Raw genomic sequence first — 71,147 nt, forward strand, 5'->3', positions numbered from 1 at the left:
CTTGTTCTCTACACTCTAGAACTACACATCCCATACATCACCAGAGAGGAGTCATTCACTAATGAATGTAAACGAGCCAAAGAGGTGAATGTAGACAGGGGCCAATAACAATAATGTTGTTTCACATAAAAATGTAATTACAAATGAAATGTACAGTTTTAAATGTAAATATCCAGTAGCCTATAGGCCTCAGCCAGACAACATTGTTAATTACAGCCAGGTGTTAAGTACATTACAGTACATGATGTGCTCTTAAGAACAATAAAATATTGTCAAAATATCTTAACAAAAACACATGACGTAGCTGATAATTACAATAACAACTTCCAAAAACAAATGTTGTGCTGCCCTAATGCACCACATCCTCTGCAAAGTACAAATGAACAACGAAAAGGGGGCATGACTAGTCATGCTAGCCCAATGACGACGTGTAGTAAAATCAGGGGCGCAACTTGGGTTTTAGAAGTGGGAGGGGCATAACTTAAAAAAAAAAAAAACATGTTAAAAATGGTTTTATTCAGTTGGATAAACAGTCCAAACAGCCTACCAGACCTCGGAGGCGTCTGCATGGTCCTAAAGCACACCGTTGCCTCGTTTTGTATCACATACCAATGATTAAAACTGGGTGGGGGGGCGACATGTCCCCCCCTGTCCCCAGTGAAAGTTGTGCCCCTGAGTAAAATGTACAGTACAGTGATCAAAAATCAACAGATAAGTTCATTTATGCATGCATATCACAATATAATGTTGGGAGACCATTATAAAACACTATCAGTGACCATATAAAGTTCTTAGAAGTGTTTTAACATATAGGATTGACTTTGATTTTCATGGAACTATTCAGACTCTGGGTCATTATACAACAAAGGAATTCAACACGTGTTACATGAGCATGGGGGGAACCTGTGAGAAAGGAGTCAAAAGAGAGAGAAAAAACATTACTTTTATAAATGCGGAACCTGCTTTTTCCCTAAATTAATTGTGACTTGCCTTACTTGTTTAAGATAATGTTGCTTGGGGTTTTCTGGAATGGACGTGGATACTATTGTAGGTGTTAGAGACATGTTAGGGCTGAATCTCACAGAACCAACGACCTCTCACAGATCCAACAAACTCTCACAGAACCAACGACCTCTCACAGAACCAACGACCTCTCACAGATCCAACGGCCTATCACAGATCCAACAAACTCTCACAGAACCAACAACCTCTCACAGAACCAACGACCTCTCACAGAACCAACGACCTCTCACAGAACCAACGACCTCTCACAGAACCAACGACCTCTCACAGATCCAACGCCGTTCATAGTGACATGGTAGATCATTCCAGGCCAATACCGGGTCAATGTGAATGCCGATAATCTCAGCACAGTTCTCTTCAGCTCCTCCATTCGGTTCGCCGGTTGTAGTCCAATAACTTGCGGTCAGTGCTGTCCCGTCCACCCATCTCCAGGTTCCCTCGACTTCTCTGTCAGTCAGACCGATCCAGGTTCTGTGGCCCAGTGTTTTGATGAAAACTTGTTCCGCTCTGCTGTTTATGATCATGAGGTCTGCTCCTCTGTCCAGACAGTCCTGTCTACTCTCAGTCCAGTTTTTAGTGTCAAGGGAGATGAAGTAACAACTGCAGCTGGGCCTGTATTATCCAGTCTTGGGGACATATGTTGCGGCCGTCTTTCTCACATGTCAACTGGTCTCTCCCTTCGCTCAGGTTGTCGACTAAACGCAGGGAGACGTTAAGAAGGACTTGTAGGACAAACAGCGACCCAAAACCCACAGCAATTAATCTGTAGACTCTTCTGCTTGAGTGCTGAGCTAATCCTGAGCTGTCTCCGTTGTCCTGCTGGTTGGCTGTCACATTTTCATACGCATTTGTAGGATATTGATCCACAGATGAACCCTCAATGACGTTCTCCATAATGTTCCAACTTGGTTCGTTTCCAATCAAGTCTGTGAGTCTGTGAGGACCCAAACTCAACATCACACCCTTTCTTCACTGCTTGTTTCGTAACACGAAACAGGAAGTTGATGGTTTGGACATTACATCACAACAGTTTTTTGTTGTTGATATCCACACTATGACCAAGTTCCTCTTGACAATGTGAAGTACGTTCATATATGTCTCAAGACAAAGGGCGTCAAAAGACAATGTTGCCGGCATAAGGGGTTCATTTTCTGCAAGGCCCTGTCAGTGGTCAATGTATTAGATGTCAGCTAGCTGGTCACAGGTTTGATTTTCCACCGCGCCTCTTTCTTATTACCTACAGCTCCACCCAACACTTGTTTTATATAACTGGCCTACCAGTATTCTCTGGTTTCATAACTCTACATTTACCGCCATCTAGAGGCTAAAGCTTGAAATCGCATTACATTTTGACAGGGACACGCCTTATTTAGGTCATACAATAAACAGGCACCGAAGCACAGCAGAATGGTTGTCGCTACCTACCACAGCCACATAGTCAATTGACAATATCCTAAAAATGTATGAAAAAGATACGTGATTATTGTGTCTTAATTTAAGGTTAGCAGTGTGGTTAGGGTTAAGGGTTAGGGTTAGGGTTAGCAGTGTGGTTAAGGGTTAGGGTTAAGGGTTAGGGTTAGCAGTGTGGTTAAGGGTTAGGGTTAAGGGTTAGGGTTAGCAGTGTGGTTAAGGGTTAGGGTTAAGGTTAGGGTTGGCAGTGTGGTTAAGGGTTAGGGTTAAGGGTTAGGGTTAAGGTTAGGGTTAGCAGTGTGGTTTAGGGTTAGGGTTAAGGGTTAAGTTTAGGGTAAGCAGTGTGGTTAAGGGTTAGGGTTAAGGGTTAGGGTTAAGGCTATGGTTAGCAGTGTGGTTAAGGGTTAGGGTTAAGGGTTAAGTTTAGGGTAAGCAGTGTGGTTAAGGGTTAGGGTTAAGGGTTAGGGTTAAGGCTATGGTTAGCAGTGTGGTTAAGGGTTAAGGTTAGGGTTAGCAGTGTGGTTAAGGTTAGGGTTAAGGGTTAGGGTTAAGGTTAGGGTTAGCAGTGTGGTTAAGGGTTAGGGTTAAGCATTGCTATGCAGACGACACACAATTAATCTTCTCCTTTCCCCCTTCTGATGACCAGGTGGCGAATCGCATCTCTGCATGTCTGGCAGACATATCAGTGTGGATGACGGATCACCACCTCAAGCTGAACCTCGGCAAGACGGAGCTGCTCTTCCTCCCGGGGAAGGACTGCCCGTTCCATGATCTCGCCATCACGGTTGACAACTCCATTGTGTCCTCCTCCCAGAGCGCTAAGAACCTTGGCGTGATCCTGGACAACACCCTGTCGTTCTCAACTAACATCAAGGCGGTGGCCCGTTCCTGTAGGTTCATGCTCTACAACATCCGCAGAGTACGACCCTGCCTCACACAGGAAGCGGCGCAGGTCCTAATCCAGGCACTTGTCATCTCCCGTCTGGATTACTGCAACTCGCTGTTGGCTGGGCTCCCTGCCTGTGCCATTAAACCCCTACAACTCATCCAGAACGCCGCAGCCCGTCTGGTGTTCAACCTTCCCAAGTTCTCTCACGTCACCCCGCTCCTCCGCTCTCTCCACTGGCTTCCAGTTGAAGCTCGCATCCGCTACAAGACCATGGTGCTTGTCTACAGAGCTGTGAGGGGAACGGCACCGCAGTACCTCCAGGCTCTGATCAGGCCCTACACCCAAACAAGGGCACTGCGTTCATCCACCTCTGGCCTGCTCGCCTCCCTACCACTGAGGAAGTACAGTTCCCGCTCAGCGCAGTCAAAACTGTTCGCTGCTCTGGCCACCCAATGGTGGAACAAACTCCCTCACGACGCCAGGACAGCGGAGTCAATCACCACCTTCTGGAGACACCTGAAACCCCACCTCTTTAAGGAATACCTAGGATAGGATAAAGTAATCCTTCTCACCCCCCCCCCCTTAAATGATTTAGATGCACTATTGTAAAGTGGCTGTTCCACTGGATGTCATAAGGTGAATTCACCAATTTGTAAGTCGCTCTGGATAAGAGCGTCTGCCAAATGACTTAAATGTAAATGTAAATGTTAAGGTTAGCAGTGTGGTTAAGGGTTAGAGTTAGCAGTGTGGTTAAGGTTAGGGTTAAGGGTTAGGGTTAAGGTTAGGGTTAAGGTTAGTGTTAAGGTTAGGGTTAAGGGTTAGGGTTGAGGGTTAGGGTTAAGGTTAGGGTTAGCAGTGTGGTTAAGGGTTAGGGTTAGCAGTGTGGTTAAGGGTTAGGGTAAAGGTTAGGGTTAGCAGTGTGGTTAGGATTAGGGTTAGCAGTGTGGTTAAGGTTAGGGTTAAGGGTTAGGGTTAGCAGTGTGGTTAAGGTTAGGGTTCGCAGTGTGGTTAAGGATTAGGGTTAGCAGTGTGGTTAGGATTAGGGTTCGGTTTAAAATCTGATTTTAAGAAAATAAGTTGTAGTATTAGGCATGATTTAGCCATTTGTGGCTGTGGTAAATTGTGAATACCACAAAGAATACGCCTGTGTAATGTTGTTGACCGAACCCCTACCTTATACCTAAGCTGTGTTCGAAAACCCACACTAACATACTGTATACTACATACTTAATGAGTATTTACTAAATACTATAAACTATTAGTTAATTTTAGTATACTGTAAATGAACGGTATCTTTTCAGTTGAGCGTCTACCGGAAGTTGATGCTGTTCCTATGCAACTTCTTGATAGCTTTTTAGCAAAACAAATGACTAGCTAGCTTGACATTTTTACGATTTCGGGGGTGTTGGTAAATTCAATCTGGAGTGCCAGTGTGTGTTCTCGGCATTCGTAAATCCAAAGCGTTGTCGAACACTCTCGGGGCGTTCAGAGCGCACACTGGATGCTCTGGCCGAAGAGTAGGGTTGATCCGAGGTTTCTGACCTCACATCCAAGTACCCAAGCTAACTGGCTAGCTTGCTACTTCCAGACACAAATGAGAGAACACCTCACTCTGAACATTTGACTCTCCCCAGCAGAGTTGGTTAGGCTGTTTTCATGTTATCCAGAGTGTTGATGACTCACTGTAACTGTGCTGCTGCTGACAACAATTGAATTACGTTTTTTTTTTTTTTTTGTAGATGTTTACTGACACCGGCCATATTCAACAGGTGTAAATTCATCAGTTATTCTGCACTCTGGCACACTCAGATTGTCACGGCTTCTATGAGTAGTGGGTGGAGGAGTCAGGCGCAGAGCGCACGGTAGTTCAAAGGATGTGAATCTTTATTTTCCAAAAAAATCAGAGAGACGGTCACACCACACACATAAGGGCGCGTAAAGACCCAGTCCAAACAAACAGGACGAAACTGATCTGAAAAATGAATACCACCAAAAATCACATGCCACAAACAGAAAAACAAGCCCGCGGGCCTACTGGGTTTAAATAGCCCACAACCAAAACCTAAACAAGAAACAGGTGCAACTAATCAGACACAACTAAATGAAACAGAAAAGGGGATAGGTGAACGCTAGTAGGCCGGCGACCACCGAGCGCTGCCCGAACAGGCGGGATTCGTGACACAGACAGTGCTCTGAAATCGGAGTAGATAGCAGAACATACTCTGGAACAGGAGGGCTCCAGAACATACTCTGGAACAGGAGGGCTCCAGAACATACTCTGGAACAGGAGGGCTCCAGAACATACTCTGGAACAGGAGGGCTCCAGAACATACTCTGGAACAGGAGGGCTCCAGAACATACTCTGGAACAGGAGGGCTCCAGAACATACCATATCAGGAGGGCTCCAGAACATACTCTGGAACAGGAGGGCTCCAGAACATACTCCGGAACAGGAGGGCTCCAGAACATACCATATCAGGAGGGCTCCAGAACATACTCTGGAACAGGAGGGCTCCAGAACATACTCTGGAACAGGAGGGCTCCAGAACATACTCTGGAACAGGAGGGCTCCAGAACATACTCTGGAACAGGAGGGCTCCAGAACATACTCTGGAACAGGAGGGCTCCAGAACATACTCTGGAACAGGAGGGCTCCAGAACATACTCTGGAACAGGAGGGCTCCAGAACATACTCTGGAACAGGAGGGCTCCAGAACATACCATATCAGGAGGGCTCCAGAACATACTCTGGAACAGGAGGGCTCCAGAACATACTCTGGAACAGGAGGGCTCCAGAACATACTCTGGAACAGGAGGGCTCCAGAACATACTCTGGAACAGGAGGGCTCCAGAACATACCATATCAGGAGGGCTCCAGAACATACCATATCAGGAGGGCTCCAGAACATACTCTGGAACAGGAGGGCTCCAGAACATACTCTGGAACAGGAGGGCTCCAGAACATACTCTGGAACAGGAGGGCTCCAGAACATACTCTGGAACAGGAGGGCTCCAGAACATACTCTGGAACAGGAGGGCTCCAGAACATACTCTGGAACAGGAGGGCTCCAGAACATACTCTGGAACAGGAGGGCTCCAGAACATACCATATCAGGAGGGCTCCAGAACATACTCTGGAACAGGAGGGCTCCAGAACATACTCTGGAACAGGAGGGCTCCAGAACATACTCTGGAACAGGAGGGCTCCAGAACATACTCTGGAACAGGAGGGCTCCAGAACATACTCTGGAACAGGAGGGCTCCAGAACATACTCTGGAACAGGAGGGCTCCAGAACATACTCTGGAACAGGAGGGCTCCAGAACATACCATATCAGGAGGGCTCCAGAACATACTCTGGAACAGGAGGGCTCCAGAACATACTCCGGAACAGGAGGGCTCCAGAACATACTCCGGAACAGGAGGGCTCCAGAACATACCATATCAGGAGGGCTCCAGAACATACTCTGGAACAGGAGGGCTCCAGAACATACCATATCAGGAGGGCTCCAGAACATACTCTGGAACAGGAGTGCTCCAGAACATACTCTGGAACAGGAGGGCTCCAGAACATACTCTGGAACAGGAGGGCTCCAGAACATACCATATCAGGAGGGCTCCAGAACATACTCTGGAACAGGAGGGCTCCAGAACATACTCTGGAACAGGAGGGCTCCAGAACATACTCTGGAACAGGAGGGCTCCAGAACATACCATATCAGGAGGGCTCCAGAACATACTCTGGAACAGGAGGGCTCCAGAACATACTCTGGAACAGGAGGGCTCCAGAACATACTCTGGAACAGGAGGGCTCCAGAACATACTCTGGAACAGGAGGGCTCCAGAACATACTCTGGAACAGGAGGGCTCCAGAACATACTCTGGAACAGGAGGGCTCCAGAACATACTCTGGAACAGGAGGGCTCCAGAACATACTCTGGAACAGGAGGGCTCCAGAACATACCATATCAGGAGGGCTCCAGAACATACTCCGGAACAGGAGGGCTCCAGAACATACTCTGGAACAGGAGGGCTCCAGAACATACCATATCAGGAGGGCTCCAGAACATACTCTGGAACAGGAGGGCTCCAGAACATACCATATCAGGAGGGCTCCAGAACATACTCTGGAACAGGAGTGCTCCAGAACATACTCTGGAACAGGAGGGCTCCAGAACATACTCTGGAACAGGAGGGCTCCAGAACATACTCTGGAACAGGAGGGCTCCAGAACATACTCTGGAACAGGAGGGCTCCAGAACATACCATATCAGGAGGGCTCCAGAACATACTCTGGAACAGGAGGGCTCCAGAACATACCATATCAGGAGGGCTCCAGAACATACTCTGGAGAGGAGGGCTCCAGAACATACTCTGGAACAGGAGTGCTCCAGAACATACTCTGGAACAGGAGGGCTCCAGAACATACTCTGGAACAGGAGGGCTCCAGAACATACTCTGGAACAGGAGGGCTCCAGAACATACTCTGGAACAGGAGGGCTCCAGAACATACTCTGGAACAGGAGGGCTCCAGAACATACTCTGGAACAGGAGGGCTCCAGAACATACTCTGGAACAGGAGGGCTCCAGAACATACTCTGGAACAGGAGGGCTCCAGAACATACTCTGGAACAGGAGGGCTCCAGAACATACTCTGGAACAGGAGGGCTCCAGAACATACTCTGGAACAGGAGGGCTCCAGAACATACCATATCAGGAGGGCTCCAGAACATACTCTGGAACAGGAGGGCTCCAGAACATACTCTGGAACAGGAGGGCTCCAGAACATACTCTGGAACAGGAGGGCTCCAGAACATACTCTGGAACAGGAGGGCTCCAGAACATACTCTGGAACAGGAGGGCTCCAGAACATACTCTGGAACAGGAGGGCTCCAGAACATACTCTGGAACAGGAGGGCTCCAGAACATACTCTGGAACAGGAGGGCTCCAGAACATACCATATCAGGAGGGCTCCAGAACATACTCTGGAACAGGAGGGCTCCAGAACATACTCTGGAACAGGAGGGCTCCAGAACATACTCTGGAACAGGAGGGCTCCAGAACATACCATATCAGGAGGGCTCCAGAACATACCATATCAGGAGGGCTCCAGAACATACCATATCAGGAGGGCTCCAGAACATACCATATCAGGAGGGCTCCGGAACATACTCTGGAACAGGAGGGCTCCAGAACATACTCTGGAACAGGAGGGCTCCAGAACATACTCTGGAACAGGAGGGCTCCAGAACATACTCTGGAACAGGAGGGCTCCAGAACATACTCTGGAACAGGAGGGCTCCAGAACATACTCTGGAACAGGAGGGCTCCAGAACATACTCTGGAACAGGAGGGCTCCAGAACATACTCTGGAACAGGAGGGCTCCAGAACATACCATATCAGGAGGGCTCCAGAACATACTCTGGAACAGGAGGGGAGGGCTCCAGAACATACTCTGGAACAGGAGGGCTCCGGAACATACTCTGGAACAGGAGGGCTCCAGAACATACTCTGGAACAGGAGGGCTCCAGAACATACTCTGGAACAGGAGGGCTCCAGAACATACCATATCAGGAGGGCTCCGGAACATACCATATCAGGAGGGCTCCGGAACATACTCTGGAACAGGAGGGCTCCGGAACATACTCTGGAACAGGAGGGCTCCGGAACATACTCTGGAACAGGAGGGCTCCAGAACATACTCTGGAACAGGAGGGCTCCAGAACATACTCTGGAACAGGAGGGCTCCAGAACATACTCTGGAACAGGAGGGCTCCAGAACATACTCCGGAACAGGAGGGCTCCAGAACATACCATATCAGGAGGGCTCCAGAACATACTCTGGAACAGGAGGGCTCCAGAACATACTCTGGAACAGGAGGGCTCCAGAACATACTCTGGAACAGGAGGGCTCCAGAACATACCATAACATCAGGAGGGCTCCAGAACATACCATATCAGGAGGGCTCCAGAACATACTCCGGAACAGGAGGGCTCCAGAACATACTCTGGAACAGGAGGGCTCCAGAACATACTCTGGAACAGGAGGGCTCCAGAACATACTCTGGAACAGGAGGGCTCCAGAACATACCATATCAGGAGGGCTCCAGAACATACTCTGGAACAGGAGGGCTCCAGAACATACCATATCAGGAAGGCTCCAGAACATACTCCGGAACAGGAGGGCTCCAGAACATACCATATCAGGAGGGCTCCAGAACATACTCTGGAACAGGAGGGCTCCAGAACATACCATATCAGGAGGGCTCCAGAACATACTCTGGAACAGGAGGGCTCCAGAACATACTCTGGAACAGGAGGGCTCCAGAACATACCATATCAGGAGGGCTCCAGAACATACTCCGGAACAGGAGGGCTCCAGAACATACTCCGGAACAGGAGGGCTCCAGAACATACTCTGGAACAGGAGGGCTCCAGAACATACTCTGGAACAAGAGGGCTCCATAACATACTCCGGAACAGGAGGGCTCCAGAACATACTCTGGAACAGGAGGGCTCCAGAACATACCATATCAGGAGGGCTCCAGAACATACTCTGGAACAGGAGGGCTCCAGAACATACTCTGGAACAGGAGGGCTCCAGAACATACTCTGGAACAGGAGGGCTCCAGAACATACCATATCAGGAGGGCTATCTAGGGGCCGACCAAACGCCATCTCCGCAGGGGTGCGGATCTCTCTCCCCAGCATGAGGAAGGCAGGTGTGCTGGAGGTGGTCTTGGACAGTGGCGTGGTATGCCATGAGGACCATGGGCAGGTGCTTGTCCCAGTCACGCTGTTGTTTGCCTGAGAGACGATGGCCAGCTGCTGTCTAAGCGTTTTGTTGAAGCGCTCCACAAGGCCATCACTTTGAGGATGGAGAGGAGTCGTGCGGGTCATACCCAGCCTCTCACACATGGTGGCGAACACACAGGACACAAAGGTTATGCCTTGGTCACTGTGGATGGACTCCGCAGCTCCAAACCTGCTGAACATCCCCGCTGTCCCCACAGGACCCAGAGTTCACCCAACACATGTCATGAGGTGGCACCACAGGTCCCAGAGTTCACCTTCTGGGGTCCGACAACCCAACCAGGTAAAACTCCAGGCCCTCTATAGGGTATGACCGTAATTAATCAATTATAAAAAAGGTTTTGTATGGGCTATGATGGGACCAGAGTTTTTCCAATTAGGTCACATGGTTTAGAAAAAAAACTTGGCCCCCCAAAGGGAGGATAAAAAACCTGAAGCAACCTTGTACTTGTTGGTATGAATCATACTTTAAAACGAGACAGGGTTTCCTTTACTCAGACATAACAGCTGTGGTTGTACAATAGAACCCACGGGGCTCAGCTTGGTTTATGCAGGTGTGCATCATGTAGGCCTACGCAACTGTATTTAAAATAGTTAGTCACACAGTTGAGCAACGCAGGTAACACACTGTTCCCCCCCGGGATGCCGAAGACGTAGATGTTGATTATGACAACCCACCGCACCTCTCTGATTCAGAGGGGTTGGGTTAAATGTGGAAGACCCATTTCAGTTGAATACATTCAGTTGTACAACCGACTAGCTACCCCCCGCCCCTTTTCCTTTATGAAATCACTATTGTATTGATTGACTAATTACAGTTTTGGATTGATGAGGTCTAGGTAGGCTGAATATAAACCAAATTGGATCACGTTTACATGTTTCTCCTTACACAAATAAATGGACTTTAAATACACAATGTTACTGCCAGAGTGGACAGGGGGCATCCTGTAATCTGTATTGAGCTGCAGTTATCAGTCAGGCTATAGTTGATCAGATTCATCCTATATTTGGGTCTGCAGGGTAGCCTAGTGGTTAGAGCGTTGGACTAGTAACCGAAAGGTTGCAAGTTCATATCCTTGAGCTGACAAGGTACAAATCTGTCTTTCTACCCCTGAACAGGCAGTGAACCCACTGTTCTTAGGCCATCATTGAAAATAAGATTTTGTTCTTAACTGACTTACCTAGTAAAATAAAAAATACAGTTGATTGAGACCAGGCTGATTTAGCAAACATATCACAGACACAAGCAACATCTTTTTTTTTTAAAAGAAATGTTGCAGCAGCCTAAACAATAGTAATCTCAGATCTGACATGTTGTGAGCGCAGTCTGGTCTCATAGACTAGACGTAACATAATAAATGTAAATCTGGTAAACTCAAATTAGTATGATATATGAAAGGAGGGAGCATGGGTGGGTGTATAATGTGAAAATCTAGCAACCCAGAGGATGCGTGCTTGAATCTCATGATAGACAATCTTTGCATTTTAGCTAATGAGCAAATTCGCAACTGCTTACTTATGTTTAAGCTACTTTTTACCTACTTTGCAACTACTTAGCATGTTCACTAACCCTTCCCCTATAACCCAAACCTTAACCCTTTAACCTAACTGCCATACATAACCCTAACACTAACCCCTAGCCTAGCTAACGTTAGCCAGCTAACTGTACGTTTTGCAAATTCGTAGCATATCTTACAAATTGCAATTCGAACATGTTGTACAGATTTCAATTTGTAACACATCATTCGAATTGTAATAAAAAATGTATACTGTACATACCATACGAAACGTAACATTGAGTGTTTCAAATTTATGTACAGAATATTATGAAAATGCTCTGAGACCAGGTTGGCTAAATAAATACCAGAGGAAAGTGTCCCTTTGCTAAACCTGCATTGTGCAAAACCCTCGCAACTGAGGATTTCTGTAAATCTGATTGGTCAAAACACACACAGAACTTGCAGCGCTCTGATATGTGAAGGACAGGAGTTGACGAATCATGGGGGCAAGTCAGTCTAAAAAAACTATAGCTTTTTATCCTCCTTTTAACGTTTTCACGTCAAAGTTTTTATTAGACTTGATCAAAATGGATTGAAAACTGCTGGGACAAATGTCAGCTCGACACACATTTACCCGGCGGCAGAGTAATCTTGTTCGTTGTAGGGCCTACCTGTAATATTGTTGGTTGTAGGGTCTACCAGTAATGTTATTGGTTGTAGAGCCTACCAGTAATCTTATTGGTTGTAGGGCCTACCAGTAATATTGTTGGTTGTAGGGCCTACCAGTAATGTTATTGGTTGTAGAGCCTACCAGTAATCTTGTTCGTTGTAGGGTCTACCTGTAATCTTGTTGGTTGTAGGGTCTACCAGTAATGTTATTGGTTGTAGAGCCTACCAGTAATCTTGTTCGTTGTAGGGTCTACCTGTAATCTTGTTGGTTGTAGGGCCTACCAGTAATCTTGTTGGTTGTAGGGCCTACCTGTAATATTGTTGGTTGTAGGGTCTACCAGTAATCTTATTGGTTGTAGGGCCTACCAGTAATATTGTTGGTTGTAGGGCCTACCAGTAATATTGTTGGTTGTAGGGCCTACCAGTAATATTGTTGGTTTTAGGGCCTACCAGTAATCTTGTTGGTTGTAGGGCCTACCTGTAATCTTGTTGGTTGTAGGGCCTAACTGTAATCTTGTTGGTTGTAGGGCCTACCAGTAATATTGTTGGTTGTAGGGTCTACCAGTAATCTTGTTGGTTTTAGGGCCTACCAGTAATCTTGTTGGTTGTAGGGCCTACCTGCAATCTTGTTGGTTGTAGGGCCTACCAGTAATATTGTTGGTTGTAGGGTCTACCAGTAATATTGTTGGCTGTAGGGCCTACCTGTAATCTTGTTGGTTGTAGGGCCTACCTGTAATCTTGTTGGTTGTAGGGCCTACCAGTAATATTGTTGGTTGTAGGGCCAACCAGTAATATTGTTGGTTGTAGGGCCAACCTGTAATCTTGTTCGTTGTAGAGCCTACCAGTAATATTGTTGGTTGTAGGGCCAACCTGTAATCTTGTTCGTTGTAGGGCCAACCAGGCGACCTGCCGCCCTACATCAGATAGACAGGGCTCCTCATTTAATTGTAATTATTTGCCTACCTCCTCATGCCTTTTGCACACAATGTATATAGACTCCCCTTTTTTTTCTACTGCGTTATTGACTCGTTAATTGTTTACTCCATGTGTAACTCTGTGTTGTCTGTTCACACTGCTATGCTTTATCTTGGCCAGGTCGCAGTTGCAAATGAGAACTTGTTCTCAACTAGCCTACCTGGTTAAATAAAGGTGAAATAAAAAAAATAAAAAATAAAAATATTTTTTTTTTTTTAAATTAGGCGACCTGTCACCCTACATCAGATAGACAGGGCTCTTCATTTAGGCTTCCTGCCACCCTACATCAGATAGACAGGGCTCTTAATTTAGGCTACCTGTCACCCTACATCAGATAGACAGGGCTCTTCATTTAGGCTTCCTGCCACCCTACATCAGATAGACAGGGCTCTTCATTTAGGCTTCCTGCCACCCTACATCAGATAGACAGGGCTCTTCATTTAGGCTTCCTGCCACCCTACATCAGATAGACAGGGCTCTTAATTTAGGCTACCTGCCACCCTACATAAGATAGACAGGGCTCCTCATGTCGGCTTCCTGCCACCCTACATCAGATAGACAGGGCTCCTCATTTAGGCTACCTGTCACCCTACATCAGATAGACAGGGCTCTTCCTTTAGGCTTCCTGCCACCCTACATCAGATAGACAGGGCTCCTCATTTAGGCTCCCTGCCACCCTACATCAGAGAGACAGGGCTCTTCATTTAGGCTACCTGCCACCCTACATAAGATAGACAGGGCTCCTCATGTCGGCTCCCTGCCACCCTACCTCAGAGAGACAGGGCTCTTCATTTAGGCTACCTGACTTGTAACTAAATTACATTATTGTAAAAAAACGCTCAAAATATCCTATTCACCTAATCGATGTATAACTGTACTTCTACCGCCATCTCGTGGCTGAATGATATTAGAGCATGTCTTTGAAAGGACTGCACCTTGCCACGTCATACAATAATACGGAAGCAGAGCGGTGGACAAAGAATACCGAACACACGCGGATAACATTGACACAATCCCACCAGAAAAGTATGTAAAAAGCAGCATTTTATTTACCAAGCTATAAATGACACGTCAGCATTTTTTGTTTTGTTGCCTCGTGTATTCAATATTTGATTTTGTTCGTGAACAAGCTTGTGTGCAGTCGTTACACAGTTTCTTGTTTCATTATGAGACGGTCAGCTCAACCTCAAATAGAAGGTGAAACGTTTGGCTAGTAACCTAACTGTCAGGTGATACCCCCAAGCCATCAAGTCAAATTGACCGACCACTTTATAAATAAAGTGATGTTATTCTTTATTTAAACTTTATTTAACTAGGCAAGTCAGTTAAAGCACAATTTCTGCCTACCAAAATGCCTCCTGCAGTGACGGGGGCTGGAATAATAAAAAAATATATACATATATATTTTGGACAAAACTCATCACAAGAAAGACCTAAAAACAACAAACATATGACAACATAGCATGGAAGCGACTCAACATGGCAGCACAACATGATAGCTACACATAACATGGTACATTGGGTGATAAAGACAGGCCAATGTTTGAGATGGCTCGTATACATCCAAAACAACAACATACACATTGATTGTAATGCTTTCTGGTAATATAGTCTTCTTCTTTCAGATCAATTCCAGTGTGACAATGGATGGGTACTCGGTGCAGAAAGTAATAGGTGAAGGGTCCTTTGGTCGGGCACTACTTGTCCAATCCAGAATCAACCATGAGAACTATGTCATGAAAGAGATCCTACTCCCAAAGGTAGGTTACTATTACCATTTAAAAAAAAAAAAGGATTACCGTAACCGCCAAAGTATAGACCAACATTTGTTTTATTTAACCGGGTAAGTTGACTGAGAACATGTTCCCATTTACAGCAACAACCTGGGGAATAGTTTCAGGGGAGAGGAGGGGGATGAAGGAGCCAATCGTAAACTGGGGATTATTAGGTGACCGTGATGGTTTGAGGGCCAGATTGGGAATTTAGCCAGGACACCAGGGTTAACACCCCTACTCTTACGATAAGTGCCATGGGATCTTTAATGACCTCAGAGAGTCAGGACACCCGTTTAACGTTCCCCTACACAGGGCAGTGGGATATTTATCTAGACCAGAGGAAATAGTGCCTCCTACTGGCCCTCCAACACCACTTCCAGCAGCATCTGGTCTTCCATCCTGGTAGTATGCAGGGTAGTATGCTGGGTAGTATGCGGGGTGGTATGCAGGGTGGTATGCTGGGTGGTATGCGGGGTGGTATGCAGGGTGGTATGCTGGGTGGTATGCAGGGTAGTATGCGGGGTGGTATGCGGGGTGGTATGCAGGGTGGTATGCTGGGTAGTATGCGGGGTAGTATGCAGGGTGGTAAACTGGGTGGTATGCAGGGTGGTATGCTGGGTAGTATGCTGGGTGGTATGCAGTGTGGTATGCTGGGTAGTATGCAGGGGGTATGCAGGGTGGTATGCTGCTGGCCTAACCTAGTGTCTAACAGGACGAAGGTCCACCACGAGCAGCCAGAACAGCTTCAATGCACCTTGTCACAGGTTCTCCAAGTGTCTGGATCTCCATTGGAGGGAAGCAACGCCCAATTCTTCAGAGACAATGTGGAGGCTATATACAGGGTATTACGGTACAGAGTCAATGTGGAGGCTATATACAGGGTATTACGGTACAGAGGCAATGTGGAGGCTATATACAGGGTATTACGGTACAGAGGCAATGTGGAGGCTATATACAGGGTATTAGGGTACAGAGGCAATGTGGAGGCTATATACAGGGTATTACGGTACAGAGGCAATGTGGAGGCTATATACAGGGTATTACGGTACAGAGGCAATGTGGAGGCTATATACAGGGTATTACGGTACAGAGGCAATGTGGAGGCTATATACAGGGTATTAGGGTACAGAGGCAATGTGGAGGCTATATACAGGGTATTACAGTACAGAGTCAGTGTGGAGGCTATATACAGGGTATTACGGTACAGAGTCAATGTGGAGTCTATATACAGGGTATTACGGTACAGAGGCAATGTGGAGGCTATATACAGGGTATTGGGGTACAGAGGCAATGTGGAGGCTATATACAGGGTATTACGGTACAGAGGCAATGTGGAGGCTATATACAGGGGGTACCGGTACAGAGTCAATGTGGAGGCTATATACAGGGTATTACAGTACATCGTCAATGTGGAGGCTATATACAGGGTATTACGGTACAGAGGCAATGTGGAGGCTATATACAGGGTATTACAGTACATCGTCAATGTGGAGGCTATATACAGGGTATTACGGTACAGAGGCAATGTGGAGGCTATATACAGGGTATTACGGTACAGAGTCAGTGTGGAGGCTATATACAGGGTATTACGGTACAGAGTCAGTGTGGAGGCTATATACAGGGTATTACGGTACAGAGTCAGTGTGGAGGCTATATACAGGGTATTACGGTACAGAGTCAATGTGGAGGCTATATACAGGGTATTACGTACAGAGTCAATGTGCTGGAGCACATTAACGAGCCTCTTGGTCCTAGACTTGGTGCTCTGGTACCGCTTGCTGTGCGTTAGCAGAGAGAACAGTCTACAGTTGAAGTCAGAAGTTTACATACACTTATGTTGGAGTCATTTAAACTCATTTTTCAACCACTCCACAAATTTCTTGTTAACTAACTATAGTTTTGGCAAGTCGGTTAGGACATCTATTTTGTGCATGACACAAGTAATTTTTCCAACAATTGTTTACAGAGAGATTATTTCAGTTATAATTCACTGTATCACAATTCCAGTGGGTCAGAGGTTTACATACACTAAGTTGACTGTGCCTTTAAACAGCTTGGAAAATTCCAGAAAATTATGTTATGGCTTTAGAAGCTTCTGATAGGCTAATTGACATCATTGAGTCAATAAGGAGTGTACCTGTGGATGTATTTCAAGGCCTACCTTCAAACTCGGTGCCTCTTTGCTTGACATCATGGGAAAATCAAAAGAAATCAGCCAAGACCTCAGAAGAAAAATTGTGGACATCACGAGCCTGGTCCATCCTTGGGAGCAATTTCCAAACGCTGAAGCTACTACGTTCATCTGTACAAACAATAGTACACAAGTATAAACACCATGTGACCACGCAGCCGTCATACCTCTCAGGAAGGAGATGCGTTCTGTCTCCTAGAGATTAATGTACTTTAGTGCGATAAGTGCAAATCAATCCCAGAACAACAGCAAAGGACCTTGTGAAGATGCTGGAGGAAACAGGTACAAAAGTATCTATATCCACAGTAAAACAAGTCCTATATCGACATAACCTGAAAGGCCGCTCAGCAAGGAAGAAGCCACTGCTCCAAAACCGCCATAAAAAAGCCAGACTACAGTTTGCAACTGCACATGGGGAAAAAGGTCGTACTTTTTGGAGAAATGTCCTCTGGTCTGATGAAACAAAAATAGAACTGTTTGGAGGGAAAAGGGGGAGGCTTGCAAGCCGAAGAACACCATCCCAACCGTGAAGCACGGTGGTATTTCACTACACTCACATTAACATCTGCTAACCATGTGACCATTAACATCTGCTAAACATGTGACCATTAACATCTGCTAACCATGTGACCATTAACGTCTGCTAACCATGTGACCATTAACGTCTGCTAACCATGTGACCATTAACGTCTGCTAACCATGTGACCATTAACGTCTGCTAACCATGTGACCATTAACGCCTGCTAACCATGTGACCATTAACGCCTGCTAACCATGTGACCATTAACGTCTGCTAACCATGTGACCATTAACGCCTGCTAACCATGTGACCATTAACGCCTGCTAACCATGTGACCATTAACGCCTGCTAACCATGTGACCATTAACGCCTGCTAACCATGTGACCATTAACGCCTGCTAACCATGTGACCATTAACGCCTGCTAACCATGTGACCATTAACGCCTGCTAACCATGTGACCATTAACGCCTGCTAACCATGTGACCATTAACGCCTGCTAACCATGTGACCATTAACGCCTGCTAACCATGTGACCATTAACGCCTGCTAACCATGTGACCATTAACGTCTGCTAACCATGTGACCATTAACGTCTGCTAACCATGTGACCATTAACGTCTGCTAACCATGTGACCATTAACGTCTGCTAACCATGTGACCATTAACGCCTGCTAACCATGTGACCATTAACGTCTGCTAACCATGTGACCATTAACGCCTGCTAACCATGTGACCATTAACGTCTGCTAACCATGTGACCATTAACGTCTGCTAACCATGTGACCATTAACGTCTGCTAACCATGTGACCATTAACGTCTGCTAACCATGTGACCATTAACGCTGCTAACCATGTGACCATTAACGCTGCTAACCATGTGACCATTAACGTCTGCTAACCATGTGACCATTAACGTCTGCTAACCATGTGACCATTAACGCCTGCTAACCATGTGACCATTAACGCCTGCTAACCATGTGACCATTAACGTCTGCTAACCATGTGACCATTAACGCCTGCTAACCATGTGACCATTAACGTCTGCTAACCATGTGACCATTAACGCCTGCTAACCATGTGACCATTAACGCCTGCTAACCATGTGACCATTAACGCCTGCTAACCATGTGACCATTAACGTCTGCTAACCATGTGACCATTAACGCCTGCTAACCATGTGACCATTAACGCCTGCTAACCATGTGACCATTAACGCCTGCTAACCATGTGACCATTAACGCCTGCTAACCATGTGACCATTAACGCCTGCTAACCATGTGACCATTAACGTCTGCTAAATGTGACCATTAACGTCTGCTAACCATGTGACCATTAACGTCTGCTAACCATGTGACCATTAACGTCTGCTAACCATGTGACCATTAACGTCTGCTAACCATGTGACCATTAACGTCTGCTAACCATGTGACCATTAACGTCTGCTAACCATGTGACCATTAACGTCTGCTAACCATGTGACCATTAACGTCTGCTAACCATGTGACCATTAACGTCTGCTAACCATGTGACCATTAACGTCTGCTAACCATGTGACCATTAACGTCTGCTAACCATGTGACCATTAACGTCTGCTAACCATGTGACCATTAACGTCTGCTAACCATGTGACCATTAACGTCTGCTAACCATGTGACCATTAACGTCTGCTAACCATGTGACCATTAACGTCTGCTAACCATGTGACCATTAACGTCTGCTAACCATGTGACCATTAACATCTGCTAACCATGTAACCATTAACATCTGCTAAACATGTGACCATTAACATCTGCTAAATACGTGTATGTGACAAATACATTTGATTTGGTGGCAGCATCATGTTGTGGGCGTTCTTTGCTGCAGGAGGCACTAGTGCGCTTCACAAAATAGATGGCATCATGAGGTATGACATATTATGTGGATATATTGAAGCAAGACATCAGTTAAAGCTTGGTCACAAATTGGTCTTCCAAATGGACAATGACCCCAAGCATACTTCCAACGTTGTGGCAAAATGGCTGAAGGACAACAAAGTCAAGGTATTGGAGAGGCCATCACAAAGCCCTGACCTCAATCCTATAGAATATTTGTGGGCAGAACTGAAAAAGCATATGTGAACAAGGAGGCCTACAAACCTGACTCAGTTACACCAGCTCTGTCAGGAGAAGTGGGACAAAATTCACCCGTCTTATTGTGGGAAGCTTGTGCAAGGCTACCCAAAGCGTTTGACCCAAGGTAAACAATTTAAAGGCAATTCTACCAAATACTAATTGAGCGTATGACCCACTGGGAATGTGATGAAAGAAATAAAATAAATCATTCCCTCTACTATTATTCTGACATTTCACATTCTTAAAATAAACCGGTGATCCTAACAGACCTAAGACAGGGAATTTTTTAGTAGGATTAAATGTCAGGAATTGTGAAAAATGTAGTTTAAATGTATTTGGCTATGTAAACTTCCGACTTCAACTATATGACTATGGTGGCTTGAGTCTTTGACAATTTTTAGGGCCTTCCTCTGACGCCGCCTGGTATAGAAGTCCTGGCGTTCGGAAGCCGAACCACACCTAATGGTAGGGAAGCAGACCAGACTCTATACCCTAAACATGATGTTCATTTCTTAACTCAGGAACCACACCTATGGTAGGGAAGCAGACCAGACTCTATACCCTAAACATGATGTTCATTTCTTAACTCAGGAACCACACCTATGGTAGGGAAGCAGACCAGACTCTATACCCTAAACATGATGTTCATTTCTTAACTCAGGAACCACACCTATGGTAGGGAAGCAGACCAGACTCTACCCTAAACATGATGTTCATTTCTTAACTCAGGAACCACACCTATGGTAGGGAAGCAGAACAGACTCTACACCCTAAACATGATGTTCATTTCTTAACTCAGGAACCACACCTATGGTAGGGAAGCAGACCAGACTCTATACCCTAAACATGATGTTCATTTCTTAACTCAGGAACCACACCTATGGTAGGGAAGCAGACCAGACTCTTTGGTCCTTTAAAAAAAACCTGTATGTAAAATATTGTGTGCTGAAGCTTGGATAATAAAGTAAATGTGACTTTAGATGGCAACATAATCATGTTTGTTTCTATCAATTTCCCGAAGTGTGAAATCCGCTTGGTGTGTTGTTTCCTTGCCAGTATACTAACGAGTATCGCGATACTGGGTATCGTCCCGAACCTACTGTGTGGAAGCACCTGTTTTCAATATACATGTATATCTAGCTCTATATTACTTTGCATGTTTTCCTTTTGGCGTTAACCTACATGCATTTAGTAATAATGCATGTAGCTACATCTGGTCTGGCTGAGCCTTCTTCTTCTTCATGGCTTCTTAACACTGGACCAGCTCAGCACATATCAAAGCTGCAGGCTAAAGTTAAATCTAGACTTGGTTTTCTCTGTCGTAATCACTCCTCTTTCACCCCCAGCTGCTAAACTAACCCTGATTCAGATTACCGAGACGTTATTTGTAGATCGGCGGGTAAGGGTGCTCTCGAGCGGCTAGAACAAGCTGCAATAAACACTCATACTGGACCGTTTTACCTCAATCTCTTAATTCGAAGACTCAATCATGGACAATCTTACTGACAGTTGCGGCTGCTTTGTGTGATGTATTGTTGTCTCTACCTTCTTGCCCTTTGTGCTGTTGTCTGTGCCCAGTACTGTTTGTACCATGCTACCATGTTGTACCATGCTACCATGTTGTACCACGCTACCATGCTACCATGTTGTATTGTCATGTGTTGCTGCCTTGCTATGTTGTTGTCTTTAGGTCTCTCTTTATATAGTGTTGTGTTGTCTCTCTTGTTGTGATGTGTGTTATGTCCTATATTTCTATATTTATCCTTTTGTCCAGATCTCTGGCAGTCTCTATGGGGGTGCCACAGGGTTCAATTCTCGGGCCGACTCTTTTCTCTGTATACATCAACGATGTCGCTCTTGCTGCTGGTGATTCTCTGATCCACCTCTACGTAGACGACACAATTCTGTATACTTCTGGCCCTTCTTTGGACACTGTGTTAACTAACCTCCAGACGAGCTTCAATGCCGTACAGCTCTCCTTCCGTGGCCTCCAACTGCTCTTAAATACAAGTAAATCTAAATGCATGCTCTTCAACCGATCGCTGCCTGCACCTCCCCGCCCATCCAGCATCACTACTCTAGACGGTTCTGACTTAGAATATGTAAACATCTACATATACCTAGGTGTCTGGTTAGACTGTAATCTCTCCTTCCAGACCCATATCAAACATCTCCAATCCAAAGTTAAATCTAGAATTGGCTTCCTATTTCGCAAACAAAGCCTCCTTCACTCATGCTGCCAAACATACCCTCGTAAAAACTGACCATCCTACCGACCCTCGACTTTGGCGATGTCATTTACAAAATAGCCTCCAATACCCTACTTAATAAATTGGATGCAGTCTATCACAGTGCAATCCATTTTGTCACCAAAGCCCCATTTACCTCCCACCACTGCGACCTGTACGCTCTCGTTGGCTGGCCCTCGCTTCATACTCGTTGCCAAACCCACTGGCTCCAGGTCATCTACAAGCCCCTATTAGGTCAAGTCCCCCCTTATCTCAGCTCGCTGGTCACCATAGCAGCACCCACCTGTAGCATGCTCTCCAGCAGCTCTCTGGTCACGCCTAAAACCAAATGTTTTCTTTTTTTCTTTCTTTTCTCTGCTGCCAATGACTGGAACGAACTACACAAATCTCTGAAACTGGAAACACGTTTTAAGCACCAGCTGTCAGAGCAGCTCACAGATTACTGCACCTGTACATAGCCCACCTGTAATTTAGCCAAAACAACAACCTCTTCCCCTACTGTATTTAATTATTTTGCTCCTTTGCACCCCATTATTTCTATCTCTACTTTGAGCATTCTTCCACTGCAAATCTACCATTCCAGTGTTTTACTTGCTATATTCTATTTACTTTGCCACCATGGCCTTTTTTTGCCTTTACCTCCCTTATCTCCCCTCATTTGCTCACATCGTATATAGACTTGTTGATACTGTATTATTGACTGTATGTTTGTTTTAATCCATGTGTAACTCTGTGTCGTTGTTTGTGTCGAACTGCTTTGCTTTACCTTGGTCAGGTCGCAGTTGTAAATGAGAACTTGTTCTCAACTTGCCTGCCTGGTTAAATAAAGGTGAAATAAATAAATCAAATATTTATATTGTATTTTATTTATTTATATTTATTTTAATCCCAGGCCCCTGACCCCGCAGGAGGCCTTTTGCCTTTGTAAATTTTTTGTAAATAAGAATTTGTTCTTAACTCACTTGCCTAGTTAAATAAAATTTCAATAAAGGTAAAATAAATAATAATAACTACATATATTACATATAATAAATACAAGTAATAACTGTCTTTTTCAGACACAATCCAAGATGGCGAACACCAGAAGAGAAGCTGTGCTCCTGTCCAGGATGAAACATCCCAGCATAGTGGCCTTCAGGGACTCTTTTGAAGGTAGACAATTTCACTGTGGCTATCTTGATTTTTGAAATGCAAATGCTTTGATACTGCCATCCTTGTCAGATTATGCAACCCCATTGGGCAAAAACTGGTTGAATTAACGTTGTTTCCACGTCACTGGGACTAGGGTATAGGGCTGGGACTGGGGTATAGGACTGGGACTGGGGTATAGGACTGGGACTGGGGTATAGGGCTGGGACTGGGGTATAGGACTGGGACTGGGGTATAGGACTGGGACTGGGGTATAGGACTGGGACTGGGGTATAGGACTGGGACTGGGGTATAGGACTGGGACTGGGGTATAGGACTGGGACTGGGGTATAGGACTGGGGTATAGGACTGGGACTGGGGTATAGGACTGGGGTATAGGACTGGGACTGGGGTATAGGGCTGGGACTGGGGTATAGGACTGGGACTGGGGTATAGGACTGGGACTGGGACTGGGGTATAGGACTGGGACTGGGACTGGGGTATAGGACTGGGACTGGGGTATAGGACTGGGGTATAGGACTGGGACTGGGGTATAGGACTGGGTCTGGGGTATAGGACTGGGACTGGAGTATAGGGCTGGGACTGGGGTATAGGACTGGGACTGGGACTGGAGTATAGGACTGGGACTGGGGTATAGGACTGGGACTGGGGTATAGGGCTGGGACTGGGACTGGGGTATAGGACTGGGACTGGGGTATAGGGCTGGGACTGGGACTGGGGTATAGGACTGGGACTGGGGTATAGGGCTGGGACTGGGACTGGAGTATAGGACTGGGACTGGGGTATAGGACTGGGACTGGAGTATAGGACTGGGACTGGGGTATAGGACTGGGACTGGGGTATAGGACTGGGACTGGGACTGGGGTATAGGACTGGGACTGGGGTATAGGACTGGGACTGGGGTATAGGACTGGGACTGGGGTATAGGACTGGGACTGGGGTATAGGACTGGGGTATAGGACTGGGACTGGGGTATAGGGCTGGGACTGGGGTATAGGACTGGGACTGGGGTATAGGACTGGGACTGGGACTGGGGTATAGGACTGGGACTGGGGTATAGGACTGGGACTGGAGTATAGGACTGGGACTGGGGTATAGGACTGGGACTGGGGTATAGGACTGGAACTGGGGTATAGGACTGGGACTGGGGTATAGGACTGGGACTGGGACTGGGGTATAGGACTGGGACTGGGGTATAGGGCTGGGACTGGGTTATAGGGCTGGGACTGGGGTATAGGGCTGGGACTGGGGTATAGGGCTGGGACTGGGGTATAGGACTGGGACTGGAGTATAGGACTGGGACTGGGGTATAGGACTGGGACTGGGGTATAGGACTGGGACTGGGACTGGGGTATAGGACTGGGACTGGGACTGGGGTATAGGACTGGGACTGGGACTGGGGTATAGGACTGGGGCTGGGACTGGGGTATAGGACTGGGACTGGGGTATAGGACTGGGGCTGGGACTGGGGTATAGGACTGGGACTGGGGTATAGGACTGGGACTGGAGTATAGGACTGGGACTGGGGTATAGGACTGGGACTGGGGTATAGGACTGGGACTGGGACTGGGGTATAGGACTGGGACTGGGGTATAGGGCTGGGACTGGGACTGGAGTATAGGACTGGGACTGGGGTATAGGACTGGGACTGGAGTATAGGACTGGGACTGGGGTATAGGACTGGGACTGGGGTATAGGACTGGGACTGGGGTATAGGGCTGGGACTGGGTTATAGGGCTGGGACTGGGGTATAGGGCTGGGACTGGGACTGGGGTATAGGACTGGGACTGGGGTATAGGACTGGGACTGGGGTATAGGGCTGGGACTGGGTTATAGGGCTGGGACTGGGGTATAGGGCTGGGACTGGGGTATAGGGCTGGGACTGGGTTATAGGGCTGGGACTGGGGTATAGGGCTGGGACTGGGGTATAGGGCTGGGACTGGGGTATAGGGCTGGGACTGGGGTATAGGGCTGGGACTGGGACTGGGGTATAGGACTGGGACTGGGGTATAGGACTGGGACTGGGGTATAGGACTGGGACTGGGGTATAGGGCTGGGACTGGGGTATAGGACTGGGGCTGGAGTATAGGACTGGGACTGGGACTGGGGTATAGGGCTGGGACTGGGGTATAGGACTGGGACTGGGGTATAGGACTGGGGCTGGGACTGGGGTATAGGACTGGGACTGGGGTATAGGACTGGGACTGGGGTATAGGACTGGGGCTGGAGTATAGGACTGGGACTGGGACTGGGGTATAGGACTGGGACTGGGGTATAGGGCTGGGACTGGGGTATAGGACTGGGGCTGGAGTATAGGACTGGGACTGGGGTATAGGACTGGGACTGGGGTATAGGACTGGGACTGGGACTGGAGTATAGGACTGGGACTGGGACTGGAGTATAGGACTGGGACTGGGGTATAGGACTGGGACTGGGGTATAGGACTGGGACTGGGGTATAGGACTGGGACTGGGGTATAGGACTGGGACTGGGGTATAGGACTGGGACTGGGGTATAGGACTGGGACTGGGACTGGGGTATAGGACTGGGACTGGGGTATAGGACTGGGACTGGGGTATAGGACTGGGACTGGGGTATAGGACTGGGACTGGGGTATAGGACTGGGACTGGGGTATAGGACTGGGGCTGGGACTGGGGTATAGGACTGGGACTGGGGTATAGGACTGGGGCTGGGACTGGGGTATAGGACTGGGACTGGGGTATAGGACTGGGACTGGGGTATAGGACTGGGACTGGAGTATAGGACTGGGACTGGGGTATAGGACTGGGACTGGGGTATAGGACTGGGACTGGGACTGGGGTATAGGACTGGGACTGGGGTATAGGGCTGGGACTGGGTTATAGGGCTGGGACTGGGGTATAGGGCTGGGACTGGGGTATAGGGCTGGGACTGGGGTATAGGGCTGGGACTGGGACTGGGGTATAGGACTGGGACTGGGGTATAGGACTGGGACTGGGGTATAGGACTGGGACTGGGGTATAGGGCTGGGACTGGGGTATAGGACTGGGGCTGGAGTATAGGACTGGGACTGGGACTGGGGTATAGGGCTGGGACTGGGGTATAGGACTGGGACTGGGGTATAGGACTGGGGCTGGGACTGGGGTATAGGACTGGGACTGGGGTATAGGGCTGGGACTGGGGTATAGGACTGGGGCTGGAGTATAGGACTGGGACTGGGACTGGGGTATAGGACTGGGACTGGGGTATAGGGCTGGGACTGGGGTATAGGACTGGGGCTGGAGTATAGGACTGGGACTGGGGTATAGGACTGGGACTGGGGTATAGGACTGGGGCTGGGACTGGGGTATAGGACTGGGACTGGGGTATAGGGCTGGGACTGGGGTATAGGACTGGGACTGGGACTGGAGTATAGGACTGGGACTGGGACTGGAGTATAGGACTGGGACTGGGGTATAGGACTGGGACTGGGGTATAGGACTGGGACTGGGGTATAGGACTGGGACTGGGGTATAGGACTGGGACTGGGGTATAGGACTGGGACTGGGGTATAGGACTGGGACTGGGGTATAGGACTGGGACTGGGGTATAGGGCTGGGACTGGGACTGGGGTATAGGACTGGGACTAGGGTATAGGACTGGGGCTGGGACTGGGGTATAGGACTGGGGCTGGGACTGGGGTATAGTGCTGGGACTGGGGTATAGGACTGGGACTGGGACTGGGGTATAGGACTGGGACTGGGGTATAGGACTGGGACTGGGGTATAGGACTGGGACTGGGGTATAGGACTGGGACTGGGGTATAGGGCTGGGACTGGGACTGGGGTATAGTGCTGGGACTGGGGTATAGGACTGGGACTGGGGTATAGGACTGGGGCTGGGACTGGGGTATAGGACTGGGGCTGGGACTGGGGTATAGGACTGGGGCTGGGACTGGGGTATAGTGCTGGGACTGGGGTATAGGACTGGGACTGGGGTATAGGACTGGGATAGGACTGGGGTATAGGGCTGGGACTGGGGTATAGGGCTGGGACTGGGGTATAGGGCTGGGACTGGGGTATAGGACTGGGACTGGGGTATAGGACTGGGACTGGGGTATAGGACTGGGACTGGGGTATAGGACTGGGACTGGGGTATAGGACTGGGGTATAGGGCTGGGACTGGGGTATAGGACTGGGACTGGGGTATAGGACTGGGACTGGGGTATAGGACTGGGACTGGGGTATAGGACTGGGACTGGGGTATAGGACTGGGACTGGGGCTGGGGTATAGGACTGGGACTGGGACTGGGGTATAGTGCTGGGACTGGGGTATAGGACTGGGACTGGGGTATAGGACTGGGACTGGGGTATAGGACTGGGACTGGGGTATAGGGCTGGGACTGGGGTATAGGGCTGGGACTGGGGTATAGGACTGGGACTGGGGTATAGGACTGGGGTATAGGGCTGGGACTGGGGTATAGGACTGGGACTGGGGTATAGGACTGGGACTGGGGTATAGGACTGGGGCTGGGGTATAGGACTGGGACTGGGGCTGGGGTATAGGACTGGGACTGGGGTATAGGACTGGGACTGGGGTATAGGACTGGGACTGGTGTATAGGACTGGGACTGGGGTATAGGACTGGGACTGGGGTATAGGACTGGAACTGGGGTATAGGACTGGAACTGGGGTATAGGACTGGGACTGGGGTATAGGACTGGGACTAGGACTGGGGTATAGGGCTGGGACTGGGGTATAGGACTGGGACTGGGATATAGGACTGGGACTGGGACTGGGGTATAGGACTGGGACTGGGGTATAGGACTGGGACTGGGGTATAGGACTGGGACTGGGGTATAGGACTGGGGCTGGGACTGGGGTATAGGGCTGGGACTGGGGTATAGGGCTGGGACTGGGGTATAGGACTGGGACTGGGACTGGGGTATAGGACTGGGACTGGGTATAGGACTGGGACTGGGGTATAGGGCTGGGACTGGGGTATAGGACTGGGACTGGGGTATAGGGCTGGGACTGGGGTATAGGACTGGGACTGGGGTATAGGACTGGGGCTGGGACTGGGGTATAGGGCTGGGACTGGGGTATAGGACTGGGACTGGGGTATAGGACTGGGACTGGGGTATAGGACTGGGACTGGGGTATAGGGCTGGGACTGGGGTATAGGGCTGGGACTGGGGTAGAGGGCTGAGACTGGGGTATAGGACTGGGACTGGGGTATAGGACTGGAACTGGGGTATAGGGCTGGGACTGGGGTATAGGGCTGGGACTGGGGTATAGGGCTGGGACTGGGGTAGAGGGCTGGGACTGGGACTGGGGTATAGGACTGGGACTGGGACTGGGGTATAGGGCTGGGACTGGGGTATAGGACTGGAACTGGGGTATAGGGCTGGGACTGGGGTATAGTGCTGGGACTGGGACTGGGGTATAGTGCTGGGACTGGGACTGGGGTATAGTGCTGGGACTGGGGTATAGGGCTGGGACTGGGGTAGAGGGCTGGGACTGGGGTATAGGACTGGAACTGGGGTATAGGGCTGGGACTGGGGTATAGGGCTGGGACTGGGGTAGAGGGCTGGGACTGGGACTGGGGTATAGGACTGGGACTGGGGTATAGGGCTGGGACTGGGGTATAGGACTGGGACTGGGGTATAGTGCTGGGACTGGGGTAGAGGGCTGGGACTGGGACTGGGGTATAGGGCTGGGACTGGGGTATAGGACTGGGACTGGGGTATAGGGCTGGGACTGGGGTATAGTGCTGGGACTGGTTCTGGGGTATAGGGCTGGGACTGGGACTGGGGTATAGGGCTGGGACTGGGGTATAGGGCTGGGACTGGGGTATAGGGCTGGGACTGGGACTGGGGTATAGGGCTGGGACTGGGACTGGGGTATAGTGCTGGGACTGGGGTATAGGACTGGGACTGGGGTATAGGGCTGGGACTGGGGTATAGGGCTGGGACCTGGAATGGGGTATAGGGCTGGGCCTGGGGTATAGGGCTGGGACCTGGAATGGGGTAGATGGCTGGGACTGGGACTGGGGTATAGTGCTGGGACTGGGGTATAGGACTGGGACTGGGGTATAGGGCTGGGACTGGGGTATTGAACTGGGACTGGAGTATAGGACTGGGACTGGGGTATAGAACTGAAGTATGGGGCTGGAGTATGGGGCTGGGTAAGGGGCTGGAGTATGGGGCTGGAGTATGGGGCTGGAGTATGGGGCTGGAGTATGGGGCTGGGGTATAGGGCTGTGGTAAGGGGCTGGAGTATAGGGCTGGGTTACGGGGCTGGGGTAAGGGGCTAGAGTATGGGGCTGGGGTATAGGGCTGGGTAAGGGGCTGGAGTATAGGGCTGTGATAAGGACCTAGAATATAGGGCTGTTGTAAGGGGCTGGAGTATAGGGCTGGGTATTGGCTGGAGTATAGGGCTGGGACTGGGACTGGGGTATAGAGCTGTGGTAAGGGGCTGGAGTATAGGGCTGGGACTGGGACTGGGACTGGGGTATAGGGCTGGGACTGGGACTGGGGTATAGGGCTGGGACTGGGGTATAGGGCTGGGACTGGGACTGGGACTGGGGTATAGGGCTGGGACTGGGACTGGGGTATAGGGCTGGGACTGGGGTATAGGGCTGGGACTGGGGTATAGGGCTGGGACTGGGGTATAGGACTGGAACTGGGGTATAGGACTGGGGCTGGGGTATAGGGCTGGGACTGGGGTATAGGACTGGGACTGGGGTATAGGACTGGGGCTGGGGTATAGGGCTGGGACTGGGGTATAGGGCTGGGTAAGGGGCTGGAGTATAGGGCTGTGGTATAGGGCTGGGTAAGGGGCTGGGTAAGGGGCTGGGTAAGGGGCTGGAGTAAGGGGCTGGAGTAAGGGGCTGGAGTATAGGGCTGTGGTAAGGGGCTGGGTCAGGGGCTGGAGTATAGTGCTGGGTAAGGGGCTGGAGTATAGGGCTGGATAAGGGGCTGGAATAAGGGGCTGGAGATTAGGGCTGGATAAGGGGTTGGAGTATGGGGCTGGATAAGGGGCTGGAGTATAGGGCTGGATATAGGGCTTGATAAGGGGCTGGAGTTTAGGGCTGGATAAGGGGCTGGGTAAGGGGCTGGAGTATAGGGCTGTGGTATGGGGCTGGAGTATGGGGCTGGAGTATGGGGCTGGAATATAGGGCTGGGTAAGGGGCTGGAGTATAGGGCTGTGGTATGGGGCTGGAGTATGGGGCTGGAGTATGTGGCTGGAGTATGGGGCTGGAGTATAGGGCTGGAGTATGGGGCTGGAGTATAGGGCTGTGGTATGGGGCTGGAGTATGGGGCTGGGTATGGGGCTGGAGTATGGGGCTGGAGTATGGGGCTGGAGTATGGGGCTGTGGTAAGGGGCTTGAGTATGGGGCTGTGGTAAGGGGCTGGAGTATGGGGCTGGAGTATGGGGCTGGAGTATAGGGCTGGAGTATGGGGCTGGAGTATAGGGCTGGGTATGGGGCCTGGTATGGGGCTGGAGTATAGGGCTGGATAAGGGGCTGGAGTATGGGGCTGGGTAAGGGGCTGGAGTATAGGGCTGGGTAAGGGGCTTGAGTATAGGGCTGGGTATGGGGCTGGAGTATGGGGCTGGAGTATAGGGCTGGAGATTAGGGCTGTGGTAAGGGGCTGGGTCAGGGGCTGGAGTATAGTGCTGGGTAAGGGGCTGGAGTATAGGGCTGGATAAGGGGCTGGAATAAGGGGCTGGAGATTAGGGCTGGATAAGGGGTTGGAGTATGGGGCTGGATAAGGGGCTGGAGTATAGGGCTGGATATAGGGCTTGATAAGGGGCTGGAGTTTAGGGCTGGATAAGGGGCTGGGTAAGGGGCTGGAGTATAGGGCTGTGGTATGGGGCTGGAGTATGGGGCTGGAGTATGGGGCTGGGGTATAGGGCTGTGGTAAGGGGCTGGGTTACGGGGCTGGGGTAAGGGGCTAGAGTATGGGGCTGGGGTATAGGGCTGGGTAAGGGGCTGGAGTATAGGGCTGGGACTGGGACTGGGACTGGGGTATAGAGCTGTGGTAAGGGGCTGGAGTATAGGGCTGGAGTATGGGGCTGAGGTATAGGGTTGGGTAAGGGGCTGGGTAAGGGGCTGGGTAAGGGGCTGGAGTAAGGGGCTGGAGTATAGTGCTGGGTAAGGGGCTGGAGTATAGGGCTGGATAAGGGGCTGGAATAAGGGGCTGGAGATTAGGGCTGGATAAAGGGTTGGAGTATGGGGCTGGAGTATAGGGCTGGATATAGGGCTTGATAAGGGGCTGGAGTTTAGGGCTGGATAAGGGGCTGGAGTATAGGGCTGTGGTATGGGGCTGGAGTATGGGGCTGGAGTATGGGGCTGGAATATAGGGCTGGGTAAGGGGCTGTGGTATGGGGCTGTGGTATGGGGCTGGAGTATGGGGCTGGAGTATGTGGCTGGAGTATGGGGCTGGAGTATAGGGCTGGAGTATGGGGCTGGAGTATAGGGCTGTGGTATGGGGCTGGAGTATGGGGCTGGGTATGGGGCTGGAGTATGGGGCTGGAGTATGGGGCTGTGGTAAGGGGCTGGAGTATGGGGCTGTGGTATGGGGCTGGAGTATGGGGCTGGAGTATGGGGCTGGAGTATAGGGCTGGAGTATGGGGCTGGAGTATAGGGCTGGGTATGGGGCCTGGTATGGGGCTGGAGTATTGGGCTGGACAAGGGGCTGGATAAGGGGCTGGAGTATGGGGCTGGGTAAGGGGCTGGAGTATAGGGCTGGGTAAGGGGCTTGAGTATAGGGCTGGGTATGGGGCTGGAGTATGGGGCTGGAGTATGGGGCTGGAGTATGGGGCTGGAGTATAGGGCTGGATAAGGGGCTGGAGTATAGGGCTGTGGTAAGGGGCTTGAGTATAGGGCTGGATAAGGTGCTGGAGTATGGGGCTGGAGTATGGGACTGGAGTATAGGGCTGGATAAGGTGCTGGAGTATGGGGCTGGAGTATGGGACTGGAGTATAGGGCTGGATAAGGTGCTGGAGTATGGGGCTGGAGTATGGGGCTGGAGTATGGGGCTGGAGTATGGGGCTGGAGTATGGGGCTGGAGTATGGGACTGGAGTATAGGGCTGGGTAAGGGGCTGGAGTATAGGGCTGGATAAGGGGCTGGAGTATGGGGCTGGGACAACAACAACATGTAATGAGAACAATGAATCAACATGGGAAAACTGATTTTGATTTGAAAAGTCATCAGTAAGGTTATTTATAAATATTTATATATATTTTTTTTTTTACCCAACTTTTAACCTCAATCCAATGACATGGTGTCATTTTTTGGTTGATTTCATGTTAAATTCACATTAGTTGACAACTCAACCAAATGTAAATCGAATCTAGACGTTGAACACACGTCTGTGCCCAGTCAAATGCTTTTGTTCTGCTTACGTATGTAACTGAGTGTGGCTAATGAATGTGATATGTGGGGTCTGGATATAGAAAACCCTTCCAAATAAAGTCGTGCTTGTGTCTCGTCTCCTGTAGGTGACGGCCACCTCTACATAGTGATGGAGTTCTGCGGTGGAGGAGACCTGCTCCAGAGGATACAACAACAGAGGAACACACTGTTCTCACAGGAAACAGTACGACACTTTAATTCATCAATTCATGGATTCATTAGGTCATTAGCTAACTCAGCCAAATGCAAATCTCAAGTAGTAGTCCAGTAAATGGTTTCTCCACTGTTTTGAAAACACTAACTGGTACATACTAAATGGTAGGGCAGTTGACGAACATGTCATTCAAAACAAATAATAATAATAATAACAATTTTATCCCCTTTTCTCCCCAATTTCGTGGTTTCCAATTGTTAGTAGTTACTGTCTTGCCTCATCGCTACAACTCCTGTACGGACTCGGGAGAGGAGAAGGTCGAGAGCCGTGCATCCTGGGAAACACAACACAGACAATCCGCACTGCTTCTTGACACAGCGCGCATCCAACCCGGAAGCCAGCCGTACCAATGTGTCGGAGGAAACAACGTGCACCTGGCGACCTGGTTAGCGCGCACGGCGCCTGGCCAGCCACAGGAGTCGCTGGTGCGCGATGAGACAAGGATATCCCTACCGGCCAACCTACTGTGGCGGGCCGGGCGCAGTGCACGGTGTTTCCTCCGACACATTGGTGCTGGTGGCTTCCGGGTTGGATGCGCGCTGTGTCAAGAAGCAGTGCGGATTGTCTGTGTTGTGTTTCCCAGGATGCACGGTTCTCGACCTTCTCCTCTCCCGAGTCCGTACGGGAGTTGCAGCGATGAGACAAGACCGTAACTACCAATTGGACACCACGAAATTGGAGCTAGAGAAAAAAAGAGTACATTTTGTATTTTATTTATTTATTTTTAAAGAGTCCAGTCCTATGGCTGTTGTTTTATTTTCATTAACGGTCTCCATCCGTAACCGTCAGTTTTGCGTTTATATCGCGTTTATCCCGAACTTGTGTATTCTCTGAAACAGGACCTCAGATTGTATTTCATGTCTATGTGTTACTAGATCATGAAGTGGTTTGCTCAGATGTGTTCTGGTACGATGCACATCCATGACAAACGGGTCTTACACAGGGATCTCAAGTCCAAGGTAACGTCCAGAGTGTTTACATGGCTACTGTTTCCGATTGGCAATGCATATATTTCCATATATTTCCATATATTTCCTTTTAAGGGTCACAGTGTGATTTGCAGACGTGACGTTTATCGTCCTGTTGCTGCCATTTTTTGGACATTTCTCCTGAGGGGGAGAATGTGCCTGAAGAATACTTTGTAAATAATGAACAATATTTTTTTTAAATCCTGCTATAACAATTGAATGACTTTGGGTGTTTCAGTAAGCAATAATTTGATGCCTTCAATTGCTTTAGACTACTTTATTCAAAAATATGTTTTTTGGGTTGTTTTTTTGTTGTTGTTGTCAGTCCACATATGTCAAGTGTAATTTTAATTGCGCCATTGTTATTTACCCAAGTACTCTCTGAACTCCGGAAACCATCCGCAAGCTATTCTTTGTTGTTGTTGACCTGATGCAGTCGTTCGTTTAGTTGTTTTTGCTTTTGGTGAACATTTAAAATATGAAAGAAAATGTACGCCTACCACGCTGCACCTTGGTCTCATTTGAATGACGGACGTCACACCAGGAAAGAAAAGACATTGTGTGTGTGTGTGTGTGTGTGTGTGTGTGTGTGTGTGTGTGTAGTCTAGTGCGAGAGGATCTCTCAGACTGAAACATTAACACCATTCATATTACCAAAATTATTTTCTACTAGCTCGGCCAGGTTGTGAAAAATCCCCCCAATTTTCCCCACCGGTTTAAGACTGCCGATAGATCAGCGTTCTAACTCACCCTTGTGATAGTGTGGCGCAATGACAGAATGACGCAATTTACCACCATCTGCCATCCTCTACCACAAACTGTTGCCGACAAGAAAGCTCAAAACTTTTAATTTTAAGGAACCACTATGTATTGTAAGCCTATTTCTGAGGGAGAAAAAAAGCATTTAAAGCTCTTTCACGTCATGTTTCACCTCCTAAATCTGGTCAGTGATAGAAGGAATCGATGCTAGTTGAAGTTCTCTCGTTTTTACTGTCAATTTGTTTTCACGGATTTCCTTCTCGTTTCTCCTCAGAATATCTTCCTGACAGACCATGGGACGGTGAAGCTGGGTGACTTTGGCTCAGCCTGTGTTCTAAACAGGTACCAGAAGATGCTTTGTGCGCTAATTCTGGTTCTATATTACTATAATTATTCACCGAGTATACAAAACATTAAGAACAACTTCCTAATATCAAGTTGCACCCCTCCCCCCCTTTTCGCCCTCGGAACAGACTCAATTTGTCGGGTCATGGACTCCACAAGGTGTGGAAAGCGTTCCACAGAGATGCTGGCCCATGTTGACTCTACAAGGTGTGGAAAGCGTTCCACAGGGATACTGGCCCATGTTGACTCTACAAGGTGTGGAAAGCGTTCCACAGGGATACTGGCCCATGTTGACTCTACAAGGTGTGGAAAGCGTTCCACAGGGATACTGGCCCATGTTGACTCTACAAGGTGTTGAAAAGCGTTCCACAGAGATGCTGGCCCATGTTAACTCTACAAGGTGTTGAAAAGCGTTGCACAGAGATGCTGGCCCATGTTAACTCTACAAGGTGTCGAAAGCGTTCCACAGAGATGCTGGCCCCATGTTGACTCTACAAGGTGTGGAAAGCGTTCCACAGAGATGCTGGCCCATGTTAACTCTACAAGGTGTTGAAAAGCGTTGCACAGAGATGCTGGCCCATGTTAACTCTACAAGGTGTGGAAAGCGTTCCACAGGGATACTGGCCCATGTTGACTCTACAAGGTGTCGAAAGCGTTCCACAGGGATACTGGCCCATGTTGACTCTACAAGGTGTCGAAAGCGTTCCACAGGGATACTGGCCCATGTTGACTCTACAAGGTGTCGAAAAGCGTTCCACAGGGATACTGGCCCATGTTGACTCTACAAGGTGTCGAAAGCGTTCCACAGGGATACTGGCCCATGTTGACTCTACAAGGTGTTGAAAGCGTTCCACAGAGATGCTGGCCCATGTTGACTCTACAAGGTGTCGAAAGCGTTCCACAGAGATGCTGGCCCCATGTTGACTCTACAAGGTGTGGAAAGCGTTCCACAGGGATACTGGCCCATGTTGACTCTACAAGGTGTCGAAAGCGTTCCACAGGGATACTGGCCCATGTTGACTCTACAAGGTGTTGAAAAGCGTTCCAGAGAGATGCTGGCCCATGTTAACACTACAAGGTGTTGAAAAGCGTTCCACAGAGATGCTGGCCCATGTTGACTCTACAAGGTGTGGAAACGTTCCACAGGGATGCTGGTCCCATGTTGACTCTACAAGGCGTTGCAGTTCTTGACACAAACCCTGTTGAAAGGCACTTAAATCTTTTGTCTTGCCCGTTCACCCTCTGAACGACACACACACAATCCATGTCTCAATTATAAATCCTTCTTCAACCCGTCTCCTCCCTTTCATTCTACACTGATTTGAAGTGGATTTAACAAGGGATCGTAGCTTTCACCTGGGTTCACCTGGTCAGTCTACGTCACGGGAAAAGAGCAGGTGTTCTTAATGTTTTGTAAACTCAGTGTATGTAATAGGGTTTTTTAGATGTTATTTCTCATTGCTTTAATGTCCTGTATTCTGTGTCGCAGTGCGAAGGCCTACGCTCACACGTACGTAGGAACGCCTTACTATGTGTCTCCAGAGATCTGGGACAGTAAGCCGTACAACAACAAGAGGTAAGGTCATAATTACCTGTACAATGACATCCCTATTGATCAATGATTATATTTAAGCAATAGGGCCCCGAGGAAGGTGTGGTAGATGGCTAATATATCATTGGCTAAAGGACACAGGACACAGCCCTTAGCCGTGGTATATTGGCCATATACCACAACCCCCCTGAGATGCCTTGTTGCTGATATAAACTGGTTACCAACGTATTTAGAGCAGTAGAAATACATGTTTTGTCATCCCCGTGGTATACAGTCTGATATACCACGGCTTTCAGCCAATCAGCATTCAGGGCTCGAACCACCCCGTTTATAATTCTAATTAACCCTACAATCTACTGTATCGAAATAATATATATTTGTGGATTATCCATTTTGTAATAGTTTAATTTTTAAATTTAGGGATGTGTTAACTCTGTCATTGTTACCGTGATGTGTGATTCCCATGCCATCTCTCGTGTGTGTGTGTGTGTGTGTGTGTGTGTTACAGCGATGTGTGGTCTCTCGGCTGTGTCCTCTACGAGCTCTGCACCCTGCGACACCCGGTACTCACACTCTCTCACACACACTGTCTCGTCTGTCTAAATAGTGTGTGTGTGTGTGTGTACAGTGGTTCAGCTGACTCCTGAAAGAACCATTGTTTCATAGTGTGGGAAGGACGGTGTCTTCAGCAGAGTTGAATTAGGACGTGTCCCAGCCCAGGGTGATGTAGCTGTCTGGAGCCGTAGCCTGGATCCGTAGACTGTAGCTGTCTGGAGATGTAGCTGTCTGGAGATGTAGCTGTCTGGAGATGTAGCCGTCTGGAGATGTAGCTGTCTGGAGATGTAGCTGTCTGGAGATGTAGCCTGGATCCGTAGACTGTAGCTGTCTGGAGATGTAGCCTGTAGCTGTCTGGAGATGTAGCTGTCTGGAGATGTAGCCTGTAGCTGTCTGGAGATGTAGCTGTCTGGAGATGTAGCCTGTAGCTGTCTGGAGATGTAGCTGTCTGGAGATGTAGCCTGTAGCTGTCTGGAGATGTAGCTGTCTGGAGATGTAGCCTGGATCCGTAGACTGTAGCTGTCTGGAGATGTTGCCTGTAGCTGTCTGGAGATGTAGCTGTCTGGAGATGTAGCCTGTAGCTGTCTGGAGATGTAGCCTGTAGCTGTCTGTAGATGTAGCCTGTAGCTGTCTGGGGATGTAGCCTGTAGCTGTCTGGAGATGTAGCTGTCTGGAGATGTAGCCTGGATCTGTAGACTGTAGCTGTCTGGAGATGTAGCCTGTAGCTGTCTGGAGATGTAGCTGTCTGGAGATGTAGCTGTCTGGAGATGTAGCTGTCTGGAGATGTAGCTGTCTGGAGATGTAGCCTGTAGCTGTCTGGAGATGTAGCCTGTAGTTGTCTGGAGATGTAGCCTGTAGCTGTCTGGAGATGTAGCTGTCTGGAGATGTAGCCTGGATCCGTAGACTGTAGCTGTCTGGAGATGTAGCCTGTAGCTGTCTGGAGATGTAGCCTGTAGCTGTCTGGAGATCTAGCTGTCTGGAGATGTAGCTGTCTGGAGCCGTAGCCTGGATCCGTAGACTGTAGCTGTCTGGAGATGTAGCTGTCTGGAGATGTAGCCTGTAGCTGTCTGGAGATGTAGCCTGTAGCTGTCTGGAGATGTAGCCTGGATCCGTAGACTGTAGCTGCCTGGATCCGTAGACTGTAGCTGTCTGGAGATGTAGCCTGTAGCTGTCTGGAGATGTAGCCTGTAGCTGTCTGGAGATGTAGCCTGTAGCTGTCTGGAGATGTAGCCTGTAGCTGTCTGGAGATGTAGCCTGTAGCTGTCTGGAGATGTAGCTGTCTGGAGATGTAGCTGTCTGGAGATGTAGCTGTCTGGAGATGTAGCTGTCTGGAGATGTAGCTGTCTGGAGATGTAGCTGTCTGGAGATGTAGCTGTCTGGAGATGTAGCTGTCTGGAGATGTAGCCTGTAGCTGTCTGGAGATGTAGCTGTCTGGAGATGTAGCCTGTAGCTGTCTGGAGATGTAGCTGTCTGGAGATGTAGCTGTCTGGAGATGTAGCTGTCTGGAGATGTCGCCTGTAGCTGTCTGGAGCCGTAGCCTGTAGCTGTCTGTCTGGAGCCGTGGCCTGTAGCTCTCTGTCTGGAGCCGTAGCCTGTAGCTCTCTGTCTGGAGCCGTAGCCTGTAGCTGTCTGCCTGAAACCATAGCCTGTAGCTGTCTGGAGCATGTAACTGTCTGCCTGTCTATCCTGTAGCTTTCTGGAGGCGTAGCCTGTAGCTGTCTGTCTGGAGCCGTAGCTGTCTGTCTGGAGCCGTAGCCTGTAGCTGTCTGTCTGGAGCCGTAGCTGTCTGTCTGGAGCCGTAGCCCGTAGCTGTCTGTCTGGAGCCGTAGCCCGTAGCTGTCTGTCTGGAGCCGTAGCTGTCTGTCTGGAGCCGTAGCCTGTAGCTGTCTGTCTGGAGCCGTAGCTGTCTGTCTGGAGCCGTAGCTGTCTGTCTGGAGCCGTAGCTGTCTGTCTGGAGCCGTAGCTGTCTGTCTGGAGCCGTAGCTGTCTGTCTGGAGCCGTAGCCTGTGGCTGTCTGTCTGGAGCCGTAGCCTGTAGCTGTCTGCCTGAAACCATAGCCTGTAGCTGTCTGGAGCATGTAACTGTCTGCCTGTCTATCCTGTAGCTTTCTGGAGGCGTAGCCTGTAGCTGTCTGTCTGGAGCCGTAGCCTGTAGCTGTCTGCCTGAAACCATAGCCTGTAGCTGTCTGGAGCATGTAACTGTCTGCCTGTCTATCCTGTAGCTGTCTGTCTGGAGCCGTAGCCTGTAGCTGTCTGTCTGGAGCCTGTAGCTGTCTGTCTGGAGCCTGTAGCTGTCTGTCTGGAGCCGTAGCCCGTAGCTGTCTGTCTGGAGCCGTAGCCCGTAGCTGTCTGTCTGGAGCCGTAGCCTGTAGCTGTCTGTCTGGAGCCGTAGCCTGTAGCTGTCTGTCTGGAGCCGTAGCTGTCTGTCTGGAGCCGTAGCCTGTAGCTCTCTGTCTGGAGCCGTAGCCTGTAGCTGTCTGTCTGGAGCCGTAGCTGTCTGTCTGGAGCCGTAGCTGTCTGTCTGGAGCCGTAGCTGTCTGTCTGGAGCCGTAGCTGTCTGTCTGGAGCCATAGCCTGTGGCTGTCTGTCTGGAGCCGTAGCCTGTAGCTGTCTGCCTGAAACCATAGCCTGTAGCTGTCTGGAGCATGTAACTGTCTGCCTGTCTATCCTGTAGCTTTCTGGAGGCGTAGCCTGTAGCTGTCTGTCTGGAGCCGTAGCCTGTAGCTGTCTGCCTGAAACCATAGCCTGTAGCTGTCTGGAGCATGTAACTGTCTGCCTGTCTATCCTGTAGCTGTCTGTCTGGAGCCGTAGCCTGTAGCTGTCTGTCTGGAGCCTGTAGCTGTCTGTCTGGAGCCGTAGCTGTCTGTCTGGAGCCGTAGCCCGTAGCTGTCTGTCTGGAGCCGTAGCCCGTAGCTGTCTGTCTGGAGCCGTAGCTGTCTGTCTGGAGCCGTAGCCTGTAGCTGTCTGTCTGGAGCCGTAGCTGTCTGTCTGGAGCCGTAGCCTGTAGCTGTCTGTCTGGAGCCTGTAGCTGTCTGTCTGGAGCCTGTAGCTGTCTGTCTGGAGCCGTAGCCCGTAGCTGTCTGTCTGGAACCGTAGCCTGTAGCTGTCTGTCTGGAACCGTAGCCTGTAGCTGTCTGTCTGGAGCCGTAGCTGTCTGTCTGGAGCCGTGGCCTGTAGCTGTCTGTCTGGAGCCGTAGCCTGTAGCTGTCTGTCTGGAGCCGTAGCCTGTAGCTCTCTGTCTGGAGCCGTAGCCTGTAGCTGTCTGTCTGGAGCCGTAGCCTGTAGCTGTCTGTCTGGAGCCGTAGCCTGTAGCTGTCTGTCTGGAGCCGTAGCCTGTAGCTGTCTGTCTGGAGCCGTAGCCTGTAGCTGTCTGTCTGGAGCCGTAGCCCGTAGCTGTCTGTCTGGTGTTTCCAGGAGTCCTCCTAAACCTCTGTTCTCCCTCCCCGTCTCAGTTTCAGGCTCCTAGTTGGAAGAGTCTGATCATGAAAGTGTGCCGTGGTTCCTACCCTCCTCTTCCCCAACACCTGCCCTATGAGCTGCACTACCTGGTCAAACAGATGTTCAAGACCAACCCCAAAGACCGACCGTCCCTCCACACCATCCTCACGTCTCACCGCATAGCCGGTCTCCTGCGCCGGCACCTGCCCAACAAGGTACTGCATGTCAGCCCAGTCCAGAACCACATCTCCTACCCACGAGACACCACCCCCTACCCACGAGACACCACCCCCTACCCACGAGACACCACCCCCTACCCACGAGACACCATCCCACTACCCACGAGACACCACCCCCTACCCACGAGACACCACCCCCTACCCACGAGACACCACCCCCTACCCACGAGACACCACCCCCTACCCACGAGACACCACCCCCTACCCACGAGACACCACCCCCTACCCACGAGACACCACCCCCTACCCACGAGACACCACCCCCTACCCACGAGACACCACCCCCTACCCACGAGACACCACCCCCTACCCACGAGACACCACCCCCTACCCACGAGACACCACCCCTACCCACGAGACGCCACCCCCTACCCACGAGACGCCACCCCCTACCCACGAGACGCCACCCCCTACCCACGAGACGCCACCCCCTACCCACGAGACACCACCCCTACCCACGAGACACCACCCCCTACCCACGAGACACCACCCCCTACCCACGAGACACCACCCCCTACCCACGAGACACCACCCCCTACCAGAGCATGTGAGATGAAGTTGAGGGGTCGAAAATCCCGCTCATCGCTCATGGAGCGTTGCTTCGATCCATTCATTGAAATCAGAATTTAACCAAAAACTAAGCTACTTTTTTTTTGTGGCTACCTAGACCTACCATTTGGGTTTTGAAGTATTGAAACCAAACCATATGATTTGGTGATTTTTGAAAATGATTTTAATTAACATGAGACAGGTGAATGGAAGAAGTGAAACAGGGAGCCTAAGAAGCAACAACAATGAACGATTTAGGCTATGCTATTTAAATTATTTCATGGCTATAGCCTACAAAAGAAATACATGGTGAAGAATTAGCGAGTGCGCGACACTAGGCTGGCAGGGAGTCAGGGACATTAAGCGCACAGCATTTAAACAACATTTTGTTGTATTAAATCATTATACGTAGTCTATATATAGGCTGTGACTGAAATTAAACGAAACAATATACCTTGTTAGGCTGAGTGCTTTTTAAATTCATTTTTAGAAACACCAATTTGTCCGGAGTCTGTGGCTTCAGGCTCACGGGATGGTGGCTGCAGAGCAGGACAGCAGAGGAGAATATCCTCTCTTCACTTACAGAGTCACTTGGGAATGATAAACACCCTTTTGACCACTCTTGCCAGGCTGTTTTAAATTTCATTTGATATATAATTTCTTTCTATAGGTAGGCCTAAATGTTTTTAGGTAAAATACCTCGATCAAAAAATTGAAAGCTCCTAAATGTTGCACTATTGTATAGATAATAGAACACAAATTTACGAGGTCTAGAGGTCTAATTGTTTTGTTTATAAATACTTTGCTACATTGACACACACTTTAGTTATCTACCCACCTCGTTCCTCTCTTTCAGCATGTGCACGTAATAAGTACACGATCACGCTTTTGGGATAACGTGTCTTTTCAGATTCCACAATGATTCTTTAGTTGTGGACACTACATCACCGCACTCCCCCACTTGGTCTTTGTAGGTCACCTTGATTTTGTGTTTTTGAAAAATATTTATATATTTTTGTTTGTAATTTACACCCCTTTTTCTCCCCAAATTAGATATTTTCTCATCGTTTCAACTCCAGTCGGGGAGTTGAAGCAATGCGAAAAGATCTTAACCCGGAAGTCAGCCTCACCAATCTTAACCCGGAAGTCAGCCTCACCAATCTTAACCCGGAAGTCAGCCTCACCAATCTTAACCCGGAAGTCAGCTGCAACAATGTGTCGGAGGAAACACTTTCCACCTGGACAAACCCTTCCCTAACCCAGGAGATGCTGGGGCCAATTTTGCACCTCCCTATTGGACTCCCGATCACGGCCGGTTGAGACGCTTGCGGTGGGAGGCCGAACAGTTACCAGGATGCTCTCGATGGTGCAGCTGTAGGACTTTTTTTTAAAGATCTGGGGACTCATGCCAAATATTTTCAGTCTCCTGAGGGGGAAAGGTGTTGTCGTGCCCTCTTCCCGACTGTCTTGGTGTGTTTGGACCATGATAGTTTGTTGGTGATGTCGATGTTAATGGGGGCCTGTACGGCCCTCCGTTTCTTATAGTCCACGATCAGCTTCTTTGTCTTGCTCACATTGAGAGAGAAGTTGTTGTCCTGGCACCACACGGCCAGGTCTCTGACGACCTCCCTATATGCTGTCTCATCGTTGTCGGTGATCAGGCCACTGTTGTGCTGTCAGCAAACCTAATTATGGTGTTGGAGTTGTGCTTGGCCACGCAGTTGTGGGTGAACAGGGAGTACAGGAGGGGACTGAGCACGCACCCCTGGGGGGCCCCAGTGTTGAGGATCAGCGTGGCAGATGTGTTGCTACCTACCCTCACCACCTGGGGTGGCCTGTCAGGAAGTCCAGGATCCAGTTGCAGAGGGAAGTGTTTAGTCCCAGGATCCTTAGCTTAGTGATGAGCTATGAGGGCTCTATGGTGTTGAACGCTGAGCTGTAGTCAATGAATAGCATTCTCACATAGGTGTTGCTTTTGTCCAGGTGGGAAAGGGCAGTGTGGAGTGCAATAGAGATTGCATCATCTGTGTATCAGTTGGGGCGGTATGCGACTTGGAGTGGGTCTAGGGTTTCTGGGATGATGGTGTTGATGTGAGCCATGACCAGCATTTCAAAGCACTTCATGGCTACGGACGTGAGTGCTACGGGTCGGTAGTCATTTAGGCAGGTTACCTCAGCATTCTTGGGCACAGGGACTATGGTGGTCTGTTTGAAACATGTTGGTATTACAGACTCCGACAGGGTGCAGGTTGAAAATGTCAGTGAAGACACAGTTGGTCCGTGCGTGCTTGAGCATGTTTCTGCCTGCCTTTCCTCTGTTTCTATCTCTCTCTGCTTGCTCGGTCTCTTTGCTAATAATGCAAGTGTGTGTTCAGTCTTCGATCTGTTGGGAAGTAGAGTATCCTAGCCTATTCATGGCACCACCTTCAGGGGATACAGCGGCGTCTTTGGGTCAGTCTTGCGAGGTTAGACAGCTCTATATTACAATAGGCAACCAGTAGCCTTTATCGATTGCCCTTTTCATACATAATGGGATGTGGCCTCTTGAAAGTGCCTCGACTATAGCAAGTCTGTCTGTTAGGCTACACAACGTTTTAGAAGAAACTTTCTTCTCTGGAGATATGAACGAGCATTTTATTGGTCTGTAAAGGCATGAGGTTTCTGAAGAGGCACTTAACGTCCAGGCAACCAGAACTGTCAATCAAAATAATCTTGAGCTGCTGCTGTGCGCAGGCCAATCTCTCCTGAAAAGAAAAAAAAGTACATTTTAAAGTTTGTTAAATATTATGACTTACCAAGACATTTAGTGGAAATAAAACACAACTCGCTACCATACCATAAAAAACAACAACACAGCAGCACATCAATTTGCGACGGTTATTGTTGTCAGGGGGGGATACATTGTGATGAAATGTAGAATTTACCATTTTAAAATCTTCTGTCCGTCTCCGTCCGGTAGCTGGTAGTATGTTTCTGATTCAGCGTGTTGCTTTCTGGATCTGTAGGAGTCGGAGATGAGAACAGGGAGATGGAGGAGAGAGGAGGGGGAGAAGGTTGCCTCACTCCTGGGGCAGAAGACCCTCATCACAGCCTCTACCCTGGAGGGTAAGGAGACGATTAAGACCCAGTCAGATGTGTTATTCATTTTCGTAGTGAGATTGAACCGCAGGGTCCTAGTGTGAAGAAGAGCAGGTTGAGTAGGAAATTAAACATAATTTATCATACATTTTACAACCTGTTATTCTTTACATACCAATGCAAATATGGTAATATTTTATTTAACGGTGTGTGTGTGTGTGTATAAATATATACACAAACTACAACGTATTTACAATATATTACACGGTAGAGTGGTAATAACAGTCATAACCTATGAATTACTGTGTTTCTGTGAGATTAATTTGAATTAAACTAAACATTTTAATCCATCCTGTCTCTCCATGTAGGACTAGTCCTATAAGCCTCTCATGGTAAAAGTGTCCTTGTGTGAAAGTTTTTCTTATATTAATATGCTAGACACATCCCTAGATAGGTACTGAAGCAATGCTTGACACACCCCTAGATAGGTACTGAAACAATGCTTGACACACCCCTAGATAGGTACTGAAACAATGCTTGACACACCCCTAGATAGGTACTGAAGCAATGCTTGACACACCCCTAGATAGGTACTGAAGCAATGCTTGACACACCCCTAGATAGGTACTGAAGCAATGCTTGACACACCCCTAGATAGGTACTGAAACAATGCTTGACACACCTCTAGATAGGCCCTCTCACTGAAACATATGAGAATGTAGTGTGAAAAACAGTCTATATATACATACAGTCGTGGCCAAAAGTTTTGAGAATGACACAAATATTAATTTTCACAAAGTCTGCTGCCTCAGTTTGTATGATGGCAATTTCATATACTCCAGAATGTTATGATGAGTGATCAGATGAATTGCAATTAATTGCAAAGTCCCTCTTTGCCATGCAAATGAACTGAATCCCCAAAAAACATTTCCACTGTATTTCAGCCCTGCCACAAAAGGACCAGCTGACATCATGTCAGTGATTCTCTCGTTAACACAGGTGTGAGTGTTGAAGAGGACAAGGCTGGAGATCACTCTGGCATGCTGATTGAGTTCGAACAACAGACTGGAAGCTTCAAAAGGAGGGTGGTGCTTGGAATCATTGTTCTTCCTCTGTCAACCATGGTTACCTGCAAGGAAACACATCATTGCTTTGCACAAAAAGGGCTTCACAGGCAAGGATATTTCTGCCAGTAAGATTGCACCTAAATCAACCATTTATCGGATCATCATGAACTTCAAGGAGAGCGGTTCAATTGTTGTGAGGAAGACTTCAGGTCGCCCAAGAAAGTCCAGCAAGCGCCAGAACCTTCTCCTAAAGTTGATTCAGCTGTGGGATCGGGGCACCACCAGTACAGAGCTTGCTCAGGATTGGCAGCAGGCAGGTGTGAGTGCATTTGTACGCACAGTGAGGTGAAGACTTTTGGAGGATGGCCTGGTGTCAAGAAGGGAAGCAAAGAAGCCACTTCTCTCCACGAATAACATTAGGGACAGATTGATATTGTGCAAAAGGTACAGAGATTGGACTGCTGAGGACTGGGGTCAAGTCATTTTCTCTGATGAATCCCCTTTCTGATTGTTTGGGGCATCTGGAAAGAAGCTTGTCAGGAGAAAAAACAGTTTGGTGACGAACAATTCCTTTTCCAGCATGATGGAGCACCTTGCCATAAGGCAAAAGTGATAACTAAGTGGCTCGGGGAACAAAACATCTATATTTTGGGTCCATGGCCAGGAAACTCCCCAGACCTTAATCCCATTGAGAACTTGTGGTCAATCCTCAAGAGGTGCGTGAACAAACAAATTCTGACAAACTCCAAGCATTGATTATGCAAGAATGGGCTGCCATCAGCCAGGATGTGGCCCAGAATCAATTGACAGCATGCCAGGGCGGATTGCAGAGGTCTTGAAAAAGAAGGGTCAACACTGCAAATAATGAGTCTCTGCATCAACTTCATGTAATTGTCAATAAAAGCCTTTGACACTTATGAAATACTTGTTACTATGGAATACTGAAGTATAATTACATCTGACAAAAAATATCTAAAAACAGTGAGGCAGCAGACTTTGTGAAAATTAATATTTGTGTCATTCTCAACTTTTGGCCACCACTGTGTGTGTGTGTGTATAATATAAGGAAGTTGAACGTGTTTGATCATGTCTTCATACAGGTCTGGAGATCTGTGTGGCCCCTACTGAGTCCCCTGCTGAGAGCAGCACCAGTAGAGAGCATCGTGGCCCTCGTAGACAGTGGGCCCCAGGCCCCTCAGACACAGCTCTACAGGTGTTGGCTAACACAGACCTCCTCTCCTCTGGGAGTCTGGCAACCACAGGCCAGACACATTCAGGTATGCAGGTACTCTCACTGAGAGAGGCCAGGCACACCCCTAGATAGGTACTGAAACAATGCTTGACACACCCCTAGATAGGTACTGAAACAATGCTTGACACACCCCTAGATAGGTACTGAAACGATGCGTGACACACCCCTAGATAGGTACTGAAACAATGCTTGACACACCCCGAGATAGGTACTGAAACAATGCTTGACACACCCCTAGATAGGTACTGAAACAATGCTTGACACACCCCTAGATAGGTACTGAAACAATGCTTGACACACCCCTAGATAGGTACTGAAACAATGCTTGGCACACCCCTAGATAGGTACTGAAACAATGCTTGGCACACCCCTAGATAGGTACTGAAACAATGCTTGACACACCCCGAGATAGGTACTGAAACAATGCTTGACACACCCCTAGATAGGTACTGAAACAATGCTTGACACACCCCTAGATAGGTACTGAAACAATGCTTGACACACCCCTAGATAGGTACTGAAACAATGCTTGACACACCCCGAGATAGGTACTGAAACAATGCTTGACACACCCCTAGATAGGTACTGAAACAATGCTTGACACACCCCTAGATAGGTACTGAAACAATGCTTGACACACCCCTAGATAGGTACTGAAACAATGCTTGACACACCCCTAGATAGGTACTGAAACAATGCTTGACACACCCCTAGATAGGTACTGAAACAATGCTTGACACACCCCTAGATAGGTACTGAAACAATGCTTGACACACCCCTAGATAGGTACTGAAACAATGCTTGACACACCCCTAGATAGGTACTGAAACGATGCTTGACACACCCCTAGATAGGTACTCTCGCTGAAACATACGAGAAATCACGTTGTCGTCGTACAAACACCACAGGATATCCACTCAAACAACGTAGAGTTTACACTCACCGTATATATATTTGCAATAATAATTTTGAGTGGTGATGTTTTGAGTCACTAAAGCGTCCACGAACGTTTGAGTCCTACAAACTGCCCTCAGATTTCCACTATTCCAATAAAATAAAACGTATTTAAAAATATATATATATTTGTTTTTAAACTGTCAATATTTCCATTAATTCGGTAGAGAACAGAGAGCGAAGACGATGGGACAGGAGTCCACCAGAGAAGCTACTGAGACTGTTAGAGAAAGCCCAGCTCAGCACCGCTTTCAGAACCTACTCCATACACACAGAAGGTAGGTCCTGCCTAGAGGGGAATCTTTCTATAATTTCCTTAGTCTACCACATGGTTGGCCGTGCGTGCTGTGAAACCTTCTAATTGAAGGTATTGTAATAGATGACTTCCCAAGCGATGTAGATCTCTCCACAACCTTGATAGTGATAGACACAGTTACACCACTTCCATTTGCTTCAATCTCTACTGTTATGACTTACTGTAACGTTCTACCACAGCTATTTAAAAGCTATGATACACTACATGACCAAAAATATGTGGACACCTGCTCGTTGAAAGTCCCCCCCCCTCCCTTTGCTGTTATAACAGCTCCCACTCTTCTGGGAAGGCTTTCCACTAGATGTTGGAACATTGCTGCTATAACAGCCTCCACTCTTCTGGGAAGGCTTTCCACTAGATGTTGGAACATTGCTGCTATAACAGCCTCCACTCTCCTGGGAAGGCTTTCCACTAGATGTTGGAACATTGCTGCAGGGGACTTGCTTCCATTCAGCCACAAGAGCATTAGTGAGTTTGGGCAGTGATGTTGGGCGATTAGGCCTGGCTCGCAGTCGGTGATCCAATTCATCCCAAATGTGTTCGATGGGGTTTGAGGTCAGGGCTCTGTGTATGCCAGTCAAGTTCTTCCACACCGATCTCGACAAACCATTTCAATATGGACCTGGCTTTGTGCACAGGGGCATTGTCATGCTGAAACAGGAAAGGGACTTCCCCAAACTATTGCCACAGAAGTTTTCATGATTTTGCAGGAGTTTCATATTATTAGTTCAACGCAAGACGTCCCACCTCTCCCGCCAAATTCAAAAACCAAGGCAGCACTGAAGATGAGAGATTCGTTTTCACATGGCTAGCAGCTAGCAAGTCTTTTATTTTATTTTTAAGTTCAGGAGGATGCAAAATGTCATCGGCAAAGAAAAATCTTCGCAGGCTTTATGTGATGGTTTGCCCAACAAAGACACAATCATTTCAAATATAAATTGACCTTTGGCCTTTGTCTGCCAGAACTGTTGACTGGAGCTGCAAACTGTAGCGTTAAAAAATTTAAAAAAATGTTTTTAGTTGAACTGTTTAGTGTGGCTCTTGATGAGATGGGATGTGATTGACAGTTGTTGTACTGTGACTCAGAGCAGGTAGGTGAGGAGGAGGTAGGTGAGGAGGAGGTAGGTGAGGAGGAGGTAGGTGAGGAGGAGGTAGGTGAGGAACTGCCTTCACAGATCATTTTGAGGAGAGGAGGTGTCGATTTATTAAAAACCTATTCGCTATTACAAATGACGGTGCCCCGCTATGGTGGGGAAAACATAAAGGATTCACAAAGGGAAGATTACCTGCCCCGTGGTGAAGTTGTCACTTATCATTCACCAAGAGAATATGTGTTCCAAGATCAAGCCTGTGCTGCTAATGGTCAGTGCCTCTGTTTAGCGAGCAGTGGAATTTTGCCGTTTGTGAGCAATTAGATATTCAATATTCAAAATCATAACGGGCACACAGATCGTCTGTCCATGGCTGGCACACAGATCGTCTGTCCATGGCTGGCACACAGATCGTTTGTCCATGGCTGGCACACAGATCGTCTGTCCATAACTGGCACACAGATCATCTGTCCGTAACTGGCACACAGATCGTCTGTCCATGGCTGGCACACAGATCGTCTGTCCATGGCTGGCACACAGAGCGTCTTTCCATGGCTGGCACACAGATCGTCTGTCCGTAACTGGCACACAGATCATCTGTCCGTAACTGGCACACAGATCGTCTGTCCATGGCTGGCACACAGATCGTCTGTCCATGGCTGGCACACAGAGCGTCTGTCCATGGCTGGCACACAGAGCGTCTGTCCGTAACTGGCACACAGATCGTCTGTCCATGGCTGGCACACAGATCGTCTGTCCATGGCTGGCACACAGATCGTCTGTCCATGGCTGGCACACAGGTCGTCTGTCCATGGCTGGCACACAGGTCGTCTGTCCATGGCTGGCACACAGGTCGTCTGTCCATGGCTGGCACACAGATTGTCTGTCCATGGCTGGCACACAGATCGTCTGTCCATGGCTGGCACACAGATTGTCTGTCCATGGCTGGCACACAGATCGTCTGTCCATGGCTGGCACACAGATCGTCTGTCCATGGCTGGCACACAGATCGTCTGTCCATGGCTGGCACACAGATCGTCTGTCCATGGCTGGCACACAGATCGTCTGTCCATGGCTGGTACACAGATCGTCTGTCCATGGCTGGCACACAGGTCGTCTGTCCATGGCTGGCACACAGATCGTCTGTCCATGGCTGGCACACAGATCGTCTGTCCATGGCTGGCACACAGGTCGTCTGTCCATGGCTGGCACACAGAAGAAATGTTGGGGTGAATTGGTACCCCTGGTCTAGGATGTAATTTGGTCTACCGCTGCTCTTTAAAGCTACAGTATGATGATGATGAGAGTTGTGCTGCTACATCAACATGACTAGTAACCCGAAAGGTTGACCCGAAAGGTTTCTGGTTTGAACCCCCGAGCCGACGAGGTGAAAAATCTGTCGATGTGCCCTTGAGCAAGGCACTAATTGCTCCTGTAGGTTGCTCTGCTAAATGACAAAAAAAATGGCATGATATGTTCAATAACTATTGACACATGACGAGCCTGCGTGTGGTTGGTTTGATGCACGTTAACTTTAGTTCACATGGAGTCATGTCTTCCCGAAATGTAGTCTAGTACACTGTGACACCACATTCCCTATGGTGCCCCGAGTGTTTGGTTTCCTGCAATATTTTTCAATGTTTTGGGGGGGGGGGGGGGGGGGGGGGATTGAGCATTTCAGGATATAATATACACTGAGTATACAAAACATGAAGATCACCTGCTCTTTCCATGACGTAGACTGACCAGGTGAATCCAGGTGAAAGCTATGATCCCTTATTGATGTCACTTGTTAAATCCACTTCAATCAGTGTAGATGAAAGGGAGGATGACAGGTTAAAGAAGGATTTTTAAACCTTGAGACAATTGAGACATGGATTGTGTGTGTGTGCCATTCAGAGGGTGAATATGGGCAAGACAAAGATTGTCTTTGAACGGGGTATGGTAGTAGGTGCCAGGCGCACCGGTTTGTGTTAAGAACTGCAACGCTGCTGGGTTTTTTTCACGCTCAACAGTTTCCCGTGTGTATCAAGAATGATCCACCACCCAAAGGACATCCAGCCAACTTGACACAACTGTGGGAAGCATTGGAGTCAACATGGTCCAGCATCCCTGAGGAACTTTTCAACACCTTGTGGAGTCCATGCCCCAACGAATTGAGGCTGTTCTGAGGGGGAAATGCAGTTCAACTCAATATTAAGGTGTTCCTATATGTTTTGTATACTCAGTGTACATGTACACTCATCCTGATTTAGGACTAGGCACTAATTTATCGGGTCCAAAGTAGGGCCCTAGAATGTAGGGTCCGGGGCCTTGTCCCACACCACATAGGGTAAAGGGTCCGATTTGAAGCGTGTCCCTCTCCCCACAGGTGAAGACCCTCTGGTAGGCCCCCTGTCCCGGGGAGGAAGGGACGACACCGACGGACCGACAGCTGGACAGACAGAGGATGAAGAACGGCTGCAGCCACGGTCTGATGACGAGGATACGTGAGTCCTCCTGGAAGCCCATTGGCCAGACCAGACATATTGTGTATTCCACCAAATGGAACCCTATTCCCTATATAGTGCACTACTTTCTACCAGGGCCCTATGGAACCCTATTCCCTGTATAGTGCACTACTTTAGACCAGGGCCCTATGGAACCCTATTCCCTGTATAGTGCACTACTTTAGACCAGGGCCCTATGGAACCCTATTCCCTATATAGTGCACTACTTTAGACCAGGGCCCTATGGAACCCTATTCCCTGTATAGTGCACTACTTTAGACCAGGGCCCTATGGAACCCTATTCCCTATATAGTGCACTACTTTCTACCAGGGCCCTATGGAACCCTATTCCCTATATAGTGCACTACTTTCTACCAGGGCCCTATGGAACCCTATTCCCTGTATAGTGCACTACTTTCTACCAGGGCCCTATGGAACCCTATTCCCTATATAGTGCACTACTTTCTACCAGGGCCCTATGGAACCCTATTCCCTATATAGTGCACTACTTTCTACCAGGGCCCTATGGAACCCTATTCCCTGTATAGTGCACTACTTTAGACTAGGGCCCTATGGAACCCTATTCCCTATATAGTGCACTACTTTAGACCAGGGTCCTATGGAACCCTATTCCCTGTATAGTGCACTACTTTAGACTAGGGCCCTATGGAACCCTATTCCCTATATAGTGCACTACTTTAGACCAGGGTCCTATGGAACCCTATTCCCTGTATAGTGCACTACTTTAGACCAGGGCCCTATGGAACCCTATTCCCTATATAGTGCACTACTTTAGACCAGGGCCCTATGGAACCCTATTCCCTATATAGTGCACTACTTTTAGACCAGAGCCCTATGGAACCCTATTCCCTATATAGTGCACTACTTTAGACCAGGGCCCTATGGAACCCTATTCCCTATATAGTGCACTACTTTCTACCAGGGCCCTATGGAACCCTATTCCCCAAATAGTGCGCTACTTTTGACCAGGGCCCTATGGAACCATATTCCCTATATAGTGCACTACTTTCTACCAGGACCCTACGGAACCCTATTCCCTATATAGTGCACTACTTTCTACCAGGGCCCTATGGAACCCTATTCCCTATATAGTGCACTACTTTTGACCAGGGCCCTATGGAACCCTATTCCCCATATAGTGCACTACTTTTGACCAGGGCCCTATGGGCCTGTACACTATGAAGGGAATAGGGTCTCCTTTGGGACAGACCCAGAGAGTAGAAAGTAGTATAACCATTAGACTATAACAAGCTAAAAGGCAGTAAATGCTCATTTGGTCAAAAAAATGAGTTAATGTAATTTTTGCCTCATTTAAATACATGCTTAATCATGTGGACAAGTATCCCGCCTCTATTGTGTTTTGGAGAAAATGGGGGTCATGTTACTGTGAACCCTTTTTGTCCTCAGTTCCACACTATGATCAGTTACTGCCTTTTTGCTTGGTAGGGCAGTATTGGTAGGGCAGTATTGGTAGGGCAGTATTGGTAGGGCAGTATTGGTAGGGCAGTATTGGTAGGGCAGTATTGGTAGGGCAGTATTGGTAGGGCAGTATTGGTAGGGCAGTATTGGTAGGGCAGTATTGGTAGGGCAGTATTGGTAGGGCAGTATTGGTAGGGCAGTATTGGTAGGGCAGTATTGGTAGGGCAGTATTGGTAGGGCAGTATTGGTAGGGCAGTATTGGTAGGGCAGTATTGGTCCCTCTGATGCATTGAATGAGGTAAATAACTAATGTTTCAGTGGGATCATATTGACCAGTCCATACCCATCCATTCTGTGAATATCATTTCTTTAATTTAGGCATGTACAGTGCCTTGCGAAAGTAGTCTAGCCAATAATTTTGCACGCCCAATTTTTCAGTTTTTGATTTGTTAAAAACGTTTGAAATATCCAATAAATGTCGTTCCACTTCATGATTGTGTCCCACTTGTTGTTGATTCTTCACAAAAAAATACAGTTTTATATCTTTATGTTTGAAGCCTGAAATGTGGCAAAAGGTCGCAAAGTTCAAGGGGACCGAATACTTTCGCCAGGCACTGTATGTATCAGAGTAGGAGTGATGATTTTTAGGATGAGTTGTGTCCTTTTAAATAACAATGAATAAGATTGGACATGGGTTGGGGGGGCAGTGCCCTGTTTTCTAACAATCCCCTGTTTTCTAACAGTCCCCATGTCCTTTTCTCAGAGACTTTGAAGAGGACTGTCCCTGTGACTGGATGGAGGAACTAGAGCAGATGTCTATGGACCACTGATACCTAGCTAGCGGTCTGCCTGCCTAGCTAGCGGTCTGCCTGCCTAGCTAGCGGTCTGCCTGCCTAGCTAGCGGTCTGCCTGCCTAGCTAGCTAGCGGTCTGCCTGCCTAGCTAGCTAGCGGTCTGTCTGCCTAGCTAGCTAGCGGTCTGCCTGCCTAGCTAGCTAGCGGTCTGTCTGCCTAGCTAGCGGTCTGTCTGCCTAGCTAGCTAGCGGTCTGTCTGCCTAGCTAGCTAGCGGTCTGTCTGCCTAGCTAGCTAGCGGTCTGCCTGCCTAGCTATTTCCACGACAGTAGGCTGCGTCCACTGTCTACAGGATGTCCGTTACAGTAGGCTATGTCCACTGTCTACAAGATGTCCACTACAGTAGGCTATGTCCACTGTCTACAAGATGTCCACTACAGTAGGCTATGTCCACTGTCTACAGGATGTCCGTTACAGTAGACTACGGTGCCTTGGGAAACTATTCAGACCCCTTTTACTTATTCCACATGTTGTTATGTTAAAGCTTTGTTCTAAAATGGATTAAATCGCTTTTTCCCCCTCATCAATCTAAACACAATACCCCATATTGACATCACAATACCCCATAATGACATCACAATACCCCGTAATGACATCACAATACCCCATAATGACATCACAATACCCCATAATGACATCACAATACCCTATAATTACAAAGAAAAAACAGTATTTTAGACAATTTTTGATAATTATTCAGACCCTTTACTCAGTACTTTGTTGAAGCACCTTTGGCAGTGATTACAGCCTTGAATCTTCTTGGGTATGATGCTTCAAGCTTGGCACACCTGTATTTGGGGAGTTTCTCCCATTTGATCTCTGCAGATCCTCTCAAGGTCTGTCAGGTTGGATGGGGATCATTGTTACACAACTATTTTCAGGTCTCCAGAGATGTTCGATCGGGTTCAAGTCTGGGCTCTGGCTGGGCCACTCAAGGACATTCAGAGACTTTTCCCGAAGCCACTCCTGCAATGTCCTGGCTGTGTGCTTAGGGTCGTTGTCCTGTTGGAAGGTGAACCATCATCCCAGTCTGAGGTCCTGAGCTCTCTGGAGCAGGTTTTCATCAAGGATCTCTCTGTACTTTTCTCTGTTCATCTTTGCCTCGATCCTGACTATTCTCCCAGTCCCTGCCGCTGAAAAACATCCCCACAGCATGATGCTGCCACCACCATGCTTCACCGTAGGGATGGTGCCAGGTTTCCTCCAGATGTGCCACTTGGCATTCAGGCCGACGAGTTCAATATTGGTTTTATCAGACCAGAGAATCTTGTTGAATCTTGATTCTTTAGGTGCCTTTTGGCAAACTCCAAGCAGGCTCTCATGTGCCTTTTACTGAGGAGTGGCTTCCGTCTGGCCACTCTACCATAAAGGCCTGATTGGTGGAGTGCTGCAGAGATGGTTGTCCTTCTGGAAGGTTCTCCCATCTCCACAGAGGAACTCTGGAGCTTTGTCAGGGTGACCATCAGGTTCTTGGTCACCTCCCTGACCAAGGCCCTTCCCCGCCAATTGCTCAGTTTGGCCCGGAAGCCAGCTCTAGAAAGAGTCTTGGTGGTTCCAAACTTCTTCCATTTAAGAATGATGGAGGCCACTGTGTTCTTGGGGACCTTCAATGCTGCAGACATGTTTTGGTTCCCTTCCCCATATCTGTGCCTCGACACAATCCTGTCTCGAAGCTCTACGGACAATTCCTTCAACCTCATTGCTTGGTTTTTGCTCTGACATGCACTGTCAACTGTGGGACTTTACATAGACAGGTGCGTGCTTTTCCAAATCATGTCCAATTAATTGAATTTATCCCAGGTGCACTCTAATCAAATTGTAGAAATATCTCGAAGGATGATCAAAATTGAATGGTATTTGTCACATGCACAGAATACAACAGGTAGACCTTACAGTGAAATGCTTTCATTACATTACATTACATTACATTTAAGTCATTTGGCAGACGCTCTTATCCAGAGCGACTTACAAATTGGTGAGTTCACCTTATGACATCCAGTGGAACAGCCACTTTACAATAGTGCATCTAAATCATTTAAGGGGGGGGGGGTGAGAAGGATTACTTATCCTATCCTAGGTATTCCTTGAAGAGGTGGGGTATTTAATATATTTTAGAATAAGGTTGTAATGTAAATAAATGTGGGAAAAGTGAAGGGGTCCTATTAAGGCTGTCTGTCCACTACACTAGTCTGTTCTGTCCACTACACTAGTCTGTCTGTCCACTACACTAGTCTGGTCTGTCCACTACACTAGTCTGTTCTGTCCACTACACTAGTCTGGTCTGTCCACTACACTAGTCTGGTCTGTCTACTACACTAGTCTGGTCTGTCCACTACACTAGTCTGTTCTGTCCACTACACTAGTCTGGTCTGTCTACTACACTAGTCTGTTCTGTCCACTACACTAGTCTGGTCTGTCCACTACACTAGTCTGTCTGTCCACTACACTAGTCTGGTCTGTCCACTACACTAGTCTGTTCTGTCCACTACACTAGTCTGGTCTGTCCACTACACTAGTCTGTTCTGTCCACTACACTAGTCTGGTCTGTCCACTACACTAGTCTGGTCTGTCCACTACACTAGTCTGTTCTGTCCACTACACTAGTCTGTTCTGTCCACTACACTAGTCTGGTCTGTCCACTACACTAGTCTGTTCTGTCCACTACACTAGTCTGTTCTGTCCACTACACTAGTCTGGTCTGTCCACTACACTAGTCTGTTCTGTCCACTACACTAGTCTGGTCTGTCCACTACACTAGTCTGGTCTGTCCACTACACTAGTCTGGTCTGTCCACTACACTAGTCTGGTCTGTCCACTACACTAGTCTGGTCTGTCCACTACACTAGTCTGGTCTGTCCACTACACTAGTCTGGTCTGTCCACTACACTAGTCTGGTCTGTCCACTACACTAGTCTGGTCTGTCCACTACACTAGTCTGTCTGTCCACTACACTAGTCTGGTCTGTCCACTACACTAGTCTGGTCTGTCCACTACACTAGTCTGGTCTGTCCACTACACTAGTCTGTCTGTCCACTACACTAGTCTGGTCTGTCCACTACACTAGTCTGGTCTGTCCACTACACTAGTCTGGTCTGTCCACTACACTAGTCTGTTCTGTCCACTACACTAGTCTGGTCTGTCCACTACACTAGTCTGGTCTGTCCACTACACTAGTCTGGTCTGTCCACTACACTAGTCTGGTCTGTCCACTACACTAGTCTGGTCTGTCCACTACACTAGTCTGTTCTGTCCACTACACTAGTCTGGTCTGTCCACTACACTAGTCTGGTCTGTCCACTACACTAGTCTGGTCTGTCCACTACACTAGTCTGTTCTGTCCACTACACTAGTCTGGTCTGTCCACTACACTAGTCTGTTCTGTCCACTACACTAGTCTGGTCTGTCCACTACACTAGTCTGGTCTGTCCACTACACTAGTCTGGTCTGTCCACTACACTAGTCTGTCACAATACAGGCTGTCACAATACAGGCTGTCACAAATCACGCTGCCACAATACACACAGATTGCATTCCATCTTATCTATTACATATGAATGACTAAATGACAGCACTTTAATACAACAGAAATGAGTCAACAAACTTCCCGTTAACTTTTTTTTCCTGTGGGGGATGTTCATCTGATTTCCATAAAGATCATTTACATTACAATGGAGTCCTTCGGCATTCACTCCTTTCCAGAGCGGCCTACAGTCAATCAGTCCGTTCAACGACCGTAGATAAATCAACTAGCACAATCACTGTACAGGAGACACCTTCAAACACCCAGCTGTCTGCAAAATCAATACTAGTAAGTGGAAAGGCAACGATAAGTACATATCAACATTACGTGTGTGTGTGTGTGTGTGTGTGTGTGTGTGTGTGTGTGTGTGTGTGTTTCGTTCAGGAAAACCTTTTTTATAACGGTTATTGTTAGATTATAAGGTTTTGTCAGTCATTCGTTGTGCCATGTAGGCTGAATACTGAATATCTGCGTAGAATTTACAGTGCAGTTCTGTTCTGAACTTTACTCCTTCCTGATCACGAGGGTCATATTCATTAGTGCACACAGTACTGAAACGTTTTACATCTGAAAACAAGTGTTTTTTTTATGGGACAAGTTCAGGTAGTCCCTCCCTGTTTCAGCCCTTCAGGTAGTCCCTCCCTGTTTCAGCCCTTCAGGTAGTCCCTCCCTGTTTCAGCCCTCCAGGTAGTCCCTCCCTGTTTCAGCCCTCCAGGTAGTCCCTCCCTGTTTCAGCCAGTCCCTCCAGGTAGTCCCTCCCTGTTTCAGCCCTTCAGGTAGTCCCTCCCTGTTTCAGCCCTTCAGGTAGTCCCTCCCTGTTTCAGCCCTTCAGGTAGTCAGCCCTCCAGGTAGTCCCTCCCTGTTTCAGCCCTTCAGGTAGTCCCTCCCTGTTTCAGCCCTTCAGGTAGTCCCTCCCTCCCTCCAGGTAGTCCCTTTCAGCCCTTCAGGTAGTCCCTCCCTGTTTCAGCCCTTCAGGCAGTCCCTCCCTGTTTCAGCCAGTCCCTCCCTGTTTCAGCCCTCCAGGTAGTCCCTCCCTGTTTCAGCCCCCCTCCCTGTTTCAGCCCTTCAGGTAGTCCCTCCCTGTTTCAGCCCTTCAGGTAGTCCTCCCTGTTTCAGCCCTTCAGGTAGTCCCTCCCTGTTTCAGCCCTTCAGCCAGTCCCTCCCTGTTTCAGCCCTCCAGGTAGTCCCTCCCTGTTTCAGCCCTCCAGGCCAGTCCCTCCCTGTTTCAGCCCTTCAGGTAGTCCCTCCCTGTTTCAGCCCTTCAGGTAGTCCCTCCCTGTTTCAGCCCTTCAGGTAGTCCCTCCCTGTATCAGTCCCTCCCCCTGTTCCCTCCCTGTTTCAGCCCTTCAGGTAGTCCCTCCCTGTTTCAGCCCTTCAGGTAGTCCCTCCCTGTTTCAGCCCTTCAGGTAGTCCCTCCCTGTTTCAGCCCCCCTCCAGGTAGTCCCTCCCTGTTTCAGCCCTCCAGGTAGTCCCTCCCTGTTTCAGCCCTCTGTTTCAGCCCTTCAGGTAGTCCCTCCCTGTTTCAGCCCTTCAGGTAGTCCCTCCCTGTTTCAGCCAGGTCCCTCCCTGTTTCAGCCCTTCAGGTAGTCCCTCCCTGTTTCAGCCCTTCAGGTAGTCCCCCTCCCCTCCCTGTTTCAGCCCTGTTTCAGCCCTTCAGGTAGTCCCTCCCTGTATCAGCCCTTCAGGTAGTCCCTCCCTGTTTCAGCCAGTCCCTCCCTGTTTCAGCCCTTCAGGTAGTCCCTCCCTGTTTCAGCCCTTCAGGTAGTCCCTCCCTGTTTCAGCCCTTCAGGTAGTCCCTCCCTGTTTCAGCCCTTCAGGTAGTCCCTCCCTGTTTCAGCCCTTCAGGTAGTCCCTCCCTGTTTCAGCCCTTCAGGTAGTCCCTCCCTGTTTCAGCCCTTCAGGTAGTCCCTCCCTGTTTCAGCCCCTTCAGGTAGTCCCTCCCTGTTTCAGCCCTTCAGGTAGTCCCTCCCTGTTTCAGCCCTTCAGGCAGTCCCTCCCTGTTTCAGCCCCTTCAGGTAGTCCCTCCCTGTTTCAGCCCTTCAGGTAGTCCCTCCCTGTTTCAGCCTTTCAGGTAGTCCCTCCCTGTTTCAGCCCTTCAGGTAGTCCCTCCCCTGTATCAGCCCTTCAGGTAGTCCCTCCCTGTTTCAGCCAGGTAGTCCCTCCCTGTTTCAGCCCTTCAGGTAGTCCCTCCCTGTTTCAGCCCTTCAGGTAGTCCCTCCCTGTTTCAGCCCTTCAGGTAGTCCCTCCCTGTTTCAGCCCTTCAGGTAGTCCCTCCCTGTTTCAGCCCTTCAGGTAGTCCCCCTCCCTGGTTTCCTCCTGTTTCAGCCAGGTAGTCCCTCCCTCAGGTAGTCCCTCCCTGTTTCAGCCTTTCAGGTAGTCCCTCCTGTTTCAGCCCTTCAGGTAGTCCCTCCCTGTTTCAGCCCTTCAGGTAGTCCCTCCCTGTTTCAGCCCCCTTGTTTCAGGTAGTCCCTCCCTGTTTCAGCCCTTCAGGTAGTCCCTCCCTCCCTGTTCCCTCAGCCCTTCAGGTAGTCCCTCCCTCCCTGTTTCAGCCCTTCAGGTAGTCCCTCCCTGTTTCAGCCCTTCAGGTAGTCCCTCCCTGTTTCAGCCCTTCAGGTAGTCCCTCCCTGTTTCAGCCCTTCAGGTAGTCCCTCCCTGTTTCAGCCAGGTCCCTCCCAGCCCTTCAGGTTTCAGCCCTTCAGGTAGTCCCTCCCTGTTTCAGCCCTTCAGGTAGTCCCTCCCTGTTTCAGCCCTTCAGCCCTCCCTGTTTCAGTAGTCCCTCCCTGTTTCAGGTAGTCCTCCCTGTTTCAGCCCTCCAGGTAGTCCCTCCCTGTTTCAGCCCTTCAGGTAGTCCCTCCCTCCAGGTAGTCCCTCCCTGTTTCAGCCCTTCAGGTAGTCCCTCCCTGTTTCAGCCTGTTTCAGCCCTTCAGGTAGTCCCTCCCTGTTTCAGCCCTTCAGGTAGTCCCTCCCTGTTTCAGCCCTTCAGGTAGTCCCTCCCTGTTTCAGCCCTTCAGGTAGTCCCTCCCTGTTTCAGCCCTTCAGGTAGTCCCTCCCTGTTTCAGCCCTTCAGGTAGTCCCTCCCTGTTTCAGCCCTTCAGGTAGTCCCTCCCTGTTTCAGCCCTTCAGGTAGTCCCTCCCTGTTTCAGCCCTTTCAGGTAGTCCCTCCCTGTTTCAGCCCTTCAGCCCTCCTTCAGGTAGTCCTCCCTGTTTCAGCCCTTCAGGTAGTCCCTCCCTGTTTCAGCCCTTCAGGTAGTCCCTCCCTGTTTCAGCCCTTCAGGTAGTCCCTCCCTGTTTCAGCCCTTCAGGTAGTCCCTCCCCCTGTTTCAGCCCTTCAGGTAGTCCCTTCAGGTAGTCCCTCCCTGTTTCAGCCCTTCAGGTAGTCCCTCCCTGTTTCAGCCCTTCAGGTAGTCCCTCCCTGTTTCAGCCCTTCAGGTAGTCCCTCCCTGTTTCAGCCCTTCAGGTAGTCCCTCCCTGTTTCAGCCCTTCAGGTAGTCCCTCCCTGTTTCAGCCCTTCAGGTAGTCCCTCCCTGTTTCAGCCCTTCAGGTAGTCCCTCCCTGTTTCAGCCCTTCAGGTAGTCCCTCCCTGTCCCTTCAGCCCTTCAGGTAGTCCTCCCTGTTTCAGCCCTTCAGGTAGTCCCTCCCTGTTTCAGCCCTTCAGGTAGTCCCTCCCTGTTTCAGCCCTTCAGGTAGTCCCTCCCTGTTTCAGCCCTTCAGTAGTCCCTCCCTGTTTCAGCCCTTCAGGTAGTCCCTCCCTGTTTCAGCCCTTCAGGTAGTCCCTCCCTGTTTCAGCCCTTCAGGTAGTCCCTCCCTGTTTCAGCCCTTCAGGTAGTCCCTCCCTGTTTCAGCCCTTCAGGTAGTCCCTCCCTGTATCAGCCCTGTTTCAGCCCTTCAGGTAGTCCCTCCCTGTTTCAGCCCTTCAGGTAGTCCCTCCCTGTTTCAGCCCTTCAGGTAGTCCCTCCTTCAGGGTAGTCCCTCCCTGTTTCAGCCTGGTAGTCCCTTCAGCCCTTCAGGTAGTCCCTCCCTCAGGGTAGTCCCTCCCCTGTTTCAGCCCTTCAGGTAGTCCCTCCCTGTTTCAGCCCTTCAGGTAGTCCCTCCCTGTTTCAGCCCTTCAGGTAGTCCCTCCCTGTTTCAGCCCTTCAGCCCTCCCAGGTAGTCCCTCCCTGTTTCAGCCCTTCAGGTAGTCCCTCCCTGTTTCAGCCCTTCAGGTAGTCCCTCCCTGTTTCAGCCCCCTTTTCAGGTAGTCCTCCCTGTTTCAGCCCTTCAGGTAGTCCCTCCCTGTTTCAGCCCTTCAGGTAGTCCCTCCCTGTTTCAGCCCTTCAGGTAGTCCCTCCCTGTTTCAGCCCTTCAGGGTAGTCCCTCCCTGTTTCAGCCCTTCAGGTAGTCCCTCCCTGTTTCAGCCCTTCAGGTAGTCCCTCCCTGTTTCAGCCCTTCAGGTAGTCCCTCCCTGTTTCAGCCCTTCAGGTAGTCCCTCCCTGTTTCAGCCCTTCAGGTAGTCCCTCCCTGTTTCAGCCCTTCAGGTAGTCCCTCCCTGTTTCAGCCCTTCAGGTAGTCCCTCCCTGTTTCAGCCCTTCAGGTAGTCCCTCCCTGTTTCAGCCTTCAGGTAGTCCCTCCCTGTTTCAGCCCTTCAGGTAGTCCCTCCCTGTATCAGCCCTTCAGGTAGTCCCTCCCTGTTTCAGCCAGTCCCTCCCTGTTTCAGCCCTTCAGGTAGTTCCTCCCTGTTTCAGCCCTTCAGGTAGTCCCTCCCTGTTTCAGCCCTTCAGGTAGTCCCTCCCTGTTTCAGCCCTTCAGGTAGTCCCTCCCTGTTTCAGCCCTTCAGGTAGTCCCTCCCTGTTTCAGCCTTTCAGGTAGTCCCTCCCTGTTTCAGCCCTTTCCCTCCTGTTTCAGGTAGTCCCTCCCTGTTTCCAGCCCTTCAGGTAGTCCCTCCTGTTTCAGCCCTTCAGTAGTCCCTCCCTGTTTCAGCCCTTCAGGTAGTCCCTCCCTGTTTCAGCCCTTCAGGTAGTCCCTCCCTGTTTCAGCCAGTCCCTCCCTGTTTCAGCCTTTCAGGTAGTCCCTCCCTCAGCCCTTCAGGTTCCTCCCTGTTTCAGCCCTTCAGGTAGTCCCTCCCTGTTTCAGCCCTTCAGGTAGTCCCTCCCTGTTTCAGCCCTTCAGGTAGTCCCTCTCTGTTTCAGCCCTTCAGGTAGTCCCTCCCTGTTTCAGCCCTTCAGGTAGTCCCTCCCTGTTTCAGCCCTTCAGGTAGTCCCTCCCTGTTTCAGCCCTTCAGGTAGTCCCTCCCTGTTTCAGCCCTTCAGGTAGTCCCTCCCTGTTTCAGCCCTTCAGGTAGTCCCTCCCTGTTTCAGCCCTTCAGGTAGTCCCTCCCTGTTTCAGCCCTTCAGGTAGTCCCTCCCCCTCCAGGTTCCCTCAGCCCTTCAGGTAGTCCCTCCCTGTTTCAGCCCTTCAGGTAGTCCCTCCCTGTTTCAGCCAGTCCCTCCCTGTTTCAGCCCTTCAGGTAGTCCCTCCCTGTTTCAGCCCTTCAGGTAGTCCCTCCCTGTTTCAGCCCTTCAGGTAGTCCCTCCCTGTATCCCTCAGCCCTTCAGGTAGTCCCTCCCTGTTTCAGCCCTTCAGGTAGTCCCTCCCTGTTTCAGCCTTCAGGTTCAGGTAGTCCCTCCCTGTTTCAGCCCTTCAGGTAGTCCCTCCCTGTTTCAGCCCTTCAGGTAGTCCTCCCTGTTTCAGCCCTTCAGGTAGTCCCTCCCTGTTTCAGCCCTTCAGGTAGTCCCTCCCTGTTTCAGCCCTTCAGGTAGTCCCTCCCTGTTTCAGCCCTTCAGGTAGTCCCTCCCTGTTTCAGCCCTTCAGGTAGTCCCTCCCTGTTTCAGCCCTTCAGGTAGTCCCTCCCTGTTTCAGCCCTTCAGGTAGTCCCTCCCTGTTTCAGCCCTTCAGTCCCTCCCTGTTTCAGCCCTTCAGGTAGTCCCTCCCTGTTTCAGCCCTTCAGGTAGTCCCTCCCTGTTTCAGCCCTTCAGGTAGTCCCTCCCTGTTTCAGCCCTTCAGGTAGTCCCTCCCTGTTTCAGCCCTTCAGGTAGTCCCTCCCTGTTTCAGCCCTTCAGGTAGTCCCTCCCTGTTTCAGCCCTCCAGGTAGTCCTCCCTGTTTCAGCCCTTCAGGTAGTCCCTCCCTGTTTCAGCCCTTCAGGTAGTCCCTCCCTGTTTCAGCCAGGGTAGTCCCTCCCTGTTTCAGCCCTTCAGGTAGTCCCTCCCTGTTTCAGCCCTTCAGGTAGTCCCTCCCTGTTTCAGCCCTTCAGGTAGTCCCTCCCTGTTTCAGCCCTCCAGGTAGTCCCTCCCTGTTTCAGCCCTCCAGGTAGTCCCTCCCTGTTTCAGCCCTCCAGGTAGTCCCTCCCTGTTTCAGCCCTTCAGGTAGTCCCTCCCTGTTTCAGCCCTTCAGGTAGTCCCTCCCTGTTCAGCCCTTCAGGTAGTCCCTCCCTGTATCAGCCCTTCAGGTAGTCCCTCCCTGTTTCAGCCCTTCAGGCAGGTAGTCCCTCCCTGTTTCAGCCCTCCAGGTAGTCCCTCCCTGTTTCAGCCCTCCAGGTAGTCCCTCCCTGTTTCAGCCCTCCAGGTAGTCCCTCCCTGTTTCAGCCCTTCAGGTAGTCCCTCCCTGTATCAGCCCTTCAGGTAGTCCCTCCCTGTTTCAGCCCTTCAGGTAGTCCCTCCCTGTTTCAGCCCTTCAGGTAGTCCCTCCCTGTTTCAGCCTTTCAGGTAGTCCCTCCCTGTTTCAGCCCTTCAGGCAGTTAGTCCCTCCCTGTTTCAGCCCTTCAGGTAGTCCCTCCCTGTTTCAGCCCTTCAGGTAGTCCCTCCCTGTTTCAGCCCTTCAGGTAGTCCCTCCCTGTTTCAGCCCTTCAGGTAGTCCCTCTCTGTTTCAGCCCTTCAGGTAGTCCCTCCCTGTTTCAGCCCTTCAGGCAGTCAGTCCCTCTCTGTTTCAGCCCTCCAGGTAGTCCCTCCCTGTTTCAGCCCTTCAGGTTGTCCCTCCCTGTTTCAGCCCTTCAGGTAGTCCCTCCCTGTTTCAGCCCTTCAGGTAGTCCCTCCCTGTTTCAGCCAGTCCCTCCCTGTTTCAGCCCTTCAGGTAGTCCCTCTCTGTTTCAGCCCTTCAGGCAGTCAGTCCCTCTCTGTTTCATCCCTTCAGGTAGTCCCTCCCTGTTTCAGCCCTTCAGGTAGTCCCTCCCTGTTTCAGCCCTTCAGGTAGTCCCTCCCTGTTTCAGCCCTTCAGGCAGTCCCTCCCTGTTTCAGCCCTTCAGGTAGTCCCTCCCTGTTTCAGCCAGTCCCTCCCTGTTTCAGCCCTTCAGGTAGTCCCTCCCTGTTTCAGCCCTTCAGGTAGTCCCTCCCTGTTTCAGCCAGTCCCTCCCTGTTTCAGCCCTTCAGGTAGTCCCTCCCTGTTTCAGCCCTTCAGGTAGTCCCTCCCTGTTTCAGCCTTCAGGTAGTCCCTCCCTGTTTCAGCCAGTCCCTCCCTGTTTCAGCCAGTCCCTCCCTGTTTCAGCCAGTCCCTCCCTGTTTCAGCCCTTCAGGTAGTCCCTCCCTGTTTCAGCCCTTCAGGTAGTCCCTCCCTGTTTCAGCCCTCCAGGTAGTCCCTCCCTGTTTCAGCCCTTCAGGTAGTCCCTCCCTGTTTCAGCCCTTCAGGTAGTCCCTCCCTGTATCAGCCAGTCTTCAGGTAGTCCCTCCCTGTTTCAGCCCTCTCAGGTAGTCCCTCCCTGTTTCAGCCCTTCAGGTAGTCCCTCCCTGTTTCAGCCCTTCAGGCAGTCCCTCCCTGTTTCAGCCCTCCAGGTAGTCCCTCCCTGTTTCAGCCCTCCAGGTAGTCCCTCCCTGTTTCAGCCTTTCAGGTAGTCCCTCCCTGTTTCAGCCCTTCAGGTAGTCCCTCCCTGTTTCAGCCCTTCAGGTAGTCCCTCCCTGTTTCAGCCAGTCCCTCCCTGTTTCAGCCCTTCAGGTAGTCCCTCCCTGTTTCAGCCCTTCAGGTAGTCCCTCCCTGTATCAGCCCTTCAGGTAGTCCCTCCCTGTTTCAGCCAGTCCCTCCCTGTTTCAGCCCTTCAGGTAGTCCCTCCCTGTATCAGCCCTTCAGGTAGTCCCTCCCTTTCAGTTTCCCTGTTTCAGCCCTCCAGGTAGTCCCTCCCTGTTTCAGCCCTTCAGGTAGTCCCTCCCTGTTTCAGCCCTTCAGGTAGTCCTCCCTGTTTCAGCCCTTCAGGTAGTCCCTCCCTGTTTCAGCCCTCCAGGTAGTCCCTCCCTGTTTCAGCCCTCCAGGTAGTCCCTCCCTGTTTCAGCCCTTCAGGTTTCCCTCCCTGTTTCAGCCCTTCAGGTAGTCCTCCCTGTTTCAGCCTTTCAGCCAGTCCCTCCCTGTTTCAGCCCTTCAGGTAGTCCCTCCCTGTTTCAGCCCTTCAGGTAGTCCCTCCCTGTTTCAGCCCTTCAGGTAGTCCCTCCCTGTTTCAGCCCTTCAGGCAGTCAGTCCTCCTGTTTCAGCCCTTCAGGTAGTCCCTCCCTGTTTCAGCCCTTCAGGTAGTCCCTCCCTGTTTCAGCCCTTCAGGTAGTCCCTCCCTGTTTCAGCCCTCCAGGTAGTCCCTCCCCTGTTTCAGCCAGGTAGTCCCTCCCTGTTTCAGCCCTTCAGGTAGTCCCTCCCTGTTTCAGCCAGTCCCTCCCTGTTTCAGCCCTCCAGGTAGTCCTCCCTGTTTCAGCCCTTCAGGTAGTCCCTCCCTGTTTCAGCCAGTCCCTCCCTGTTTCAGCCCTCCAGGTAGTCCCTCCCTGTTTCAGCCAGGTAGTCCTCCTGTTTCAGCCCTTCAGGTAGTCCCTCCCTGTTTCAGCCCTCCAGGTAGTCCCTCCCTGTTTCAGCCCTTCAGGTAGTCCCTCCCCTGTTTCAGCCCTTCAGGTAGTCCCTCCCTGTTTCAGCCCTCCAGGTAGTCCCTCCCTGTTTCAGCCCTCCAGGTAGTCCCTCCCTGTTTCAGCCCTTCAGGTAGTCCCTCCCTGTTTCAGCCCTCCAGGTAGTCCCTCCCTGTTTCAGCCCTTCAGGTAGTCCCTCCCTGTTTCAGCCCTTCAGGTAGTCCCTCCCTGTTTCAGCCCTTCAGGCAGTCCCTCCCTGTTTCAGCCCTCCAGGTAGTCCCTCCCTGTTTCAGCCCTTCAGGTAGTCCCTCCCTGTTTCAGCCCTTCAGGTAGTCCCTCCCTGTTTCAGCCCTCCAGGTAGTCCCTCCCTGTTTCAGCCCTCCAGGTAGTCCCTCCCTGTTTCAACCCTTCAGGCAGGTCTCCCTGTTTCAGCAGCCATTCAGGCAGGTCTCCCTGTTTCAGCCCTCCAGGTAGTCCCTCCCTGTTTCAGCCCTTCAGGCAGTCCCTCCCTGTTTCAGCCCTTCAGGTAGTCCCTCCCTGTTTCAGCCAGTCCCTCCCTGTTTCAGCCCTTCAGGCAGTCTCCCTGTTTCAGCCCTTCAGGTAGTCCCTCCCTGTTTCAGCCAGTCCCTCCCTGTTTCAGCCCTTCAGGTAGTCCCTCCCTGTTTCAGCCCTCCAGGTAGTCCCTCCCTGTTTCAGCCCTCCAGGTAGTCCCTCCCTGTTTCAGCCAGTCCCTCCCTGTTTCAGCCCTTCAGGTAGTCCCTCCCTGTTTCAGCCCTTCAGGTAGTCCCTCCCTGTTTCAGCCCTTCAGGTAGTCCCTCCCTGTTTCAGCCCTTCAGGTCCCTCCCTCCCTGTTTCAGCCCTTCAGGTAGTCCCTCCCTGTTTCAGCCCTCAGGTAGTCCCTCCCTGTTTCAGCCCTCCAGGTAGTCCCTCCCTGTTTCAGCCCTTCAGGTAGTCCCTCCCTGTATCAGCCCTTCAGGTAGTCCCTCCCTGTTTCAGCCCTTCAGGCAGTCCTCCCTGTTTCAGCCCTTCAGGTCCCTCCCTGTTTCAGCCCTTCAGGTAGTCCCTCCCTGTTTCAGCCCTTCAGGTAGTCCCTCCCTGTTTCAGCCCTTCAGGTAGTCCCTCCCTGTTTCAGCCCTCCAGGTAGTCCCTCCCTGTTTCAGCCCTTCAGGCAGGTCTCCCTGTTTCAGCCCTTCAGGCAGTCCCTCCCTGTTTCAGCCCTTCAGGTAGTCCCTCCCTGTTTCAGCCCTCCAGGTAGTCCCTCCCTGTTTCAGCCCTCCAGGTAGTCCCTCCCTGTTTCAGCCCTTCAGGTAGTCCCTCCCTGTTTCAGCCCTTCAGGTAGTCCCTCCCTGTTTCAGCCCTCCCTCAGGTAGTCCCTCCCTGTTTCAACCCTTCAGGCAGTCTCCCTGTTTCAGCCCTTCAGGCAGTCCCTCCCTGTTTCAGCCCTTCAGGTAGTCCCTCCCTGTTTCAGCCCTTCAGCCAGTCCCTCCCTGTTTCAGCCCTTCAGGTAGTCCCTCCCTGTTTCAGCCCTTCAGGTAGTCCCTCCCTGTTTCAGCCCTTCAGGTAGTCCCTCCCTGTTTCAGCCCTTCAGGTAGTCCCTCCCTGTTTCAGCCCTTCAGGTAGTCCCTCCCTGTTTCAGCCCCAGGTAGTCCCTCCCTGTTTCAGCCCTTCAGGTAGTCCCTCCCTGTTTCAGCCCTTCAGGTAGTCCCCCTGTTTCAGCCCTTCAGGTAGTCCCTGTTCCCTCCCTGTTTCAGCCCTTCAGGCAGGTCCCTCCCTGTTTCAGCCCTTCAGGCAGTCCCTCCCTGTTTCAGCCCTTCAGGTAGTCCTCCCTGTTTCAGCCCTTCAGGCAGTCCCCCTCCCTGTTTCAGCCAGTCCCTCCCTGTTTCAGCCCTTCAGGTAGTCCCTCCCTGTTTCAGCCCTTCAGGCAGTCCCTCCCTGTTTCAGCCCTTCAGCCAGTCCCTCCCTGTTTCAGCCCTTCAGGCAGTCCCTCCTGTTTCAGCCAGTCCCTCCCTGTTTCAGCCCTCCAGGTAGTCCCTCCCTGTTTCAGCCCTTCAGGTAGTCCCTCCCTGTTTCAGCCAGTCCCTCCCCCTCCCTGTTTCAGCCCTTCAGGTAGTCCCTCCCTGTTTCAGCCCTCCAGGTAGTCCCTCCCTGTTTCAGCCCTCCAGGTAGTCCCTCCCTGTTTCAGCCAGTCCCTCCCTGTTTCAGCCCTTCAGGTAGTCCCTCCCTGTTTCAGCCCTTCAGGCAGTCCCTCCCTGTTTCAGCCAGTCCCTCCCTGTTTCAGCCCTTCAGGTAGTCCCTCCCTGTTTCAGCCCTTCAGGTAGTCCCTCCCTGTTTCAGCCCTTCAGGTAGTCCCTCCCTGTTTCAGCCCCCAGGTAGTCCCTCCCTGTTTCAGCCCTTCAGGCAGGTCTCCCTGTTTCAGCCCTTCAGGTAGTCCCTCCCTGTTTCAGCCAGTCCCTCCCTGTTTCAGCCCTCCAGGTAGTCCCTCCCTGTTTCAGCCCTCCAGGTAGTCCCTCCCTGTTTCAGCCCTTCAGGTAGTCCCTCCCTGTTTCAGCCCTTCAGGTAGTCCCTCCCTGTTTCAGCCCTCCAGGTAGTCCCTCCCTGTTTCAACCCTTCAGGCAGGTCTCCCTGTTTCAGCCCTTCAGGCAGTCCCTCCCTGTTTCAGCCCTTCAGGTAGTCCCTCCCTGTTTCAGCCCTTCAGCCAGTCCCTCCCTGTTTCAGCCCTTCAGGTAGTCCCTCCCTGTTTCAGCCCTTCAGGCAGTCCCTCCCTGTTTCAGCCCTTCAGGTAGTCCCTCCCTGTTTCAGCCCTTCAGGTAGTCCCTCCCTGTTTCAGCCCTCCAGGTAGTCCCTCCCTGTTTCAGCCCTCCAGGTAGTCCCTCCCTGTTTCAGCCCTTCAGGTAGTCCCTCCCTGTTTCAGCCCTTCAGGTAGTCCCTCCCTGTTTCAGCCCTTCAGGTAGTCCCTCCCTGTTTCAGCCCTCCAGGTAGTCCCTCCCTGTTTCAGCCCTCCAGGTAGTCCCTCCCTGTTTCAGCCCTTCAGGCAGGTCTCCCTGTTTCAGCCCTTCAGGCAGTCCCTCCCTGTTTCAGCCCTTCAGGCAGTCCTCCCTGTTTCAGCCCTTCAGGTAGTCCCTCCCTGTTTCAGCCCTTCAGGTAGTCCCTCCCTGTTTCAGCCCTTCAGGTAGTCCCTCCCTGTTTCAGCCCTTCAGGTAGTCCCTCCCTGTTTCAGCCCTCCAGGTAGTCCCTCCCTGTTTCAGCCCTTCAGGCAGGTCTCCCTGTTTCAGCCCTCCAGGTAGTCCCTCCCTGTTTCAGCCCTTCGGGTAGTCCCTCCCTGTTTCAGACCATTTTTTCTGTTTGGTGTCTGGTGAATATGACTCGAGATGAGATGAGGGGTGGACCTATGAGGGATGGATAGCAGTATTCTTTCATCACTAATTCCTATACTGTATACCTGAGCAGTACTACATACCACTCCTGGGAGTACTACATACCACTCACTGTTTACGTTTTGAAATCGTGGATATGAATTACTTCAATGGGAACCAGTCATGTTTTTTGACAGTATGATGAACAACTTTGTGATACCGTTCATATTTTAACTATATGTCTTTTATTAGAAAGGTTTCCACTGAGGAAAATGTCAATTAAAAATGTTTTGAAATGTGTTGAAGAGTAATGATGATAACGGGTGAAAGAGCTTTACCTAATTGAGTGATCTCTGCTGAGCTTTTTAGATTCATCAGAGCTGTTTTTTGTCTTAATATTTAAATAAATGGTAACTTAACAATGTGTGATTTATTACAGAAAATAAAGACTGTTGTGATGTCTTTTCGTTTACATCTATACTACCTTAGCCCGAGTGTCAGTTTGCGATCATTCCAGCTTGTTGCCACGCCGACCGGTCTTGCCTTGACAACCTTTTTCTACTGTTAAGTCCTTTTTTTATATTTTTTTAAGTAGGAAACTTAACGTGAAGGCAGCCTTCACAGGGGGCCTTTTCTTTATGAACGCACAGACCAAAATACACGTCATGGGAGACATTGGAAATGTATTCAATGAGATTCCAGAAACCAGTCTTTTTTAAATCTTAAATGAGATCTAACTCAATGGGAGCACTTTAATACAACTCGTAGTCACCACAACGACGTTGAGTCATAACTATCACGTCTATTTCCTGTGGGCATATCAATGTCATTTCCATAAAGATAATTGACATTACAGTTTAGTGGTCCTCTGTAGCTCAGCTGGTACAACACGGAGGTTGTAATGCCAGGGTAGTGGGTTTGATTCCCAGGACTGCCCATTCATGAAATTTTATGCATGACTGTAAGTCGCTTTGGATAAAAGCTTTTTGCAAACAGCAGGTGTTAAATATCACTGATCAAATCAAAAATGTGCCTAATGTATATTTCTAAACAACTTGTGCACGAAATCTAAGGAAGTCTCAAGGTTTTTGCTCACCTGAGGTAGAGTATCTCATGATAAGCTGTGGACCACACTATTTATCAAGATATTTACAAAAATAGTTTATTTTTCATAGCTGTCTATATACCACAGCAGACCGATGCTGGCAAACAATGAGCTGTATACGGCCATAAGCAAACAGGAAACCGCTCATCCAGAGGCGGCGCTCCTAGTGGCCGGGGACTTTAACGCAGGCAAACTCAAATCCGTTTGACCTCATTTCTATCAGCATGTTAAATGTGCAACCAGAGGGAAAAATACTCTAGACCACCTTTACTCCACACACAGAGACACATGCAAAGCTCTCCTTCGCCCTCCATTTGGCAAATCTGACCATTGTATCCTCCTGATTCCTGCTTACAAGAAAAAACTAAAGCAGGAAGTACCAGTGACTCGGCCCATTAAAACGTGGTCAGATGAAGCAGATGCTAAACTACAGGACTGTTTTGCTAGAACAGACTGGAATATGCTACAGAATTCCTCCGATGGCATTGAGGAGTACACCACATCAGTCACTGGCTTCATCAATAAGTGCATCAATGACT

General features: G+C 49.8%; 2 protein-coding genes across 3 annotated transcripts in view; one reads left to right on the plus strand and one right to left on the minus strand.

Annotated features, from left to right (window-relative positions):
• LOC135553234 (hepatic lectin-like) overlaps positions 1 to 2,013 on the minus strand; it is a 3,533-nt gene extending 1,520 nt beyond the window's left edge. The window contains 2 exon segments of the mRNA XM_064985408.1: positions 1 to 1,640; positions 1,642 to 2,013. The exon segment at positions 1 to 1,640 is cut by the window's left edge and continues 1,520 nt beyond it. Of these exon segments, the coding sequence (XP_064841480.1) occupies positions 1,269 to 1,640; positions 1,642 to 1,980 (711 nt within the window). The 5' untranslated portion in view covers positions 1,981 to 2,013 and the 3' untranslated portion in view covers positions 1 to 1,268.
• A 12,208-nt stretch (positions 2,014 to 14,221) lies between these two features.
• On the plus strand, positions 14,222 to 56,536 carry nek3 (NIMA related kinase 3). Of its 2 annotated transcripts, XM_064985409.1 has the most exons (14): positions 14,222 to 14,305; positions 14,905 to 15,039; positions 23,186 to 23,279; positions 32,744 to 32,841; positions 33,747 to 33,830; positions 34,873 to 34,940; positions 36,433 to 36,519; positions 37,004 to 37,058; positions 40,502 to 40,702; positions 44,281 to 44,380; positions 46,521 to 46,697; positions 47,794 to 47,904; positions 51,405 to 51,522; positions 53,726 to 56,536. In XM_064985409.1, exons 2-14 carry the CDS (start codon positions 14,923 to 14,925, stop codon positions 53,790 to 53,792), a joined length of 1,377 nt encoding a protein of 458 aa, XP_064841481.1. In that variant the 5' UTR covers positions 14,222 to 14,305; positions 14,905 to 14,922; the 3' UTR covers positions 53,793 to 56,536. The 2 variants fall into 2 exon arrangements, with proteins under 2 accessions (XP_064841481.1, XP_064841482.1); XM_064985410.1 differs by lacking the exon at positions 46,521 to 46,697.
• The last annotated feature ends 14,611 nt before the right edge of the window (positions 56,537 to 71,147 follow it).

This window comes from Oncorhynchus masou, chromosome 13 (genome assembly GCF_036934945.1).
Source record: "Oncorhynchus masou masou isolate Uvic2021 chromosome 13, UVic_Omas_1.1, whole genome shotgun sequence".
Classification (NCBI taxonomy): Eukaryota; Metazoa; Chordata; class Actinopteri; order Salmoniformes; family Salmonidae; genus Oncorhynchus; species Oncorhynchus masou.

Excerpts from the sequence above, each read along its gene's own strand:
- nek3 (XM_064985409.1), top strand. The coding sequence starts at position 14,923 with ATGGATGGGTACTCGGTGCAGAAAGTAATAGGTGAAGGGTCCTTTGGT. Across the intron at positions 34,941-36,432 it reads TCAGCCTGTGTTCTAAACAG|TGCGAAGGCCTACGCTCACA; the intron begins GTACCAGAAGAT and ends TCTGTGTCGCAG. Across the intron at positions 36,520-37,003 it reads AAGCCGTACAACAACAAGAG|CGATGTGTGGTCTCTCGGCT; the intron begins GTAAGGTCATAA and ends TGTGTGTTACAG.